The sequence below is a fragment of the Triticum aestivum genome, chromosome 5A (genome assembly GCF_018294505.1).
Source record: "Triticum aestivum cultivar Chinese Spring chromosome 5A, IWGSC CS RefSeq v2.1, whole genome shotgun sequence".
In the NCBI taxonomy this organism is placed as follows: domain Eukaryota; kingdom Viridiplantae; phylum Streptophyta; class Magnoliopsida; order Poales; family Poaceae; genus Triticum; species Triticum aestivum.
The window spans coordinates 475,732,436-475,804,524 of NC_057806.1; the positions used below are offsets into that span (position 1 = coordinate 475,732,436).

The window sequence follows — 72,089 nt, forward strand, 5'->3', positions numbered from 1 at the left end:
TGGTACACCCAAAGCACTCCTACGGTATCAGGGAGTTGCACAATCTCATGGTCTAAGGAAATGATACTTGACATTAGAAAAGCTTTAGCATACGAACTACACGATCTTTGTGCTAGGCTTAGGATTGGGTCTTGTCCATCACATCATTCTCCTAATGATGTGATCCCGTTATCAACGACATCTAATGTCCATGGTCACGAAACCGTAACCATCTATTGATCAACGAGCTAGTCAACTAGAGGCTTACTAGGGACATGGTGTTGTCCGTGTATCCACACATGTATCTGAGTTTCCTATCAATACAATTATAGCATGGATAATAAACGATTATCATGAACAAGGAAATATAATAATAATCAATTTATTATTGCCTCTAGGGCATATTTCCAACAAAAGTTGCGTATTTACAATAGCTTTCCACCGGTATATCAGTTGCTCAATTCCGGTTAGTGTTCCGGTGAGTGAATGGAGAGCTATGGGCAAAAAAATTATGTGAAAAATAGAGTGAAGTTCAGGTACACACGTCGAGAAGTTCAGGTTCTTCACACGGTGCATTTTTTAAGAATCTGTTTCGCGATAAAGGCAGAACGAATGATTTTGCCATTTTCAAAATTACTTGAAAACGGCTAGGAATCAGAGAATACCATCAACATGAAAAAGTTTCGCATTTTCCGTAGCTTTTCAACGGTATATTATTTGCCCCATTCTGATAAAGTTTGTAAAAATTACGGCGCAAATACGTTTTTAACCATTTTCAAAATTGACATAAAACTGTAAGGAATTGGGAGAAATAATATATACCAAAAAGTTTCGCATTTCCTCAAGCTTTCCAACGCCATATCATTTGCTGCATTCGGACGTACGGTTCAAAAATTAGCTCAAAAATACAAACTCGGTGCAACTTGGACCATTTTCTAAATTAATTTTAAACCGTTCAAAATTAGAAAAAACTTTCAACATGAAAAAGTAGTGCATTTTAATAAGCTTTCCAACGCCATATTATTTATCTCATTTGGATTTGCCGTTTAGAAATGTCATCGAAAATACGAACTCGGTTGTTCGGTTTGCAAAATTTTATGATTTTCCAAATTACTCTTTAACCATAAGGAATTTGAGAAAACTTTCATCATGTGGAAAGAGCAGATTTGCAGCAGCTTTCCAACGCCATATTATTTGCCTCATTCCGATAAACGGTTTAGAAATGCGATCAAAAATACGATTCATGTTTTTTTGTAACGAAAAAACGGTTTGCAAAACTGCTCTTAAACCGCTTACATTTTGCCAAAAATTCAACTTGGGTCATGATACTGGTGTCCATAGCTTTCCAACGATATATCACAAGCCCCATTTGGGCAATATTGGCAGAAGTTCAACCTAGCACTAGGAAAAGTTCAGGTCAAACAACTCAGGCAGTAAAATGCAAAAAACACAATTTAATCACAACTCGAGAGCAAAATCCGCCAACGAGCGAGATTCCTATTTAAAACGGGTATTTAGTTGCTAAAAGACGTTTCTAGATTACACTAACATCATATAGAACACGACTAACCAGAATAATTCGCGGGGGAAATCACGGTTGCGAAGATAGCCCGAAGGTCGGGTTCGTACAAAGGGAAGTTCGGACGCGTTACTCAGGCAGTTCAGGTTGTGATCAGAATAGTTTGTGTGTGTGTGTGTGAGAGAGAGAGAGAGAGGAGGGGGCGCCTAGCACACACCAGGCAATTGTTTAGCCGTGTGCGGTGCCCCCCTCCACCGTTTACATACCCGGTCATATTTTCGTAGTGCTTAGGCGAAGTCCTGCGAGGATCACTTCACCATCATCATCACCACGCCGTCGTGCTGACGGAACTCATCTACTACCTCGACGTCTTGCTGGATCAAGATGGCGAGGGACGTCATCGAGTTGAACGTGCGCAGAACGCGGAGGTGTCGTGCGTTTGGTACTTGATCGGTTGAAACGTGAAGAAGTTCGACTACATCAACCGCATTGAGAAACGCTTCCACTTACGGTCTATGAGGGTACGTAGACACACTCTCGTCCTCATTGCTATGCATTTCCATGGATAGATCATTGTGTGTGCGTAGAATTTTTTCTGTTTTCCATGCAACAATTCCCAACACTATATGTGTAATAGGTAGAGAGGAGCCATCACCGACGTTAATGCGAGTGGAAATATTGATCAGGTGGAAAGTATGAAGGTTATCGGGATGAGAGGGCCATGTGAGCAGTAGCACCAGTAACCATATACCAATCACTGCCATCGGTATAGTTGCTCGATGATGGAACCGAAGCAAAAGCCGCAAAGATGGCCGTTCCCACGGTGCCGGAGGCAGCGAAGGCACCATGTTGGTGGTGTAGTAGGCACCGGCTGGCTGCGTCGGGGAGATGGCAGCATGAATAGGCACCCTGCGGCTGCGGGCCGACAAAGTAAAGTATGGTGCGACGCTGGTGGAGGACCGAGGAGACCGGGAACGGGTGCACGCGAGATGGCGCGGCGGCGACGCGAGGAGAATAGGGTGTGGCGGCGGCAAGAACCTGATGCGGCTGCGCCAGGGCGGAAGGTAAAGCTAGGATCGAAACCTATCTGATACCATGTAGTTTGACAATGCAACACACGATGTTGATCAGGTGCATAACGCACGTGTGTATTTACAAAGAGTAGCCCATGGCCTTAACTATACAAGGAAACAGGAGGCAGGACCGCTAGAAAAAGATCCTGGCCATATACATGAGATTGGCCGGAAACTACGCTCGTACGTGAGAGAAAAAACACCACATCACTAACCCAATGACCCATCACGAGACATGACGACATCAACAAACTCCTTGAAATCCTCCACGCTGCCATGAGAGAAACAACATGTAAAGATGTGTTGCACAAAAAACACAATCGTGTCAGTATTTCATAAGTGTACTACAGGTGCATGCAATTTGAACCACAGAAATATCTACCTAGTTATGTGTATCTCCGAACGCCTTTGATGGTATTGCTTAGTGATGCCCAATAAATATCATATTATATCAAAAAATGGTAAAGTGCATTTTAGTACAACGTCCTTGTTTTACTATGGAGGTGACACCAATTTCCATGAACCAGTGTCGGCCAAGTTGATGGACTTGGTAGTGGAGCATAGTTCGTGTCCCATGATATTAGGAGCGTTGTATAAAGATCCTCCATCTCTGGCTAATATAATAAAGAAAAGTGTGGAGTTTGTGTCACATACAGCCGGGGCTCTGAGTCGGACTCTTAGTACTTTGGTGACGGGCGCTAGTGGGTTGAGCAAAAAATAAGAGAAAATATTTGCTCGGTTGTTAGGAAAACATAGCACATGACCAAAAATGAAGACTTGTATTTTATGATTTAATCATATATTTTTTGGGGTGTTACAGTTAATATTTTGCTCTTGAGTTAAACAATTCCAACACGTCGAATATTAGTATCACAATATCGCACGTGCCTGGCATGTGCACGCAACACAACGCCTAGAAATTCAGCTACAAAAAAGCGGTTAAACAAATTTAGAAACAAAGAAAAAGTCATCAGTTCAGTAATTGAATAAGCCTCGGACCATGTAGAAAAACTATGATATTTTTTAGACATAATTACCAATGGTCCTCAATTAAACCACCAAAGAAAACAATTGTACGCTTAGTAAAGATGAACATTCATATTTTAGTAATCATGACTAACCTATGAGGTGCATATGTTATAGGTGGGTGGGATGATGATCGCACGGCAGAAGATGGAATCAAATGGTCAAAAATTTCAACTGTCTTAAGTGTCATACAAAATTAGTTCAGTTTTTATGAAAAACACTCTAATTAATTAGTCCGAGAGATTAAATGCTTTAGTTTTTAACAATTGGGGATAAATGACCATTTGTAAACATTTGATATAGTTGAAATTGTGAGCACACGAAAGGACGGAAAATATTAATTTTTTCAAGAAATCTACACTTCAATCTTTTTACCATTTGGCATAAAGCCAAAGGCGACTGCAAGATTTGTTCCTTTAAAAACTTTACTTGTGTGACACCGTGTGTGGGCTTCTTATTGATCTTCTAATCAGCTTTGCATCTGCTCGAGAGATCCAGCGCTTGGTATGACGTTGTTTAATTGGCAAGTGCTCCAACACATGCATCCCACTTTCCTTCTTTATGTTTCCTTCTACTTCCTTTCTCTCTCCTCCTATTTTTTTCCCTCTTTCCTCTTTATTATTTCCTTCTTTCTTCTTCCTCTGTCATTTATTCTTTCCTTCTATCAATTTCCTACGCATGCATCCCCCTTTCCGTATTTATTTCTCCTTTTTATTTTCTTTCTCTTTCCTTCTATTTTCTTGCTCTTTTCTTTATTCTTTCCTCCAATTTCCTTCTGTATTTTCCTGTCACACCTGAAATCCTTAATTACTTCTTCATTCTTTCTCTTTCCTTCCTTATTACGGTACATCTATTTCCTTATTAATTCCCGAGACGCCTTCTTAATGGCTAGAAAAATCCAGGGCGTATATAAATTAGAAAGATTGGATTTAAGCGAGCAATGTGAGACTATTTAATAGGCTTATCAACGTATAATATCGCACAGCTTAAGCTATATGAGTCGGTCTTGACAATTGACGTTGTACATGAGGTTGAGAGTTCGAGGCGCACAGCAGGCACTAATTTTTTTTCACTGGGCCGCCTTGCTGGGCCCGAACAATTTGGCCTATCCCAATAGAAGCACCTGTGCGTGGAAAATCATAAACAAAAAATTAGTACCACCTTGAATAATAAAAAATCTCCAAAAATAAATAATAATATGGGTGAACGGATGAAAAAAGTTGGCGAAACGCACCTTGCTTTATTTTATATTATATATATATAGGTGCCCAGGCACCTTGATTGTTTTGGAAACCGTGGTATATTTAATTTGTTTCCTAACTATTCTTCATGCAAGACTTTCCATGCTTATATTTTATTTTTGTTTTTTAAATATTAGACATGCAAGACTTGCCGTATAATAAATTGTATTAATGTTGATTTGTTTTGAACTATTGCGGGTGTCTAATACGTGTATTTTTGTTTCCTAATATGGGTATCTAATACCTACCACCGAAATTATATATATATATATATATATATATATATATATATACGCAGATACCTATATATATTTAATAATTTATTTTTGGAACTATTACATTTTGTTCGTATGTATGTTTCTAATATATATTCAATATATCATATGACTAATGTATGATACCCACGCTATAATATACCCTACGGCGATAAGAGTGAAACATACCTCCTATTTATTTACCCAATTTATCGTATACCCTAATGTCCAAATTGTACATATATACCTATTAGGTATATATTGGATATACCTATGGTATCTTATACCAAATGGATGTTCGTATGTCTATTTCTAATGAATTAATTTCCAAGGTATATATGGCATTTAAAAAAATTAAGACCGGGTCATACCCATGGTCTCATATACCTAATATATTGTATACCTATTGTAAAAAAAAACATTTCCATGGATGAGTACAACGTACCTTTTACTAATATATATATGAAAAATGTCTTCATACGCATTAATTTCTTATTTGTGTCTCTCCTATTTCTATTAATAGCCGTTAAATATGGAATGTTGCCATGCGTGGAATTCTCTTTCCTATTTGCTACTACTACATAATTATAGCCTTGCATGCTACTAATGGTTCATATTTATGATAGTTATTCTGCCATAATTATTTCCAAATCAGTCAATTGTAATGTAATACATAAACACGCATCTAAATGCAATCGAGCGGTCGAAAGGCTAGGAGCCCGGCCACCTAGGTGTCCCAAACTGCCTGATTGAGGAATAGTTATTTCATATAGGGTCAATTGTAATATAATACATGAACACGCATCTAAATGCAATCGAGCGGTCGAAAGGCTAGGAGCCCGGGCACCTAGGTGTCCCCAACTGCCTGATTGAGGAATAGTTATTTCATATAGGGTCAATTGTAATGTAATACATGAACACGCATCTAAACGTAATTAATTTCATATAGGGTCGCGCTATTCGTCACCCTGGTTGAGGAATAGTTATTCTTCAACCCCCCCCCCCTCTATTTTACCATCAATGCACCGTAATTTTACGTTCCGTAAGTTTTGTCTTATTTCCGACGTAAAAAGAGATCGTAAGAAAATATATAATCGCCGTAAAAAATATTTTATGTTATATAAATTATAAACATAAAAACGTAGTCTAAAATACACATAAACTACAAATTTTCTTGTCTTATAACCTATATTTTTATTTTTTATGTCAAATTTTACGTAGTGAATCAATAGGAATATAACTATTTGAATTCTAAACGTAATTTAATTATGAAATGATCGTAAGATTACCTCGGGTGAAGAAATACTTATTCTGCACCCTGGATGATGAATAGTAACAATATATATATATAGTGTTATTATTCATCATCCAGGGTGTAGAATACATTATTCTTCACCCGAGGTAATCTTACGATCGCTTCCTAAATAAATTATGTTTAGAATATAAATGATTACATGCATATTGATTCAATATGAAAAATTTGATATGAAAAAAACAAAATATAGGTCATAAGACTAGAAAAATCACATTTTATATATGTTTTACACTAAGTTTTTACATTCGTAATTTTACGTAACATAAAATATTTTTTACGATGAGTATATATTTTCTTACGTTCTCTTTTTATGTATGAAATAAGACTAAATTTACGAAACGTAAAAGTATGATGCATTAATGTCAAAATAGAGGGGGTGAAGAATAACTATTCCTCACCCAGATGACGAATAACACGACTCTATATATACCCCCTTGAGGTGAATACAATTGTTTTGCACCAAATATTCTGTCCAGATTGGCTACGGTGAGAATTTTTTTTTTAGATTATTTTGAAAAATGGAAGTGAGACTTTTTCTTTTTAAGAAAAGTTTTTCTAGATCTTTTTAGATGGATGTGATGTCCACAAGATGCAAGAAAGTTTATTATTTTATTTTGAGATGAAGGTGAGGAGTTTTCTTTTCTTTTTTTCTTGAAGATGGAGAAACGCGCGCATACTAGTCCTATGAATTCAGAGAGGACGTGCCCTCACTCAGAATAGTCTCTAGGTCCGCCGATGCTGTCAGCATGTCTCACTCAGGCTACCTCAGCCAGAGATGTCGCTTTAAACTCTTCATGTGTTATCTTTTATATACTCCTCAAGTCGGGTGTTCTAGATTGAATTTATTTATGAAAATAAAGTCTCGGTCAACACTCACTTCTAGAATGATTCCTCTGGATGTCCCACAAGGGTAACAATGCCAAAAGAAACCGCATCTTCCACGCAAGGTGGTAAGACTCGATGGTGACATGACCTTTGAACAAGTTTCAATCGACGCTAACTAACTCCTCAATTCGTCTGCAGAAATTTCTCATCGTTTGGAAACTACCGGTACTCATCCATTTAACTGTAGCCCCAGAGTAAGACCATGGTCGGCTAGGAGCTCAGGAGGTAGCATACGTCCACACCCCTACCCGTTCACCGGCAATGACGAAGCTGAGGTATTCTCGGTTTCTTCTTTCCGGCTATATTTTCCTCATCCTTTCAGTGATCTGGGCGCTGGCCACGGCCGACGTACCGGCAGGCCAGCGTCCCGGTTGCCCGGTGACGTGCGGCGACGTCGACATCCCGTTCCCGTACGGCGTCGGCAAAGAATGCGTGTTGCACGACAGCTTTAACCTCAATTGCGCGACCGTGGAAGGCGTCGAGATGCCTCTTGCGGGGACAAAGCTTGCCCATTGTTTGAAAAAAATTAATACTTTTTGGCACAATTCCGTAAATGCGTGGTTCCTGCAAACCTTGCCTGAAGTGTTGATATTTTTTGCAATTCACTCCATGTCAAAGCTTGCCCACCGCGTGCTGCATGGCCTCAAAACGAGACAAGACTGTGCAATTCCCGTTCGAGGTCAGCTGCAATGGCATACAATTCACGGTGAGACATCGAGGGCGGACCAGCCCGCATCCACACATCAAACCAAAAGCGAATGAATTTGGTTTTGAACCTCAAACTTTTCCCCCAAGGCAAACGCTTACTTGACCACTTGGATCCCGTTCCAAAATGCAGAGCCGCGCACGTTGGATTTGTTAGGAAATATGCAACTTGTATTCCCATGAGGCCATAGGCCGATATATATACATGTACAGGTGTGGAACATATGCAGGAAACCCCTTATACAACGGGATAAATACAAAGGGGTACATGACTTATATTATAACTCTAACACCCCCCTCAAACTCATGGTGGATGAACAACACTGAGTTTGGAGAGATAAAAGCCATGTTGTGCTCTAGTCTGAGCCTTCGTCAGGAAATCCGCCAACTGTAACTCGGAAGGCACATACTGAAGAGCAATAACCTGATCCTGCACACCAGCGCGCACATAGAAAGCATCAACACCAATATGCTTGGTGAGCTCATGCTTCACAGGATCGCGTGCAATGCTGATAGCACCTGTACTGTCAGATAAGAGCAGAGTCGGTGTAGTGACAGAAACACCAAAATCCTGAAGTAACCACCGTAACCAAGTCACCTCTGCCGTCAAAAGAGCCATTGCTCGCAACTCAGCCTCGGCACTCGAACGGGAAACTGCAAGCTGTTTCTTCGTCTTCCAGGCAATGAGAGAACCACCAAGAAAAACACAGTAAGCAGAAAGTGAATGGCGATCTGAAGGATCACTAGCCCACGTAGCATCCGAATAGGCCTGAAGCTGTAAAGAACTGGAGCGAGGAAAGAATAGACGGTGAGAGATCGTGCCTCGAAGATATCGAAGAACACGAAGGAGATGACTATAGTGAACCGAGGTGGGAGCAGAGACAAACTGACTCAGAATATGAACCGGATAAGAGATGTCCGGACGAGTGACAGCTAGATAGACAAGACTGCCAACAAGATGACGATAACGCGTCGGGTCAGGGAGAGGATCACCATCAGTAGCACGGAGGTGAACATTGAGCTCCATAGGAGTCTCAACAACGCGCTCGTCAGTAAGAGCAGCACGAGCAAGAAGATCCTGGATATACTTTTCCTGGGATATAAAAAAGCCATCAGAGGTAGAAGACACTTCAATCCCAAGAAAGTAGCGAAGAGGTCCAAGATCAGACATAAGAAACTGCTCACTAAGATGGGCCTTTACAAAGGCAATATACTCGGGGTCATCCCCCGTGATGATCATGTCATCAACATAAAGAAGAAGAAGATTCCGACCACGAGGAGAAAGGTGAATAAACAATGCTGGATCATGAGCACTTGCTAAAAAACCAGCAGCAGTGATCACAGAGGCAAAGCGCTCAAACCAGGCGCGGGGGGCTTGCTTAAGGCCATAGAGAGAGCGACGAAGACGACATACCATGCCATCAGGAACAGAATACCCAGGTGGTGGCTGCATGTACACCTCCTCACGCAGCTCACCATTAAGAAAGGCATTCTTAACATCAAGCTGAGATATAGACCAGTGGCGTGCAGAGGCAACGGCAAGAAGTGTACGAACAGTGGTCATATGGGCCACAGGAGCAAAAGTCTCATCATAATCACGACCATGCTCCTGCTGAAAACCACGAGCCACAAGACGAGCTTTGTGACGCTCAAGAGAACCATCGGAGCGAGTCTTAACCTTGTAGACCCACTTACAAGTGATCGGACGGACTCCGGGAGGAAGAGAAACAAGATCCCAGGTACCAGTGCGTTCAAGAGCAGCAATCTCCTCTGCCATCGCAAACTGCCATTCAGGATGAACAGCAGCCTGACGGTAAGAAGTCGGCTCAAGAACAGCAGCACCAGCGGTGGGAAATCCAAAGCGATCAACAGGCGGACGAGGACGAGAACGCAAGCCATAAGTAGGCTGAGAGGAAGATGACGACTCATCCACAGAGGCATCGACTGGTCGTGGACGACGAGTGTAATGCTGAGGAAAAGATGGAATAATAGAATGAGGAATCGTCAAGGTAGAATCGGGGGGTGGCGACGAAGAAGTCACCGGAGATGAAGGTGTAAAATCCGGTGACAGGCTGGGAGAGGAGACCAGGGAGGAAGTCACCGGAGATGAAGGTGGAGAACCCGGTGACATGATAGGCGAGGAGACCGGGGAGGATGGTGGCTGCAAATCAACTAGAGGTGGAGAAGGAGAGGAAGTGGAACGGAGAGGTACAGTCTCGACGGGGGTGATAGGTGAGTCAGGAAAAGTGAGGAAAGAGATATCCTGCACTGAAAAAGTCGAGGAAGATGGGCGTGGGTAGAAGGGACGAGACTCATCAAAAGTCACGTCTCGAGAGATACGCATCCGACGACCAATAGGATCCCAACAACGATAGCCCTTATGCTCATCACTGTAGCCTAAGAAGACACACTCAACAGACTGAGCGGTCAGTTTGGTGCGTTCGCGAGGGGCAAGAAGAACATAGCAAACACAACCAAACGAGCGAAGCATCGAATAATCGGGAGAACGATCAAAAAGTCGCTCGAAAGGAACACCACCCTGTAGAGCAGCGGAAGGTTGTATATTGATAAGATAGGTGGATGTGGAGACGGCCTCAGCCCAAAAATGAGGCGGGAGAGAGGCAGCAATCATCAATGCACGAGCAGTCTCAAGAAGATGTCGATGCTTTCGCTCAGCCACACCATTCTGAGCATGAGCACCAAGACAAGAGAATTGAGAGAGAGTCCCGTGCTCAGCAAGAACACCACGCAACATCTTAGAGATATACTCGCCAGCAGAGTCGGCACGAAAAACACGAATGGGTGAAGAGAACTGAGTATGAACCATGGCAGCAAAACGCTTATAAATAGACAACACCTCAGAACGAGAAGTCATGAAATAAAGCCATGTGTAACGAGAGAAATCATCTATGAAAATAATATAGTATTTATGACCACCTTTCGAAGCAAAAGGGGCCGGACCCCATACATCAGAATGGACTAAATCGAAAGGGCGCTTGGACACTGACTCACTATGTGAATATGGTAACTGAATCTGCTTGCCAAGACGACAACCCTGACACTCTAAAGAGACATCTCCTGAGATAGACCCCAGAAGACCTCGACGAACTAAAGAAGACAACCGAGAACCACACCGATGACCAAGTCAATGATGCCACTGCTGGAAGGAACCAGTAACGAAGGCGACAGAAGCGGAAGAACTGGCGATGGTGGTGACAGCGGAAGGAACATGAAGCCACTCCAACTCCCAAAGACCCTGAGAATCACGGCGGCGAGGGCCAGCCCCAACCAGAGTGTGCGTGCGACGGTCCTGGACAGAACAAGAGTCAACGTCAAGGATGACGCGACAACCAGAATCCGTAAGTTGACCAGCAGAAAACAGATTCATGGTAAGTCGAGGAACATGAGCAACATCAGGAACAGAATAAGAAGGAGTGGTAAGATTGTTGGAAATATGCCCTAGAGGCAATAATAAAAGTATTATTATATTTCATTGTTCATGATAATTGTCTTGTATTCATGCTATAACTGTATTATCCGGAAATCGTAATACACGTGTGAATACTTAGACCACACTATGTCCCTGGTGAGCCTCTAGTTGACCAGCTCGTTGTGATCAACAGATAGTCATGGTTTCCTGACTATGGACATTGGATGTCGTTGATAACGGGATCACATCATTAGGAGAATGATGTGATGGACAAGACCCAATCCTAAGCATAGCATAAAAGATCGTGTAGTTCGTTTTGCTAGAGCTTTGCAAGTGTCAAGTATCTCTTCCTTCGACCATGAGATCGTGTAACTCCCGGATACCGTAAGAATGCCTTGGGTGTACCAAACGTCACAACGTAACTGGGTGACTATAAAGGTACATTACAGGTATCTCCGAAAGTAGCTGTTGGGTTGACACGGATCGAGACTGGGATTTGTCACTCCGTATGACGGAGAGGTATCTCTGGGCCCACTCGGTAATGCATCATCATAATGAGCTCAATGTGACCAAGGTGTTGGACACGGGATCATGCATTACGGCACGAGTAAAGTGACTTGCCGGTAACGAGACTGAACAAGGTATTGGGATACCGAAGATCGAGTCTCGGGCAAGTAACGTACCGATTGACAAAGGGAATTGTATACAGGGTTTGATCGAATCCTCGACATAGTGGTTCATCCGATGACAACATCGAGGAGCATGTGGGAGCCATCATGGGTATCCAGATCCCGCTGATGGTTATTGACTAAGAGAGTCTCGGTCATGTCTACATGTCTCCCGAACCCGTAGGGTCTACACACTTAAGGTTCAGTCACGCTAGGGTTGTAGGGATATGTATATGCAGTAACCCGAATGTTGTTCGGAGTCCCGGATGAGATCCCGGACGTCACGAGGAGTTCCGGAATGGTCCGGAGGTAAATATTTATATATGGGAAGTCCTGTTTCGGGCATCGGGACAAGTTTCGGGGTTATCGGTATTGTACCGGGACCACCGGAGGGGTCCCGGGGGCCCACCGGGTGGGGCCACCCATCCCCGGGGGCCACATGGGCTGTAGGGGGTGCGCCTTGGCCTACATGGGCCAAGGGCACCAGCCCCACAAGGCCCATGCGCCTAGGGTTTCCAAGGGGGAGGAGTCCTACTAGTGGAAGGCACCTCCTAGGTGCCTTGGGGGGGAGGGAAACCTCCCTAGGCCGCCGCACCCCCTAGGAGATTGGATCTCCTAGGGCCGGCCACCCCCCCTTGGCATCCCTATATATAGTGGGGGGAGAGGAGGGACTTCATACCTTGTGCCCTGGCCTTTGGTTGCCTCCTTCTCCCTCCCCAACACCTCCTCCAACTCCATAGCGCTTAGCGAAGCTCTGCCGGAGTACTGCAGCTCCACCAACACCACGCCGTCGTGCTGCTGCTGGTGCCATCTCCCTCAACCTCTCCTCCCTTCCTTGCTGGATCAAGAAGGAGGAGACGTGGCTGTTCCGTACGTGTGTTGAACGCGGAGGTGCCGTCCGTTCAGCGCAGGTCATCGGTGATTTGGATCACGTCGAGTACGACTACATCATCACCTTGCAAGCTTCCGCACGCGATCTACAAGTGGTATGTAGATGCAAACTCTCTCCCTAGACTCGTTGCTTAGATGAACTCATAGATGGATCTTGGTGAAACCGTAGGAAAAATTTTAATTTTCTGCAACGTTCCCCAACAGTGGCATCATGAGCTAGGTCTATGCGTAGTTCTCTTTGCACGAGTAGAACACAATTTTGTTGTGGGCGTGGATTTTGTCATCTTACTTGCCTCTACTAGTCTTTTCTTGCTTCGACGGTATTGTGGGATGAAGCGGCCCGGACCAACCTTACACGTACGCTTACGTGAGACCGGTTCCACCGACTGACATGCACTAGTTGCATAAGGTGGCTGGCGGGTGTCTGTCTCTCCCACTTTAGTTGGAGCGGAATCGATGAACAGGGCCCTTATGAAGGGTAAATAGAAGTTGACAAAATCACGTTGTGGTGATTCGTAGGTAAGAAAACGTTCTTGCTAGAACCCAATTGCAGCCACGTAAAAGATGCAACAACAATTAGAAGACGTCTAACTTGTTTTTGCAGCGATTGATCATGTGATGTGATATGGCCAGAAGTTGTGATGAATGATGAATTGTGATGTATGAGATCATGTTCTTTGTAATAGGATTCACGACTTGCATGTCGATGAGTATGACAACCGGCAGGAGCCATAGGAGTTGTCATTATTTTTTGTATGACCTGCGTGTCATTGAATTACGTCATGTAAACTACTTTACTTTATTGCTAAACGTTAGTCATAGAAGTAGAAGTAGTCGTTGGCGTGACAACTTCATGAAGACACAATGATGGAGATCATGATCATGGAGATCATGGTGCCAAGCCGGTGACGAGATGATCATGGAGCCCCGAAGATGAAGATCAATGGAGCTATATGATATTGGCCATATCATGTCACAACTATATAATTGCATGTGATGTTTATTATGTATTATGCATCTTGTTTACTTAGAACGACGGTAGTAAATAAGATGATCCCTTATAAAATTTCAAGAAGTGTTCTCCCCTAACTGTGCACCGTTGCTACAGTTCGTCGTTTCTAAGCACCACGTGATGATCGGGTGTGATGGATTCTTACGTTCACATACAACGGGTGTAAGACAGTTTTACACAGCGAAAACACTTAGGGTTAACTTGACGAGCCTAGCATGTACAGACATGGCCTCGGAACACGGAGACCGAAAGGTCGAACACGAGTCGTATGGAAGATACGATCAACATGAAAATGTTCACCGACGATGACTAGTCCGTCTCACGTGATGATCGGACACGGGCTGGTCGACTCGGATCGTGTAACACTTAGATGACTAAAGGGATGTCTAATCTAAGTGGGAGTTCATAATTTGATTAGAACTTTATTATCATGAACATAGTCTAAAACCTTTGCAAATATGTCTTGTAGATCAATGGCCAACGCTAATGTCAACAACGCGTTCCTAGAGAAAACCAAGCTGAAAGATGATGGCAGCAACTATACGGACTGGGTCCGGAACCTGAGGATCATCCTCATAGCTGCCAGGAAACAATATGTCCTAGAAGGACCGCTAGGTGACGCTCCCGTCCCAGAGAACCAAGACATTATGAATGCTTGGCAAACTCGCGCTGATGATTACTCCCTCGTTCAGTGCGGCATGCTTTACAGCTTAGAACCGGGGCTCCAAAAGCGTTTTGAGCATCACGGAGCATATGAGATGTTCGAAGAGCTGAAACTAGTTTTTCAAGCTCATGCCCGGGTAGAGAGATATGATGTCTCCGACAAGTTCTACAGTTGTAAGATGGAGGAGAATAGTTCTGTCAGTGAGCACATCCTGAAGATGTCTGGGTTGCACAACCGTATGACCCAGCTAAACATTAACCTCCCAGATGAGGCGGTCATTGACAGAATCCTCCAGTCGCTCCCACCAAGCTACAAGAGCTTTGTGATGAACTACAACATGCAAGGAATGGAAAAGACCATTCCTGAATTGTTCTCGATGCTGAAGTCAGCAGAGGCTGAAATCAAGAAAGAACATCAAGTGTTGATGGTCAATAAGACCACTAAGTTCAAGAAGGGCAAGGGTAAGAAGAACTTCAAGAAGGACGGCAAAGATGTTGTCGCGCCTGGTAAGCCAGTTGCCGGGAAGAAGTCAAAGAATGGACCCAAGCCTGAGACTGAGTGCTTTTATTGCAAAGGGAAGGGTCACTGGAAGCGGAACTGCCCCAAATACTTAGCAGATAAGAAGGCCGGCAACACCAAAGGTATATTTGATATACATGTGATTGATGTGTACCTTACCAGTAATCGTAGTAACTCTTGGGTATTTGATACCGGTGCCGTTGCTCATATTTCTAACTCACAGCAGGAGCTGCGGAATAAACGGAGACTGGCAAAGGACGAGGTGACGATGCGCGTCGGGAATGGTTCCAAAGTCGATGTGATCGCCGTCGGCACGCTGCCTCTACATTTACCTACGGGATTAGTTTTGAACCTTAATAATTGTTATTTAGTGCCAAGTTTGAGCATGAACATTGTATCTGGATCTCGTTTAATACGAGATGGCTACTCATTTAAGTCTGAGAATAATGGTTGTTCGATTTATATGAGAGATATGTTTTATGGTCATGCTCCGATGGTCAATGGTTTATTCTTAATGAATCTCGAGCGTAATATTACACATGTTCATAGTGTAGATGCCAAAAGATTTAAAGTTGATAACGATAGTCCCACATACTTGTGGCACTGCCGCCTTGGTCACATTGGTGTCAAGCGCATGAAGAAGCTCCATGCTGATGGACTTTTAGAGTCTCTTGATTATGAATCATTTGACACGTGCGAACCATGCCTCTTAGGTAAAATGACCAAGACTCCGTTCTCCGGAACAATGGAGCGAGCAACCAACTTGTTGGAAATCATACATACCGATGTGTGCGGTCCAATGAGCATTGAGGCTCGCGGAGGATATCGTTATGTTCTCACTCTCACAGATGACTTGAGTAGATATGGGTATGTCTACTTAATGAAACACAAGTCTGAGACCTTTGAAAAGTTCAAGGAATTTCAGAATGAGGTGGAGAATCAACGTGACCGAAAGATAAAATTCTTACGATCAGATCGTGGAGGAGAATACTTAAGTCACGAATTTGGTACACACTTAAAGAAATGTGGAATCGTTTCACAGCTCACGCCGCCTGGAACACCTCAGCGAAACGGTGTGTCCGAACGTCGTAATCGCACTCTATTGGATATGGTGCGGTCTATGATGTCTCTTACCGATTTGCCGCTATCATTTTGGGGATACGCTCTAGAGACAGCTACATTCACTTTAAATAGGGCACCGTCTAAATCCGTTGAGACGACACCGTATGAATTATGGTTTGGAAAGAAACCTAAGCTGTCGTTTCTAAAAGTTTGGGGATGCGAAGCTTATGTCAAGAAACTTCAACCTGAAAAGCTCGAACCCAAGTCGGAAAAATGCGTATTCATAGGATACCCTAAGGAAACTATAGGGTATACCTTCTACTTAAGATCCGAAGGCAAGATCTTTGTTGCCAAGAACGGATGCTTTCTGGAAAAAGAGTTTCTCTCGAAAGAAGTAAGTGGGAGGAAAGTAGAACTCGATGAAGTACTACCTCTTGAGCGGGATAGTGACGCAGCACAGGAAACCATTCCTGTGATGCCCACACCAACTGAAGAGGAAAACCATGATAATGATCAAGGTACTTCGGATCAAGTTACTACTGAACTTCGTAGGTCCACAAGGACACGTTCCGCACCAGAGTGGTACGGCAACCCTGTCCTGGAAATCATGTTGTTAGACAACAATGAACCTTCGAACTATGAAGAAGCAATGACGGGCCCGGATTCCAACAAATGGCTTGAAGCCATGAAATCCGAGATAGAATCCATGTATGAAAACAAAGTATGGACTTTGACAGACTTGCCCGATGATCGGCGAGCGATAGAAAACAAATGGATCTTTAAGAAGAAGACGGACGCGGATGGTAATGTTACCATCTATAAAGCTCGACTTGTCGCTAAGGGTTATCGACAGGTTCAAGGGATTGACTACGACGAGACATTCTCTCCCGTAGCGAAGCTAAAGTCCGTCCGAATCATGTTAGCAATTGCCGCATACTATGATTATGAGATATGGCAGATGGACGTCAAAACAGCATTCCTTAACGGGCATCTTAAGGAAGAACTGTATATGATGCAGCCGGAAGGTTTTGTCGATCCTCAGAACGCTAACAAAGTATGCAAGCTCCAGCGATCCATTTATGGACTGGTGCAAGCATCTCGGAGTTGGAACATTCGCTTTGATGAGATGATCAAAGCGTTTGGGTTTATGCAGACTTATGGAGAAGCCTGCGTTTACAAGAAAGTGAGTGGGAGCTCTGTAGCATTTCTCATATTATATGTAGATGACATACTCCTGATGGGAAATGATATAGAATTTCTGGACAGCATTAAGGCCTACTTGAATAAGTGTTTTTCAATGAAGGACCTTGGAGAAGCTGCTTATATATTAGGCATCAAGATCTATAGAGATAGATCGAGACGCCTCATAGGTCTTTCACAAAGTACATACCTTGAAAAGATTTTGAAGAGATTCAGAATGGATCAGTCCAAGAAGGGGTTCTTGCCTATGTTACAAGGTATGAGACTGAGCTCAGCTCAGTCACCGACCACGGCAAAAGATAAAGAAGAGATGAGTGTCATCCCCTATGCTTCAGTCATAGGATCTATTATGTATGCCATGCTGTGTACCAGACCCGATGTAAACCTTGCCGTAAGTTTGGTAGCAAGATACCAAAGTAATCCCGGCAAGGAACACTGGACAGCGGTCAAGAATATCCTGAAGTACCTGAAAAGGACAAAGGACATGTTTCTCGTTTATGGAGGAGACGAAGAGCTCGTCGTAAAGGGTTACGTCGACGCTAGCTTTGACTCAGATCCGGATGACTCTAAGTCACAAACCGGATACGTGTATATGTTGAATGGTGGAGCAGTAAGCTGGTGCAGCTGCAAGCAGAGCGTCGTGGCGGGATCTACGTGTGAAGCGGAGTACATGGCAGCCTCGGAGGCAGCACATGAAGCGATTTGGGTGAAGGAGTTCATCACCGACCTAGGAGTCATACCCAATGCGTCGGGGCCGATCAAACTCTTCTGTGACAACACTGGAGCTATTGCCCTCGCAAAGGAGCCCAGGTTTCACAAGAAGACCAGGCACATCAAGCGTCGTTTCAACTCCATCCGTGAAAATGTTCAAGATGGAGACATAGAGATTTGCAAAGTGCACACGGATCTGAATGTCGCAGATCCGCTGACTAAACCTCTCTCGCGTGCAAAACATGATCAACACCAGAACTCTATGGGTGTTCGATTCATCACAATGTAACTAGATTAGTGACTCTAGTGCAAGTGGGAGACTGTTGGAAATATGCCCTAGAGGCAATAATAAAAGTATTATTATATTTCATTGTTCATGATAATTGTCTTGTATTCATGCTATAACTGTATTATCCGGAAATCGTAATACACGTGTGAATACTTAGACCACACTATGTCCCTGGTGAGCCTCTAGTTGACCAGCTCGTTGTGATCAACAGATAGTCATGGTTTCCTGACTATGGACATTGGATGTCGTTGATAACGGGATCACATCATTAGGAGAATGATGTGATGGACAAGACCCAATCCTAAGCATAGCATAAAAGATCGTGTAGTTCGTTTTGCTAGAGCTTTGCAAGTGTCAAGTATCTCTTCCTTCGACCATGAGATCGTGTAACTCCCGGATACCGTAAGAATGCCTTGGGTGTACCAAACGTCACAACGTAACTGGGTGACTATAAAGGTACATTACAGGTATCTCCGAAAGTAGCTGTTGGGTTGACACGGATCGAGACTGGGATTTGTCACTCCGTATGACGGAGAGGTATCTCTGGGCCCACTCGGTAATGCATCATCATAATGAGCTCAATGTGACCAAGGTGTTGGACACGGTATCATGCATTACGGCACGAGTAAAGTGACTTGCCGGTAACGAGACTGAACAAGGTATTGGGATACCGAAGATCGAGTCTCGGGCAAGTAACGTACCGATTGACAAAGGGAATTGTATACAGGGTTTGATCGAATCCTCGACATAGTGGTTCATCCGATGACAACATCGAGGAGCATGTGGGAGCCATCATGGGTATCCAGATCCCGCTGATGGTTATTGACTAAGAGAGTCTCGGTCATGTCTACATGTCTCCCGAACCCGTAGGGTCTACACACTTAAGGTTCAGTCACGCTAGGGTTGTAGGGATATGTATATGCAGTAACCCGAATGTTGTTCGGAGTCCCGGATGAGATCCCGGACGTCACGAGGAGTTCCGGAATGGTCCGGAGGTAAATATTTATATATGGGAAGTCCTGTTTCGGGCATCGGGACAAGTTTCGGGGTTATCGGTATTGTACCGGGACCACCGGAGGGGTCCCGGGGGCCCGCCGGGTGGGGCCACCCATCCCCGGGGGCCACATGGGCTGTAGGGGGTGCGCCTTGGCCTACATGGGCCAAGGGCACCAGCCCCACAAGGCCCATGCGCCTAGGGTTTCCAAGGGGGAGGAGTCCTACTAGTGGAAGGCACCTCCTAGGTGCCTTGGGGGGGAGGGAAACCTCCCTAGGCCGCCGCACCCCCTAGGAGATTGGATCTCCTAGGGCCGGCCACCCCCCCTTGGCACCCCTATATATAGTGGGGGGAGAGGAGGGACTTCATACCTTGTGCCCTGGCCTTTGGTTGCCTCCTTCTCCCTCCCCAACACCTCCTCCAACTCCATAGCGCTTAGCGAAGCTCTGCCGGAGTACTGCAGCTCCACCAACACCACGCCGTCGTGCTGCTGCTGGTGCCATCTCCCTCAACCTCTCCTCCCTTCCTTGCTGGATCAAGAAGGAGGAGACGTGGCTGTTCCGTACGTGTGTTGAACGCGGAGGTGCCGTCCGTTCGGCGCAGGTCATCGGTGATTTGGATCACGTCGAGTACGACTACATCATCACCTTGCAAGCTTCCGCACGCGATCTACAAGTGGTATGTAGATGCAAACTCTCTCCCTAGACTCGTTGCTTAGATGAACTCATAGATGGATCTTGGTGAAACCGTAGGAAAAATTTTAATTTTCTGCAACGTTCCCCAACAAAGATTGCCTCTACTAGCAACAGAAAGTGGAGTACCATCAGCAGTGAAGACATGAACAGGAGAATCCAGTGATCGAAGAGAGGACAAAGTGGAAGAATGAGAAGACATATGAAAAGAAGCTCCAGAGTCCAGAACCCATGGGGATGTACCTGACTGTGTAGAGGGTGATTGCTCAGTGCGGGAAGCATCAGTCACAGAACCAGCAGTACCCGTCGAGGAAGAACTTGAAGCCGCGAGCAGACGCTTAAGTCTCAGAATATCCTGTTCAGTCAAAGCAATGGCTGAAGCTGTCGAGGTAGATGACGAAGTCCCTGAAGATGATGATCGAGCCTTGCGCAGGTGTTTCTTCTTCGTGTAGCACTGAGACCAAGATGACCATCATTGTTGCAATAGTCGCAATGTGGACGGGGGCGACCTGAGCCTCCAGAAGGAGTGGGCAAGAGCGGCGGAGCACTCGAGCGAGAAGGGGTCGGTGCAGCAGGTGGCGTAGGAGCACGAGTAGCGAGCACAGAGGGAACCTCCAGCAAACCAGCACCACGTAAGCGAGTCTCCTCAGCACGAATCTCAGAAAGCGCCTCCATGAGAGAAATACGGCCACGAGCAAACAACTGAGCACGCCGGGGCTCAAACTCCTTACGGAGCCGAGACAGGAACTCATAGACGCGATGAAACTCCAAATTGGCCTGGACAGCCTGGCAACAGGGGCAGGTACGACACCCAGCACTGCGGAGAGAATCAAGTTGGCGCCAGATAGCAGAACTCTGTGCATAGAAGTCATCAACAGTAGAGTCACCCTGCTGAAGAGCATGCTCCTGACGGACCACAGAGAGGTATAAGGCATCACCAGAGGGCTGATAGCGCTGACGAAGACGGGTCCACATCTCAAAGACAGTAGGAAGACCCAGAAATTCAGAAGCAAACTGAGGCAGAACACTAGCAGTGAGAACAGCTGCAGCACGAGCATCATCATCAAGCCACTGGGTGTAAACAGACAGAGCACCATGATACGTCTGAAGAGCCTCCTCGTAAGCCAAAACCCTCTCATCATAAGCACGATCAGCAGCCTCATCAGCAAGCTTAGCCGCATCCTTGGAGACCTGATTAGCATCCGTAGGAAGAACCGATGGAGTTGGCGGAGTAGGGGCCACCGGAGGAACTGGACGTGGCGGACAGCAGACCTCGCCAGAAAGAACACCCCAGAGACAGATGCCACGCATGTGAATGCGCATAAAGCCAGTGAACTCGGTGTAGTTAGTACCATCAAAGATCACCGGACAGCGAGGGACAGCAACATAGCCCGATGCAGCAGACATTTTTTTGTGTGTGTGTGTTAGTCAGGGGCAGACGAACGTAGCAGACCAATCAGCCGAGATCCGGCGGCGTGACGAATCAATACGCCAGCACCACGTATCAGCAGAAGCAGCAAGCAGCACCCGTAGGAAGTGGCTAGCACCACGTATCACCGGAGAGCAAAGTAGCACCACGTAACAGCAGCAGCCAGCAGCTAGTGCACCAAGCGGAGATGTAGCACGGATCGATGAGATCTTCAACTGAGGACAAATGGGTGATTGATCTGGAGGCCCGGTCCTGCCGTGGGCAGATCTGCAGGCAAGCAAACTCCTCCAAGATCGGCAGCTGGCAGCAGATCAGATCCAGAGGAAAACCGGCTTGCTCGTGTTCGATCCAGGGAGACGGGACTGGGGAAGGAGGCGGCCTGAGTTGACCTGCAAGGGAGAGTAGCGGGCGTGGAGAGCCGCCGGCTACGATAGACAAAGAAAAGGAGCAGCGGCCACAGAGGACGGCGGCGACGCGGGTTGGATCAATAGCACGAGTTGAAGCGTGCAAAAAAAATTGACCTAGCTCTAATACCATATATACATGTACAGGTGTGGAACATATGCAGGAAACCCCTTATATAACGGGATAAATACAAAAGGGTACATGACTTATATTATAACTCTAACAGGATTCAGAAAAGGACCCGGCTGGGAAGTATTTGGCCTTCAACATGTCTGCCCATAGACCTTGCGCGTTCCAAGACAGCTTCCAAATCCATGAAATTTCTTAGTATCTACATATATATATATATAAATATATTACACTTTCCAGAAAAGTACTTGCGAATACATTATGTCCCCTAGTGCCTAAATATACGCTTCCTTCTATCAATATAGCAAATTTTTTGCTTCCACCTAACAGTCCAATTTTCAATGGGAAAATCAACATGCATGCTTCATGACATCATACAGAATGTTTCAAATCATGGAAGCATCCACATGGTTTAGTTAAACATAGCCAATGTCTAAAGTCTAAACGTAGAATTAGCCGTGGTCGATGTCACCCTCTTCCCCTTACGGATGCATTGCCCATCCGGTGAAGCAATAGCTTGAAGCGGCACCTTGGTCATGCATATGCATATGAGAGATGCGCTAGCCGACCACGCTGATCAACCTCGGTGACACATGAGATCGACCACTCAAGCCAAAACAAACAACATCGACGAGCGGCCGCATGGTTTGCGCCCACGACTAAATGCTCGACGAGCGGAGCATGTCCGTAGAGGGTGCATGTCGGGTGACACCGATAAGGAATCGCAGAGGGAGGGCTCTACGATGTATGGCAGGTCCTCAAATTTGGAAACCGTGGGTATTCATCTATCTATTATGAATCCTCCCTCTACAAGCAAGCAAAGGTGTTCCGTCAGCATATCTCACTCGAGGCTACCTCATCCAGTGATGTCGGCTATCTCTTTTATGCTCAATTAATTCGGAAGTGCTCCCAGATGGAATTTAATAGGGAGTGTCCCCGGTCCATCTTGGACACGGTCAACATTAACTCCTAGAATGATTCTTCTGGATATCCCACAAGGGTGATGGCGACATGACCTCTAAACAAGTTCCAATCGAGGCTCGGCTATAAAATCAAGGTTTGTTCCCGAACGAACTCCTCAATTCGTCTGCAGAATTTTCTCCTCGTTTGGAGACTACTGGCATTCATCCAATTAATTGTAGACCCAGAGCAATACCATGGTCAGCTAGGAGCCTACGTCCACACCTACCCGTTCACCGGCGGCGGCAATGATGAAGCTGGGCTATCCTCGGTTTCTTCTCTCTGGCTATATTTTCCTCAGCCTTTTAGGGATTTGGGTGGTGGCCACGGCCGTTGTACCGGCAGGCCATCGTCCCGGCTGCCCGGCGAAGTGCGGCGACGTCGACATCCCGTTCCCGTTCGGCATCGGTGATCAGTGCGCGTTCCACCCCGGCTTTGGGCTCGACTGCACGGCCGTGGATGGCGTGAAGAAGCCTTTTGCGGGGACCGTCGAGGTGACTAAGATCTCCTTGACTAACGGCACGGCCACGATGAACACGGCCATCTCTTGGCAGTGCTATGTCCCGGCCACTGGCACTACGAACTATTCAAATGGATGGTTGAACCTCACCAACACACCTTTCTGGATATCGGAGGTTGATAATACAGTTATCGTCATCGGGTGCAATACTCTTGCTTATATGATAAGCTCTTCTGTAAGTACTTCGCTTTCTTATACTGAATTGATCCGGGTGAAAATGTCTGGAAAGCCGAATTTTTCTTTAATCAATTTAGAGGGTGTAAAACCTGCCCCAAACAACTGTTTTTAGTTCATTATTACATATCCATTATCAGATAACAAGCAAATGACATGCTATGAGTATTTTTCTTTTTGTGGATCATGCTATAAGTTAACTTAACAAAACACTAAAACTCTTATGTTGATGTTATTAGATACTCCATCCGTAAAGAAATATCAGAGTGTTTACATCACTAATTTACTAAAATAAATGCTTTAGTATTTATTTACAGAGGGAGTATTGTAGTTTATTATCCTAACCCTGCACTGAATCCACCCGATGGACGGCCGCTGGTCTTATGTCCACGATGTGTACTAGACGTACCGGTAACTTCTAGGCCTTTAGTTTTTCTTTCTTTTTTTGCGGGAATTCTAGCCCTTTAGTTTCTGTAAGCCCCGTGTTTTGTGTAGAGCTTGAAGCTCTCTCACCATTCGTGAGCAACAAAGCCCCTAATTTTTACATTGATTAACTTTCATATTTGTCTTTTTGCAAGAGACCTTTTAGTTCATACTCTCTCTTTTTCGGTTTAGGCTGATCATAGTGAGGAGTAACATGTATGTGGTATCATGCAAGCCATTATTTATTAAGATGTAGACTCATTTTACCTTGGGATATGTTCTAAGTCAAACTTCTTTGAGTTTGACCATGTATATAGAATCACGTATTAACATCTACAACATCAAATATTTATATATATGTTTTTGGATAAAAGGTGGTTTGAATTGATTTAAAATATAGCATCAAGAAAACACAAACATAATGAGCACACACCTGGCCTCTGCATAGTTAGAATGCATACAACCAACATCAACACGTACACACAACAAATAAACCCGCCGACGAATAGCAAAGTCATACAAGACCAAATCTATGCCTTAGTGGAAAAAAACACTCAAAGTGATCAACATCGATCACCAAATTACATCAATGACCATATCCACATCAAGCATCTTTTAACACAACAAGGACAACAATATTCTTCAATAACAACGCCTTCAGAAAGGGAACGGCGCTCAAGAGCCGTTGTCACCGGATCCAACCACCAAAGACCAGATTCTACTATATGATGAAATATTTATATAGTATGAAAAAAATATTATGATGAATCTAATGAAGCTAATTTGGTGTTGTAATATTTGTATATTTTTTAGTAAATTTTGTCAAATGTAAAGATGTTTGGCTTAAAAGAAACCTAGAACTTAAAAGTATTTTGAAATAGAGGACTAGTGTAAGTTAGGTCCAGGACATCACATCATATTATATTTTCCACACGTGCAGTATGTAATAGGTTGCTCGTCCACGTGCGAGAGCGGCGACCCCCTGAAGAATGACACATGTTCTGGTGCTGGCTGCTGCCAAGCCAATGTCCCAAAAGACATACAGTATTATAATGGCTATTTCAACGAAAAGTACAACACCACAAAAATATGGCGAGACAGCCGCTGCAGCTACATAACAGTGATGGAAAAGGCAGCTTTCAACTTCAAAACTAGCTATGTCAAATCCACAGTGTTTTATGATACATACAAGGGCTACGTTCCTATTGTCCTGAACTGGAAAATAGCACTACAGACTTGCAAGGAAGTTAGGAACGAGAGTTCCTACGCATGTGTCAGCAGCCACAGTGTGTGTGTTGATTCCACCACCCACAACCCAGGCTATCGCTGCAACTGCTCTGATGGATACCAAGGCAATCCTTACATCGCGAATGGATGCCGGGGTATTGCTTCCTTGTGCATTGACATAAGACCTCACGTAAGAATCAAATTGTATACAGTGTTTAGCAATTCTAACTACAAACAATTGTTTGGTTCCAGATATCGATGAGTGCCGGCGCCTTGTCAATCCTTGCGGCGACGGTATATGCGAGAACACGCCAGGAAACTACAGCTGCTCATGCTACCCAGGGAATTATATGACGAATGGCGTTTGTGTGCCAATTCAAAAAAAGCCTTCCCGTTTTCAGGCAATGCCAGTTGTAGGTAAGTTCGTGTGTACGGCGAGCACCAAAATAACATCGCTTGTGGGCAATTAATTGGACACCTACGAAGTACAGTAATACGGAAGTTTGTACTAAGATGATAGCCTAATTTGTTTTCTTTAGACGCAAGTCATGTTTGGCCAAATTTCTAATATCTCCCGTCACAAGTATGATCAGTTTCTTTTTATCAATCAAACATTTTAGAAGTGTGACCATCACTGTTGAAGATTTTACTACAAAATTGACAACATAAAATTGAAAGTACTAGATTCGTTATGGAATATGCTGTTATAATGCATGATTGTTTCTTAATTGAAAACAACGCATATTCATAGAAAATGATGGTCACTTTTCCTTCAACATAATACTTTTAGTATAACTGGCCACTACACATGGAAACTAATTCATTTCGAACAAATACCTCATGCAGGTGCAAGTGTAGGACTTGTCGTCCTTGTGATTGTTGTAGCTTGTGCATGCTTGATCCAAGAGAGAAGAAAGCTACGAAATATGAAACTGGCCTACTTTCGGCAACACGGTGGTACGATATTATTTGAAGAAATGAAGTCACGGCAAGGCGCCGATGCATTCAAAATCTTCTCAGAAGAAGAATTGCAGCAAGCCACGAACAGGTTTAGTGAAAAACAAGTCATTGGTCGGGGAGGCCATGGAACTGTCTACAAGGGACTTCTCAAGAGTAATGTTGAAGTAGCAGTCAAGAGATGCATGACAATTGACGAGCAACACAAGAAAGAATTCGGCAAAGAAATGCTGATACTAGCCCAGATTAACCACAGAAATGTCGTGAAGCTCCTCGGGTGTTGCCTGGAGGTGGAAGTCCCCATGCTGGTGTACGAGTATGTCCCAAATGGCACGCTCTTTGATCTCATCCATGGCAACCATGGCTGGCGCATCTCCTTGGCCACTCGCTTGGGGATCGCCCATGACTCTGCCGAGGCACTCTCCTACCTTCATTCGGGGGCTTCAACTCCGATCCTCCATGGTGATGTTAAATCTTCCAACATCCTTCTCGACGATAACCACAAAGCTAAAGTCTCCGACTTTGGCGCCTCCATCCTTGCACCAACCGACGAGTCCCAGTTTGTCACACTTGTGCAAGGAACTTGTGGGTACCTCGACCCCGAATACATGCAAACATGTCAGTTGACAGACAAGAGTGACGTGTACAGCTTCGGTGTTGTTCTTCTGGAGCTGCTCACATGCAAGAAGCCATTTAATCTCGATGCCCTTGGGCAGGAGAAGAGCCTATCAATGATGTTTATGTCTGCGATGAAGGAGAATAGGCTTGAGGTTATGTTGGATGATGGGATCAAGGACGAGGACAATATGGAGATTCTTGAAGAGATCGCGGAGCTGGCAAAGCATTGTTTGGAGATGTCTGGTGAGAACAGGCCATCAATGAAGGAAGTTGCAGAGAAGCTCGATAGGCTGAGGAAGGTGATGCACCATCCATGGGTGCAACAGAATCCTGAAGAAATGGAAAGCTTACTTGAGGAACCCTCGGCAATGGTCCACTCGACGATTGTCAGTGATCAATATTTCAGCATTGAGAAGAAAGCTGTGACAAATCTGCAATCAGGGCGTTGAGTAATCGCATCTAATTATTTTGTATCAAAACAATCCATCAATTTGTATATGTACGTTATCTATTTCTCATTATCTTTGTCAATTGTACTGGGAATTCCCATCGTATTATAGTTGACCGAACGACATTACGATTACAAACGGCCACGTATTATAATTGTCATATGGAAGAACCGCGGATACATCACAATGTTGAAACCATCAACTAATTCTCCAGTATAAAACATAGTGTTACAGCGGGTCCAGACTAGTTGTCAGTTCTCACATACCAGATTCACGGAAATATTTACATTTACAAAGTTACAGCTGTGGTTATTTACAGATTTTCATCGAGGGGTGATTACTTACAGACTACAATCGATGCCGGACCTTAGTTTATACTAGTTGTTTACACAACCGATGCCAGACTACAACAGATACAATCAATGAAATAGCTTCACAACGTACATTAGTTTATACTAATTGTTTCATGGTGACTACCGGATCTTTGCTGACTGGTCCAACAACTGCTATTCCAGATCTATTCATTGGTTCGATGAAGGAAACATCAGAGCTAACAATTATGCTTGAGTATGAAGTGAGGATATAAGCATCTCTTATGACGAAGCCCTTGATGATGGGCAACGGGAAACCTTGTCCAAGATACGAGTTCACGTAGGGCACGAACAAATTTTTCAGGATGATACGCATCAGACTCTGACAATTTAACAGGATTAGCATCGGTTCAGAGTATCAGAACTCCAGAAGGAAAAAATGATGTTCAAGTAAGTAAAGTAAAATTAGGTATAATGAAACATGAGTGCAGCTCCATTAGTAACCATTGGTTTTTCTTTTAGCGTCAGGTTTAAGGACATCTCTGAAGGCATTTTCTGTTATAAAATGGTGCCCCTTCAAGTACTTAGCATAACATAATCTTTCATAATTCCTAGACATGAGGTAGCAATTTCCAAGCTCATCTCAGTGCTAGCATTTAGATTAGGAATCTCCCCTGCTACATCTTACTAAAGTGTGCATTTGGGTGCAATTAAAGGCCCCTACCACTGGGAGACAAAAAAACTGAAAATGCCGAGGCAAAAATTACCTGCACTATACCAGTATGAAGTTTGCCAATGTCGCTCCACTTCAAGTCGAACGAGAAATAATTTAACTCAACCTTTCCAACGAGATTATTTCCAGAAACACTTGCATGTCCAGAAACAGCAACTGACTGCAAAAGCAATATGTATTACAATAAGAATAACATTAAGAGATTGAGAAAGATGCATATGTTTTCATGGAGATACAAACTTCCAATTATCCAATACAGCAAAGTATAGTTTAGTTTAGTTTAGTTTGATTGTGTGAAAAGTTGAAATATTGAGAGCCTGAAGCAACATAAGAAGATATACTTTAATACCACCCAGATGGTGCATATGCATTGTTATTTCACTCCAATAGATTACCTCTCATAAACTGAACAACTAGGATAGGAACACACAAAATCAGTGAAGAAAAACTCACCAGTGATATGCATGCAACTGGAACTTTATCATCAGAACCCAATACGATTACTGTGACATCTAAGTCCACTGTGGTGTCAATTCTACCCACATTAATCCTCACAGAGGGAGGTGATATAGCAGAAATGTTCAGCAGCATATCCTTGTTTGGATATTTACGGTACAACCTTGGAATCAAAAACCTCCAGCTAGCAGTGTTCAAAAGAAACTGATCGGGAACCTTGTCCACCATATGTTGTAGTAAACCAGCCTGAATGACGAAAGTAATCACATCAATCAGAATAGGCTCACTGGTATGTAGTAGTATAGTTGAAGCATGGAAAACGTCTAGGTTCAAGTTAGCAACTCTGCACTCACATAGTCAATAAGAATACTATTCTTTTGAAATAGGAAGAGAAAAGGAACAAGTTTACAATGATAAATGATCATAGTATACCTTGAAGTAGAGAGCTGAAACAGGGTTGAAAACATCTTCGTCCAATGAAATCCACAGCATGTTTGAAGAGCTGCCAAGAGGTGGTGCAAGTTTGGTATCACCAAAATGCATGTCACTCTGAGGAGCAGTTTTATCAGATGGAATAAATAGTCCATCTATATCAAACTCAACAGAGGAACTACTGAAGCGTGGATCATTAATAAATGTCACATTCATAGCAGCGACTCTATCAACATAAATTTCCTTTGGAAGACCTCCTAGGAAAAGGTCGAGCTTCGATGCACCCTCCACTATTTTGTTCGCAATCGCATTTTCCACAGATGATCTGATATGATTGCTAAAAGCATCTATGAATCTACAAAAAGCAAGAGGATATATCAACTGATGTGGGTTAAATAACATCTCACTAAAATTCGTTCAAAAAGAAAAACCCTAGTTCACTTCAGATACATATCATGCCAAGAGTTTTATATAGAAAAACCCTATTCAAAGGAGTTGACAAAGTACTCACAAATATGAAATTGTGAACCACGTACCCTTGATAAAACCAAGAGGATCCTCCATTGAGTGTTATGTCCAAGTCTTTCATATAACAGCCACATTCCATGACAAATAGTTTGAGCGATCCATTTTTATTCTTCAGCCCCATGGAAACCCCAACATCCATTCCTTCAACCTTAGTGAAAAGGATTCATGAATACACCTTGTACCTTCTTCCATATGCATGTCAAGGGTGTCTACTACTAAAAAGTTAAAAAGGTAAAGGATGTGTAACTATCACATACTATGTCGCACCACAATGAACAAAACAAAGGTGCAAGGTTTGACATGCTAAGAACACTTCCAAGTAAATGTAAAAATTACATACAAAAGGCTGCAATTGTTTGCAAAGGAAGGCATGTAATTTGAATCCAGGTACTTAGTTTCTTGTGCAAGCTTTTCAACTTAAATAATTTTAAAAATAAAAGTAACTCACTTTTTGCCTTGTCCAAATGAACAACAAGCTTATTATCAGACCAAAATGATTTATGACGCATACGGCATTTCTAAGTTACCTTGCCGAAATACTGTTTAGTTGCTTGCTTCTGTCTAGGTGTATAGTTAGATTCTACTGCCTCCGTTGCCAAATATAAGATGTTTTGGATATTTCAATATGGACTACATACGGATTGAAATGAGTGAACAAACACACTAAAACGTGTCTATATACATTCGATTCAGGAAAAAGTTAAAACAACTTATATTTGTGAACGGAGGGAGTAGATCGTAAGTTCAAAACCCCATTGTGCTAAAATGTCATATGCTGGTCAAAGCAATCCTGCAGGCTGACCAAATTGAATCCTAAGTAAAAAAGTCATGCTGGTACCAATATGTAGCCAAGATATGAGTATTGTTTCAATTGAAGCTTATGTAAAACAATCATGCTGCACTAATAGGTAGGAAAAATATCATTATCCCATAAAATAGTTTGTACTACTGAATAATACACATAGACACCCATGTACTTACTGAAGAGATGAAAATTTCTTTACAGCCGATGTATATATGAATTAGTTCTCCGAAAACTAGGTTTACGTCTATTCTTGAGGATGCAATTACCTCTACTTATGAGCATTATTAACATTCATGAACCAATTAGTACCTGAAGCCCGTCAGTCGTATTACCTGAACGGAAGCATTCCCGCTGTCAGAGATCTCAACGAGCCAGGAGCTGTACGAGTAGCTCCACTCCATGGTGAGGTTGACGCTGGACAGGGACGCGGCCACCACGACCCCCGTGTCCCCGGCGGCGACGGTGGAGTCGGCGACTGCCACGCCGCCGAGCACGATGCGGGAGGCGACCGTGCGGACGGCGCCGATGATGGGGATGCTGACGGACCGCTCGATGTCGGGGACGCTCGGCTGCGCGAGGGTCTCGGCGGCTCGGGGCACGAGCAGGTCCTTGGCGAAGTCGAGGCCGGACTGAGAGATGACGGCGGAGATGTGCGGCGAGCCGGCGGCGGGGGAGGAGGTGGAGAATAGGAGGGTGAGGAGGAGGACGAGGAGGAGACGGGTGACCATGGCGGCGAGGGGGATAGCGTTCGCCGGCGGCGGCGGAAGTGGGTTGCGTCAGGGAGAAGAACACACGCGCGGCGGGGGGGAGCTTGCGAGCTCGCGACGGCTTTGACCGGCCGCGGCTTCAGTGAGGAGCGATTGGGGTTTGCCAGGGTTGACGTGGCGCAAACGTGGCTCGGTTGGCCACCCGTCAGCCGGCGGCGTGTAGCATCGCCCGTCCACATGTGTTCTTCTTCTTTTGCTTAAGAAATGTTAGCCATGTGAAAGAGCGAAAAGCCGTCAATGCAATAGAAACAACACGACAGTTCTCATCAATATGTGTGTGCGGTAAGGTAGTCGTGCACGATTGTGGCGTGGCTTGTTGGGTCCGTCCCACCTGGTGACGGTTCGCGTATCGCTCCGTCGATTGCGGAGGCGATTAGGGTTTCGGACGTACTTCCTCACCCATAGCTCTCGTCTGTGATCGATCGCCATCTCTCTGACCTTGATCGATTTCGTTCGTCTCTCGCATCTAAGCGAGCCTCGTCGTAACCCCTCCACCAAAACCTTCTGTGTGCTCCCTAGGGCGCATGGTCATAAGACACCAAAACCCTAGGAGGTGCCCGGCGGCGGCCATTGGCCGACAGGAGGTAGATGGAGGGAGTAGCAGGGATGTTGAGGAGTCTCAAGTTGTCGGAGGAAGAGAGGAAAGGGGTCAAGATCCGGCTGGGGGGGAAGGAGAAAGGGAAAGGATCGAAGTTTCAGGCGGTGGGGAGAGTGGTGTCCGAGAAGCCGGCTCATCCAGATGCGATTTGCCTCTCCTTGGGCCGGATCTGGTGCCCGATAAAAGGAATTGACTGCAAGGAGGCGGGGGATAACAGGTTTGTGTTCACACTCAAACAGGAGTCTGGTAAGCGGAAGGCACTTGAGGACGGGCCGTGGATGTTTGATAAGGATCTTGTTGTGGTGGAGGACTATGATCCAAGCAAGAGAATAGAGGACTATGACTTCAATGACATCCCTATATGGGTGAGAATCTTCAGTCTCCCTCTCGGTATGATGAATGAAGCCACAGCGGAGGAAATAGGCAACATCATTGGGCGATTTGTTGAAGTGGATGTTGGTGCGGATGGAAGAGCAATTGGCAAATTCTTACGGGTGAAAATCAGGATGAACATAGAGAAGCCAATCATGAGAGGGTTTACCCTAGATGATGAGGATGAGAAGGAACCACAGAAGAGAAAGAAGGATATGAGTATTGATGGGAAGGAGGGAGAGGAGGAAGAAGGTCTCTGGTGCCGCTTCGAATATGAGTTCTTGCCTGACTTTTGTTACACATGCGGCTTCATCGGACATGTGGCCAAGGAGTGCTCTATCAAGATGAAGAAAGGTGAGGACCCTCAATTTGGCCCTTGGCTTAGAGCAGATATGGGGAAGAGGAGGTTTGCACATGAGGAAGACCGCAGTTGGAAGGGAAGGGGAGGTAGTGCAGGAGGTTTTTGGCAGTATGGGTATAGCCGTGCGGGAGGAAGATCGGGGAGTGGGAGTGGCAGCGACAGCGACAGCTTATCTTGGAGGAAGGAGGGAGCTCGGGAGGGAGATGGGAAAGGAGGCAAAGCTGAGGGGGAAGAGGAAGTCACGAGTCCTGCAAAGGTGTTAACCAACAACCCTGCACATGGTGGAAAACCGAGGAGGTTGAATATGAATGAGGCTGCTGCACAGGTTCCGGTCACATGTGATAACACGCCCCAGGGGAAAGAGGTGGCCTTGCTTGAGCAGCATGCCAATCTGAGGGAGAAATCACAGGTGTCGCTCCCTAAGGAGAAAGTGGAGGCAAAGGAGAAGGGTCCAGTAACACAGCCACGGGCGGCCACTAAGGGCAGGATGGAGGCGGGCGGAAAACAAAACCATAAAAAGGGGGGACGTTCCACCGGCTTCCCAGGAAGAATGAAAGTAACAGGGGCGAAGGGCATAGCAGCGAGCTTGTACTGGGACAGAAAAGATGTCATGAGAAGGACGAGGTAGGGGTGGAGGAGGAAGCGAAGAGAGGGAAGCTGATCGAAGGGGGAGTGGTTGTGAGCGAATGCAAGGAGGGAACAACAAACAACAATATTAATGTTGACAAGATATCGGCCGGGCTGTCCGAGCAGCCCCGCCGGGCACAATGAAAATCATCAGTTGGAACTGTCGGGGGCTCGGGAACGGCCCGGCAGTTCGATCTCTCCTCGAGTTGGGGAGGGCGGAGGATCCCGATGTGCTATTTTTGGCGGAAACGAGGCTCACAGAGAAGGAGTTGGATCGATTCCGGTGGAAGTTAGGGCTCGCTAACTTATCCGCCTGGAACCCGGTGGGTCGTAGCCGGGGAGTTGCAATGTTCTTGCGGCGGGGACTCGATATTTCACTTCGTTCGTATGGGAGGAGACATGTTGACGTAGACGTGAAGGAAGAGGATGGCTCAATATGGCGGTTGACAGGTGTTTATGGGGAGTCGGCTACAGAAAGGAAAAAAGAAACATGGAGAACCCTACGACTTCTCAAGCAGCAACATCAGCAGGATCGACCATGGCTATGCCTTGGAGATTTTAACGAAATCCTGTCTGGAGCTATCATGTTCTCCCCCAACATAGTCTGCTATCATGTTCTCCCCCAACATAGTCTGCTATCGTGTTCCCTCCTGAGCTCCTTGATCTTATATTCTGGAGCTATCATGTTCTCCCCCAACATAGTCTGCTATCATGTTCTCCCCCAACACGGATGAGCACACTAAACAACGGGTGAAGGCGGAAGTGCAAATCATGAGTGAGGATTGGAATGATCGCTACTTGGGACTGCCTGTACATGTTGGTCGATCCCGGCGTCGCACGTTTGCATATATCAAAAGGTGCTTGTGTGGGCGAGTCCATGGCTGGCAGGAAAGACTCTTGGCAAAGAGTGGGAAAGAAACTCTGGTTAAGGCCGTGGGGCAGGCCATCCCGACCTTTGCCATGTCTTGCTTCGATCTCACGAAAACCTTCTGCCAGGAGCTGAACTCTTTATTAGGGAAGTTTTGGTGGAACCACCAGGACAAGGAGAATACAATGCACTGGTTAAGCTGGGAGACTCTGACGAAGCCAAAAGCAATGGGAGGATTGGGATTTCGGGACATGCACAATTTTAACATCGCCATGTTGTCCAAACAAGGGTGGCGCCTGCTTCAAAACCCCGACAGCCTCTGTTGCAGAATTTTGAAAGCTCGCTACTTCCCACACTGCAGTATCCTGGAGGCGGTGCCGAGAGACGGGATATCTTACACCTAGAGAAGCATATTGAAGGGCCTCGATCTAGTTAAACAGGGTTACATCTGGAGGATCGAGGATGGCTCAACGGTGAAGATATGGACTGATCCATGGATTCCTAGAGCTTGGTCGAGGCAAGTCATCACCCCACGTGGACAGAGCCTGCTCACACAGGTCAGCGAGCTCATCAACCCGGTCACAGGTACCTGGGATGAAGAACTTGTCAATGCATCGTTCTGGCCGGACGACGCTCGCCATATCCTACAGATCCCGCTTCGAGAAGGTGTTGACGATTTCATGGCGTGACAGCAAGGGCCAACATTCAGTCCGGAATGCCTACAAGCTGCAGGTCCAACTGGAGAAACAAGATCGCGGCGATGGCGCAGGCAACAGCGCCACGGCGGCTGGCAACCTGGACCGATGTGATGATATGTCCTGGAAGAGGATTTGGAAACTTCCAACTCGCGCAAAATTCAAATGTTCACATGGAGGATCAAACATGAGTCTCTTGCGTTGCGGACAAATCTTGCCCGAAGGGGAGTTAAACTTGAATCCACGAAGTGCCTCTTGTGTGGCCTTGCAGATGAGGATGGCGCACATCTCTTCGTCAAATGCAAAGAGGTTAAGATAGCCTGTTGAGCCATGAGCTTGGAAGCGACCAGAATGGAGTTTGAACAATTCACATTAGTGCATGCAATGCAGGACTTCCTGTGAACGTTAGATGAAAAGAAAAGAGTACAGATTCTCACATTCTGGTGGCATTGGTGGAACCACAGGAACAAGGTTAGAGAGGGCGAGCTACCAGTCCCTGTGTCTGAGGTGGTTCGGCGTGTGTTTAGTAACACACAGGAGTATATGCAGCTTTTTGGTGCAAAGGCCAAACACAAACCGGACTGCAGATGGCAACCCCTGGAGAAGGACAGGGTCAAAATCAATTTGGATGGAGCTTTCACCCCGGGCGAGTCCTTTGTAACATGGGGCGTAGTGATACGGGATGATGCTGGGGAGGTCATGTTGGCCCGTGCGGGACGGAAGGAACACGTTGCCAACCCTTTTGCTGCGGAAGCTACTGCCATGTCTGAGGCCGTCTCAATGGCGACCGAGGTTGGTGCACTCCGGGTGATCTTCAAAACAGACTCAAAGCTCCTGTCCGAAGCTCTTGACTTCACCAAGGTGGATTCATCTCCTTATGTGGCCATCATTGAGGACACTAAATTCCAGCTCAAGATGTGGTTTCCTCAACACTCCATCAATGTTTGTCGGCGTACTGCGAACTCTGTAGCACACGAATTAGCTAAAGTTGGTCGTAGTTGTTTGCCAAATGACAGCGCTAGCTGGGACTCTATTGTACCGCCCTTAGTGGTTGTTTGTGTTTCGGGCGACTTGCCCGTACACCGTTAAGTTATAAAGCTTTGCTTTACCCTCAAAAAAATATGTGTGTGCGGTGGATTTGTCTTTGGTGGATCTGCTCTGATCTAATCGTTGTTTGCCTATGTTTGTGTGTGTTCATGTTGGATCCTTTCGATCTACGCTACTCTTCATCGGCGTCGGTTGTTGTCCTGTTGCGATGGTCCTACGGAGTCTTAGCACGACGACTTTCCGAGTAACAAGGTTTTCCCGGCTCCAGCAAGAGAGGTGCGATGACAGCGGCGTGTCTTCGGCTCGCTTCAGTGCTTGTAGTTGTGGTTAGATGTGTTGGAAATATGCCCTAGAGGCAATAATAAATTGATTATTATTATATTTCCTTGTTCATGATAATCGTTTATTATCCATGCTATAATTGTATTGATAGGAAACTCAGATACATGTGTGGATACATAGACAACACCATGTCCCTAGTGAGCCTCTAGTTGACTAGCTCGTTGATCAATAGATGGTTATGGTTTCCTAACCATGGACATTGGATGTCGTTGATAACGGGATCACATCGTTAGGAGAATGATGTGATGGACAAGACCCAATCCTAAGCCTAGCACAAGATCATGTAGTTCGTATGCTAAAGCTTTTCTAATGTCAAGTATCATTTCCTTAGACCATGAGATTGTGCAACTCCCGGATACCGTAGGAGTGCTTTGGGTGTGCCAAACGTCACAACGTAACTGGGTGGCTATAAAGGTACACTACGGGTATCTCCGAAAGTGTCTGTTGGGTTGGCACGAATCGAGACTGGGATTTGTCACTCCGTGTAAACGGAGAGGTATCTCTGGGCCCACTCGGTAGGACATCATCATAATGTGCACAATGTGATCAAGGAGTTGATCACGGGATGATGTGTTACGGAACGAGTAAAGAGACTTACCGGTAACGAGATTGAACAAGGTATCGGGATACCGACGATCGAATCTCGGGCAAGTATCGTACCGATAGACAAAGGGAATTGTATACGGGATTGATTAAGTCCTTGACATCGTGGTTCATCCGATGAGATCATCGTGGAACATGTGGGAGCCAACATGGGTATCCAGATCCCGCTGTTGGTTATTGACCGGAGAACATCTCGGTCATGTCTGCATGTCTCCCGAACCCGTAGGGTCTACACACTTAAGGTTCGATGACGCTAGGGTTGTAAAGGAAGCTTGTATGTGGTTACCGAATGTTGTTCGGAGTCCCGGATGAGATCCCGGACGTCACGAGGAGTTCCGGAATGGTCCAGAGGTAAAGATTTATATATAGGAAGTCCTGTTTCGGCCATCGGGACAAGTTTCGGGGTCATCGGTATTGTACCGGGACCACCGGAAGGGTCCCGGGGGTCCACCGGGTGGGGCCACCTATCCCGGAGGGTCCCATGGGCTGAAGTAAGAAGGGATCCAGCCCAAAGTGGGCTGGGGCGCCACTTCCCCTAGGGCCCATGCGCCTAGGGTGAAGGGGAAACCCTAAAGGAAGAGTCCCATCAGGGGAAGGCACCTCCTAGGTGCCTTGGGGGGGGGAGGACTCCTCCCCTGGCCGCCGCCCCCTTGGATATTGGATCTCCTAGGGGCTGGCGCACCCCCCCTTGGGATCCCTATATATAGTGGGGTAGGAGGTGTTGGAGAACGTTGCAGAAAACAAAAAATTTCCTACTCGTTTCACCAAGATCATCTAGGAGTTCATCTAGCAACGAGCTATCGGATGCATCTACATACCTTTGTAGATCGCGCACAGAAGCGTTCAAAAGAACGGTGATGATGTAGTCGTACTCGACGTGATCCAAATCACCGATGACCAAGCGCCGAACGGACGGCACCTCCGCGTTCAACACACGTACGGGACGGGAGACGTCTCCTCCTTCTTGATCCAGCAAGGGGGGAGGAGAGGTTGATGAAGATCCAGCAGCACGACGGCGTGGTGGTGGATGCAGGGCGTCACAGTAGCAGGGCTTCGCCAAGACTACGAGGGAGAGACGTAACGGGGAGAGAGGGAGGCGCCAGGGGCTGGGGTATGAAGTCCCTCCTCTCCCCCACTATATATAGGGGTGCCAAGGGGGGGCGCCGGCCCTAGTAGATGGCATCTACTAGGGGGGGCAGTGGCCAAGGGGAGGTTTCCCTCCCCCCAAGGCACCTAGGGGTGCCTTCCACCACTTGGACTCTTCCTTGGTGGAAACCCTAGGCGCATGGGCCTAGTGGGGCTGGTGCCCTTGGCCCATGTAGGCCAAGGCGCACCCCCTACAGCCCATGTGGCCCCCCGGGACAGGTGGCCCCACCCGGTGGGCCCACGGGACCCCTCCGGTGGTCCTAGTACAATACCGATAACCCCGAAACTTGTCCCGATGCCCGAAACTGCACTTCCTATATATAATTCTTTACCTCCGGACCATTCCGGAACTCCTCGTGACGTCCGGGATCTCATCTGGAACTCCGAACAACATTCGGGTTACTGCATATACATATCTTCACAACCCTAGCGTCACCGAACCTTAAGTGTGTAGACCCTACGGGTTCGGGAGACAAGCAGACATGACCGAGACGACTCTCAGGTCAATAACCAACAGCGGGATCTGGATACCCATGTTGGTTCCCACATGCTCCACGATGATCTCATCGGATGAACCACGATGTCGAGGATTCAATCAACCCCGTACGCAATTCCCTTTGTCAATCGATATGTTACTTGCCCGAGATTCGATCGCCGGTATCCCAATACCTCGTTCAATCTCGTTACCGGCAAGTCACTTTACTCGTACCGTAATGCATGATCCCGTGACCAGACACTTGGTCACTTTGAGCTCATTATGATGATGCATTACCGAGTGGGCCCAGTGATACCTCTCTGTCATACGGAGTGACAAATCCCAGTCTTGATCCATGTCAACCCAACAGACACTTTCGGAGATACCCGTAGTCTACCTTTATAGTCACCCAGTTACGTTGTGACGTTTGGTATACCCAAAGCACTCCTACGGTATCCGGGAGTTACATGATCTCATGGTCTAAGGAAAAGATACTTGACATTGGAAAACTCTAGCAAACGAACTATACGATCTTGTGCTATGTTTAGGATTGGGTCTTGTCCATCACATCATTCTCCTAATGATGTGATCTCGTTATCAATGACATCCAATGTCCATAGTCAGGAAACCATGACTATCTGTTGATCAACGAGCTAGTCAACTAGAGGCTTACTAGGGACATGTTGGTGTCTATTATTCACACATGTATTACGGTTTCCGGATAATACAATTATAGCATGAATAAAGACAATTATCATGAACAAGGAAATATAATAATAATGCTTTTATTATTGCCTCTAGGGCATATTTCCAACAGGAGGGCCTCTCAAACATACATTTTGCCTTTGGTGCAGCCCCTCCCTCTCTCCCAAGTTCTTCTCCTCTTCTGCGGTGCTTGGCGAAGCCCTGCAGGATTGCCACGCTCCTCCATCACCACCACGCCGTTGTGCTGCTGCTGGATGGAGTCTTCCTCAACCTCTCCCTCTCTCCTTGCTGGATCAAGGCATGGGAGACGTCACCGGGTTGTACGTGTGTTGAACGCGGAGGTGCCGTGCGTTCGGCACTTGGTCATCGGTGATTTGAATCACGACGAGTACGACTCCATCAACCCCGTTCACTTGAACGCTTCCGCTTAGCGATCTACAAGGGTATGTAGATGCACTCTCCTTCCCCTCGTTGCTGGTCTCTCCATAGATAGATCTTGGTGACACGTAGGAAAATTTTGAATTTCTGCTACGTTCCCCAACAGTGGCATCATGAGCTAGGTCTATGCGTAGATTCTATGCACGAGTAGAACACAAAGTAGTTGTGGGCGTTGATTTTGTTCAATATGCTTGCCGTTACTAGTCTTATCTTGATTCGGCGGCATCGTGGGATGAAGCGGCCCGGACCGACCTTACACGTACTCTTACGTGAGACAGGTTCCACCGACTGACATGCACTAGTTGCATAAGGTGGCTAGCGGGTGTCTGTCTCTCCCTCTTTAGTCGGATTGGATTCGATGAAAAGGGTCCTTATGAAGGGTAAATAGCAATTGGCATATCACGTTGTGGTCTTTGCGTAGGTAAGAAACGTTCTTGCTAGAAACCCATAGCAGCCACGTAAAACATGCAAACAACAATTAGAGGACGTCTAACTTGTTTTTGCAGGGTATGCTATGTGATGTGATATGGCCAAAAGGATGTGATGGATGATATATGTGATGTATGAGATTGATCATGTTCTTGTAATAGGAATCACGACTTGCATGTCGATGAGTATGACAACCGGCAGGAGCCATAGGAGTTGTCTTTATTTATTTATGACCTGCGTGTCAACTTAAACGTCATGTAATTACTTTACTTTATTGCTAACCGTTAGCCATAGTAGTAGAAGTAATAGTTGGTGAGGCAACTTCATGAAGACACGATGATGGAGATCATGATGATGGAGATCATGGTGTCATGCCGGTGACGATGATGATCATGGAGCCCCGAAGATGGAGATCAAAAGGAGCAAAGTGATGATGGCCATATCATGTCACTATTTGATTGCATGTGATGTTTATCATGTTTGTACATCTTATTTGCTTAGAACGAAGGTAGTAAATAAGATGATCCCTCATTAAAATTTCAAGAAGTGTTCTCCCCTAACTATGCACCGTTGCTACAGTTCGTCGTTTCTAAGCACGCCGTGATGATCGGGTGTGATGGATCCTTACGTTCACATACAACGGGTGTTGACGAGCCTAGCATGTACAGACATGGCCTCGGAACACATGCAAAACACTTAGGGTTAACTTGACGAGCCTAGCATGTACAGATATGGCCTCGGAACACAGAAGACCGAAAGGTCGAGCATGAGTCGTATAGAAGATACGATCAACATGAAGATGTTCACCGACGTTGACTAGTTCGTCTCACGTGATGATCGGACACGGCCTAGTTGACTCGGATCATGTAATCGCTTAGATGACTAGAGGGATGTCTATCTGAGTGGGAGTTCATAAGATGAACTTAATTATCCTGAACATAGTCAAAAGATTTTGCAAATTATGTCGTAGCTCGCGCTCTAGTTCTACTGTTTAGGTATGTTCCTAGAGAAAAATTAGTTGAAAGTTGATAGTAGCAATTATGCGGACTAGGTCCGTAAACTGAGGATTGTCCTCATTGCTTCTTAGAAGGCTTACGTCCTTAATGCACCGCTCAGTGTGCTGAACCTCGAACGTTGTCTGTGGATGTTGTGAACATCTGACATACACATTTTGATAACTGCGTGATAGTTCAGTTAAACAGTTTAGAATTAAGGCACCGAAGACGTTTTGAAATGTCGCGAAACATATGAGATGTTTTGAGGGCTGAAATTTGGATTTCAGGCTCATGCCCACGTCAAGAGGTATAAGACCTCCGACGATTTTCTTAGCCTGCAAACTAAGGGAGAAAAGCTCAATTGTTGAGCTTGTGCTTAGATTGTCTGAGTACAACAATCATTTGAATCGAGTGGGAGTTGATCTTCCAGATGATATAGTGATGTTTCTCCGAAGTCATTACCACCAAGCTGCTAGAGCTTCGTGATGAACTATAATATATCAGGGACATATATGATGATCCTTGAGATATTCGCGATGTTTCACACCGCGAAAGTAGAAATCAAGAAGGAGCATCAATTGTTGATGGTTGGTGAAACCACTAGTTTCAAGAAGGGTAAGGGCAAGAAGGGATACTTCATGAAACGGCAATTCAGCTGCCGCTCTAGTGAAGAAACCCAAGGTTGAACCCAAACCCGAGACTAAGTGCTTCTGTAATAAGGGGAACAACCACTGGAGCAGAATTACCCTAGATACTTGGTAGATGAGAAGGCTGGCAAGGTCGATAGAAGTATATTGGATATACATTGTGTTGATGTGTACTTTACTAGTACTCCTAGTAGCACCAGGGTATTAGATACCGGTTCGGTTGCTAAGTGTTAGTAACTCGAAATAAAAGCTACGGAATAAACGGAGACTAGCTAAAGGTGAGCTGATGGTATGTGTTGGAAGTGTTTCCAATGTTGATATAATCAAATATCGTACGCTCCCTCTACCATCGAGATTGGTGTTTGCGTTGAGCATAGACATGATTGGATTATGTCTATCGCAATACGGTTATTCATTTAAGGAGAATAATGGTTACTCTGTTTATTTGAATAATACCTTCAATGGTCTTGCACCTAAAATGAATGGTTTATTGAATCTCGATCGTAGTGATACACATGTTCATGCCAAAAGATAGTAATGATAGTACCAACTACTTGTGGCACTGCCACTTAAGTCATATCGGTATAAAACGCATGAAGAAGCTCCATGTTGATGGATCTTTGGGCTCACTTGTTTTGAAAGGTTTGAGACATGCGAACCATGTCTATTGGTGTATATGCATGAAAAAACTCCATGCAAATGGACCGTTTGGACTCACCTGATTTTTGAATCACTTGAGACATGCAAATCATACCACATGGGCAAGATGACTGAAAGCCTCGTTTTCAGTAAAATGGAACTAGAAAGCAACTTGTTGGAAGTAATACATTTTGATGTGTGCAGTCCAATGAGTGCTGAGGCATGTAGTGGATATCGTTATGTTCTTACTTCACAGATGATTTGAGTAGATGTTGAGTATATTTACTTGATGAATCACGAGTCTGAATTATTGAAAGGTTCAAGTAATTTCAGGGTGAAGTTGAAAGATCGTCGTGACAAGAGGATAAAATATCTATGATATGATCATAGAGATGAATATCTGAATTATGAGTTTGGCACAGAATTAAGACATTGTGGAAATTGTTTCACAACTGATACAGCCTGGAACACCATAGTGTGATGGTGTGTCCGAACATCATAACTGCACCCTATTGGATATGATGCATACCATGATGTCTCTTATCGAATTACCATGATAGTTTATGGGTTAGGCATTAGAGACAACCACATTCACTTTAAATAGGGCACCACGTAATTCCGATGATATGACACCGTATGAACTATGGTTTAGAGAAACCTAAGCTGTCATTTCTTAAAAGTTTGGGGCTGCGACGCTTATGTGAAGAAGTTTCAGGCCGATAAGCTCGAACCCAAAGCGGATAAATGCATCTTCATAGGACAACCCAAAAACAGTTGGGTATACCTCCTGTCTCAGATCCGAAAGCAATAAGGGATTGTTTCTAGAATCGGGTCCTTTCTCGAGGAAAAGTTTCTCTCGAAAGAATTGAGTGGGAGGATGGTGGAGACTTGATGAGGTTATTGAACCGTCTCTTCAACTAGTGTGTGACAGGGCACAGGGAGTTGTTCCTGTGGCACCTACACCAATTGAAGTGGAAGCTTATGATAGTGATCATGAAACTTCAGATCAAGTTACTACCAAACCTCGTGGGAGGACAAGGATGCATACTACTTCAAAGTGGTACGTAACCCTGTCTTGGAAGTCATGTTGCTAGACAACAATGAACCTACGAGCTATGGAGAAGCGATGGTGGGCCCGGATTCTGATAAATGGCTCGAGGCCATAAAATCCGAGAGAGGATCCATGTATGAAAACAAAGTATAGACTTTGACAGAACGGCTCGATGGTCGTAAGGCTATTGAGTACAGATGGATTTTAAAAGGAAGACGGACAATGATGGTAAATGTCACCATTAAGAAAGCTCGACTTGTCGTTAAGATGTTTTTCCGACAAGTTCAAGGAGTTGACTATGGTGAGACTTTCTCACTCGTAGCGATGCTAAGAGTCTGTTGGAATTATATTAGCGATTACTGCATTATTTATGAAATCTTGCAGATAGGATGTCAAAACATTGTTTCCTCAATGTTTTTTTTGAGGAAAGGTTGTATGTGATACAACCGGAAGGTTTTGTCAATCCTGAAAGATGCTAATAAGTATGCAAAGCTCCAGCTATCCTTCTAAGGACTGGAGTAAGCATCTCGGAGTTGGAATGTATGCTTTGATGAGATGATCAAAGTTTTTGGTGTATACAAAGTTTATGAGAAACTTGTATTTCCAAAAGAAGTGAGTGGGAGCACTATAGAATTTCTGATAAATATATGTTGACATATTGTTGATCGGAAATGACGTAGAATTTCTGGAAAGCATATAGAGTTATTTGGAAAGTGTTTTCAATGGAAAACCTGGATTAAGCTACTTGAGCATTGAGCATCAAGATCTATAAGGATAGATCAAAACGCCTAATGGTACTTTCAAATGAGCACATACCTTGACATGATCTTGAAGTTGTTCAAGATGGATCAGTCAAAGAATGAGTTCTTGCCTGAGTTGTAAGGTATGAAGTTAAGACTTAAAGCTCGACCATGGCAGAATAGAGAGAAAGGACGAAGGTCGTCCCCTATGCTCAAGACATAGGCTCTACAGTATGCTATGCTGTGTACCGCACCTGAAATGTGCCTTGCCATGAGTCAGTCAAGGCGTACAAGAGTGATCTAAGAATGGATCACAGGACAGCGGTCAAAGTTATCCTTAGTAAATAGTGGACTAAGGAATTTTTCTCGATTATGGAGGTGGTAAAAGAGTTCGTCGTAAAGGGTTACGACGATGCAAACTTTGACACTAATCCAGATTATTTTGAGTAGTAAACTGGATTCGTATAGTAGAACAGTTATTTGGAATAGCTCTAAATAGAACGTGGTAGCTGCATCTAGGAGATGACATAGAGATTTGTAAAGCACACACGGATCTGAAAGGTTCAGACCCGTTGACTAAAACCTCTCTCACAAGCAACATGATCAAACCCAGAACTCTTTGGATGTTAGTCAAATGGTGATGTGACCTGTGAGTGTTAATCACATAGCGATGTGAACTAGATTATTGACTCTAGTGCAAGTGGGAGACTGTTGGAAATATGCCCTAGAGGCAATAATAAATTGATTATTATTATATTTCCTTGTTCATGATAATCGTTTATTATAAATGCTATAATTGTATTGATAGGAAACTCAGATACATGTGTGGATACATAGACAACACCATGTCCCTAGTGAGCCTCTAGTTGACTAGCTCGTTGATCAATAGATGGTTATGGTTTCCTAACCATGGACATTGGATGTCGTTGATAACGGGATCACATCATTAGGAGAATGATGTGATGGACAAGACCCAATCCTAAGCCTAGCACAAGATCATGTAGTTCGTATGCTAAAGCTTTTCTAATGTCAAGTATCATTTCCTTAGACCATGAGATTGTGCAACCCCCGGATACCATAGAAGTGCTTTGGGTGTGTCAAACGTCACAACGTAACTGGGTGGCTATAAAGGTACACTACGGGTATCTCCGAAAGTGTCTGTTGGGTTGGCACGAATCGAGACTGAGATTTGTCACTCCGTGTAAACGGAGAGGTATCTCTGGGCCCACTCGGTAGGACATCATCATAATGTGCACAATGTGATCAAGGAGTTGATCACGGGATGATGTGTTACAGAACGAGTAAAGAGACTTACCGATAACGAGATTGAACAAGGTATCGGGATACCGACGATCGAATCTCGGGCAAGTATCGTACCGATAGACAAAGGGAATTGTATACGGGATTGATTAAGTCCTTGACATCGTGGTTCATCCGATGAGATCATCGTGGAACATGTGGGAGCCAACATGGGTATCCAGATCCAGCTGTTGGTTATTGACCGGAGAACGTCTCGGTCATGTCTGCATGTCTCCCGAACCCGTAGGGTCTACACACTTAAGGTTCGATGACGCTAGGGTTGTAAAGGAAGCTTGTATGTGGTTATCGAATGTTGTTCGGAGTCCCGGATGAGATCCCGGACGTCACGAGGAGTTTCGGAATGGTCCGGAGGTAAAGATTTATATATAGGAAGTCCTGTTTCGGCCATCGGGACAAGTTTCGGGGTCATCGGTATTGTACCGGGACCACCGGAAGGGTCCCGGGGGTCCACCGGGTGGGGCCACCTATCCCGGAGGGTCCCATGGGCTGAAGTAAGAAGGGATCCAGCCCAAAGTGGGCTGGGGCGCCACTTCCCCTAGGGCCCATGCGCCTAGGGTGAAGGGGAAACCCTAAAGGAAGAGTCCCATCAGGGGAAGGCACCTCCTAGGTGCCTTGGGGGGGGGGAGGACTCCTCCCCTGGCCGCCGCCCCCTTGGAGATTGGATCTCCTAGGGGCTGGCGCACCCCCCCCCCTTGGGATCCCTATATATAGTGGGGTAGGAGGGCCTCTCAAACATACCTTTTGCCTTTGGTGCAGCCCCTCCCTCTCTCCCAAGTTCTTCTCCTCTTCTGCGGTGCTTGGCGAAGCCCTGCAGGATTGCCACGCTCCTCCATCACCATCACGCCGTTGTGCTGCTGCTGGATGGAGTCTTCCTCAACCTCTCCCTCTCTCCTTGCTGGATCAAGGCATGGGAGACGTCACCGGGCTGTACGTGTGTTGAACGCGGAGGTGCCGTGTGTTCGGCACTTGGTCGTCGGTGATTTGAATCACGACGAGTACGACTCCATCAACCCCGTTCACTTGAACGCTTCCGCTTAGCGATCTACAAGGGTATGTAGATGCACTCTCCTTCCCCTCGTTGCTGGTCTCTCCATAGATAGATCTTGGTGACACGTAGGAAAATTTTGAATTTCTGCTACGTTCCCCAACAAGATGGTCTACGGATCTGGGTGTAATTTTTTTTTATTTCTGGTGTTTGTTGTACTACCATGATTGAAGATGAATAGATCAAAAGTTTTCTCGCAAAAAAAACAACAACACTACCTCCTTCCACACACGTGCCACTCACAAACGTAACTCGTCACACACCAAACAACGCACATCGTACCAATGTCAACACCGAGACACAAAAGAGCCATATGCACATCACACATACGCGCAAGTTGAACATCGACACTGGGACGAAGGGGGTATTTATATCCTCCATGCAAATATGCCCATTGCACATGTATTTAGGGTGTACATGATTTTGAGGTTGTAGATGAATATTAGTTGCGTAATAAAAAGATGTTTTTAATATGTGCATACAACACTGTTGTGGGGATTGTGTAAATTAAGAAATAACTTCCGTTAGAATCGGAGTTGTAGAAGTATGTTGCAACTATGGTAGTAGGCAATTCACCATATGCTTAAGAATGTCTATTTTCCCTGCCCCGCCAAATGTCTAGACAAACTCAAGTTGTGGGTGTACCGATTGAAGGCGATAAGCCCAGAACTAGAGAGGATGGAGAGGAGAAGCTCGAGGCATGACTGAAGGACAACAATATATGCCCCAGGTTGAACATATAAAACACTGCACCTATGTTTGTTCGTGGACTAACATTTATTCACATTTGAAATTTTTATGTGACCTGAAGTAGATTTTGAGTCAATGTGTTTTGTGAGTATATTGGTGTGGCAAAAGCAAATATTCAACTCAAATTTATTATGCACTGTTTTTACTTCATCTGGTCACAAATCTAGGTACTTCTAAGTTCGTTCAAATATTTTTTTTCTCACAACACAAGATTGGCATTACTAGTTTCTTTTTGAAAATTACTTTCATAATTAGTGGCGAGCCACTAAGTGAACGAGGCCCAGCGCAAACCATGTACAAGTGAACGATTGGTTCGTCTTCGGCGAATACTATTTACCACTTATTGCAACCATTTGTCTTTTTTAGGCAATCTCGCAAAGCTTTTATTAAAATCTCACAGTGTTTACATGAACGAAAGGAAGATTATCAGGCTGGTCTAACCAAACATGACGGCCAGCTCCTAAAGATAAATAATGGTTTGCTAGATTGAGAGTTTTAATATTTGAGCTCCTAAATTCATGAACTGTATTACAAATTATGAAAACTGACGAATGATCAATGGTCTCATAGATGATTGCTCCGTAGCTCACAGAACTTCCTTGCTCTACAACATCAACCACTACCTTGCACTCCAAGGCAACATGAATCCACCGAATATAGAGATCATCATAAAGGTCCATGACTTCTTTGACAGCAAGTGCTTTGAGTGTAGTTGGGTCAGAAATACTCTTGAAAACAACTACTGGCGCTCCCAGAAAGGTTCTGTTGTGATCTCTGCCACTTGTTGAAGCCATTTGTCAGACAATCACACATAGTGACACCAGCGTGGGCTGGCCTAACTGACCCAAGCAGTAGCGGTTTTCATTTTTCATCCATGTGTGTTTTTCTTAGTTTTTGTTTTTTTAGTTTTCCTTCTGTATTTTTTAATTTATTTGTTTTTTCCTGGTTTGTTTCTAGTTTTTCTTCTTTTTTGTTATATATTTTTCCTTTCCTTTTCTTTTTAAAATTTGAGACATTTTTAAAATTAGAGAACATTGTTTAGAATACATGAATTGTTTTAATTTGAGATTTTCTAAAATCTGAGAACAATTTTTAAGTTTCTGTGGTCATTTTTTTTAAAAGAAAGACATTAGTACGTCTTTAAATTTTATTTTCTAACCTTTCCACTGTAGCTTTTTTTTCTGAGAGAAAACTGGAATAACCAAAAGAAAATCGCTCCCATGTCTTAATCACAAAAATGGGCCAGCCAACTCAAAGGCTTATGTGTGATTGGCCGACAAATTGCCCCAATGAGCGGCAAATAGTGAACTAGCGCAGCAATGGCTTATGTTTTTTTTAACCTTTCCGTGATCATTTTTTTAAGAAACATCAGCTCCCTTTGTTTCCTCTCATTGTCTTCTTCTATGGGTACACCATCTTTGATCGTTTGAGGATGTTCATGATTCGCTATCATTCTCTTCTCATCAATCTCAAACCCGAGTGAACTAGCGCAACAGTGAGTGACAACGCCTAGTGGTGAGCCGGTGACCTGTGCTACCGACAGGGCACTCGTTGGCGGCAGTAGACTCACGAATGGCAAAGCGTGCATGGGCACACACCCTGAGGCAGGACGCATGAGCACCCCAGTTTTCAATCTCCGATGGTTTAAAGTACGGCTTCATTTCTTTTAATTTAAAATATGATGATTGTTGATACTCCCTCCTTCCATCTATATAGGGCCTAATGCGTTTTTCGAAGCTAACTTTAACCAAATGTTAGAGCAATAATATATAGCATGCAACTTACACAAAGCATATCATCAAATTCATATGTGAAAGGAGCTTTCAATGATATAATTTTCACATTATGCATGTCATGTAGTATTAATTTTATCAATAGTCAAAGGCGGTCTTAAAAAACGCATTAGGCCCTATATAGATGGAAGGAAGGAGTAGTCTTTTGGATGATTGCTGAGTCATATGACAGCGAGTTGCTTTTCTCCAAAGTGAATGAAGATGATATAATCGAGGCTTTCATGGCCCTCGCAAAGAAGGTGTGTTATTTCTTTTCATGCAAACTTGACATTTAAGCGTGGATTTTAATATGCTTTGAAAGACCTTATCCATTCGTGCATTTGATTAAATTTATACCGGTGCGTTGGTATGTTGAATTTATGGTGTATTTTTATGTTAGTTGAAGCACCCTGAATCAAAATCCTGGCTACAGCATTGTTCAAAACGTTTAGTTATTTTAATTTAAGATATTTTTTAGAAATGGCGGGTCAAAGTTTTGTATTAATTGGAACGGTTGTCAATGTCTGAATGGACTTGTATTTTCTGAAAGTAAATAAGTAGGCCTCCTTTGGTTCATGGGATAAAATGTCGTGCATCTCAAATCATATGAATGTGAAAAGGAAAAAAATGTCCTTTGGTTCACATGATAGGATTTTTTTCATTAAGTCGAGGCTAATGTTTATTATTCTTTAAAATGTGAAGGATAGGACAATTTTTGTATAGGAGTAAAATTATATTATTCCTACAAACCAGAGGGCTCTAGAGACTTTTTTGATAGGAACCCTACCCTACAAAATTCGTATAAAATTTCTCAAACCAAAGGAGGCCGTACATATGGAGTCGTTGCCTTGGAACGGTAAAAACGTTGAAGCTCATAGGGAGATAGAAATGGCTAAATAGGAAGGAGTTTTCAACTGAATAACATTAGAACTATGCGCTTTTCTATCAATTGCCCAACAGTAATTTGTTTACCCACCATATGCTATTATTACGAGAGAGACGCCTCTAGTCAAAACTATGGCCTCTGGGTCTATTTTAATCATATTACAAAAAAAATGCCTTGCTGCAATTTTCTTTCTTTTATTTTACTTTGCAATTTACCTATCTACATATACCAGATTTAATCTTTGCAATTAACGAGTATAAGGGGATTGACGACTCTTTTGCCCGTGTTGAGTGCAAGTATTTGCTCTTATGTGTGCATGTACTATTTGACGGGTGTTTGCGTTGTTCTTCTATTGGTTCGATAAACTTGGTTCTCTACTGAGGGAAATACTATCCGCTACTATATTGCTTCTCCCTTCATCTTCAGAGAAAATCCCAACGCAACTCACAAGTAGCATACGTCCGGATTGCCCTGCGGATCGAAACAGGCCCACGTTGGATGACACAACATGTCCGAACAGTGCGGTTCAGACGTGTGCGGGCGTTCTGAGGGTCGACGTTGGAGATGACCTTACCACTTGTTGCGGCCATTTGTACGACAACCACACATAGTGACACGAAGGTGGATTAGCCTAACTGACCCAAGCAATAGCAGTTTCCATTTTTTGTCCTGTGGGTATTTCTTAGTTTTTATTTTCTTGTTTTCGTTCTATCTTTTTTTAATAGAATATTTGCGGTTTTCTTCTAGTTTTTAATTTTTTCCTTTTCTACTATTTATTTTTATTTTAAAAATCCAGAACATTTTTCATATTTATAGAATATATATTTAGAATAAATGATAAGTTTTAAGTTGGAGTTTATTTTCCGAAATTTGAGAACATTTTAAAATTCATGAACAATATTTTAAAATATTGATTTTTTTTGTTTTATGTGATATTTTTTTAATAAAGACATTAGTATATCTTTCAATTTTATGATTTTTTCCAACCTTTCTACTGCAGCCTATTTTTTCTGAGAGAAAAATCGAAAAACCGGAAGAAAATCGCTCCATGTCCTGATCACAAGAGTGGGCCAGCCCATTCAATGGCTGATGTGCGACTGGCCAACAAATTGCTCTAACGAGCACAAATAGGAGCACCCTTGGTTTCCTCCCCTACTCTTTTTGTCTCCTCCTATGGGTACATCCTTGTTAATCGTTCTATTTCCTGAAGACGTTCATGATTCGCTGTCGTTCTCTTCTCTTCATCGATCTTGAACCCTAGTGAACTAGTGAAGCGGTGAGTGCTACCGCCTAGTTGTGAGCCAGTGACGTGTGCGCCCGACATGGCACTTGCTGGCGGCAGTGGATCAACGTATGGCAAATCACACATGGGCACACATGTTGAGGTATGCATGAGTACCACAAGTTTCAATCTCCTTTGGTTTAAAGTATGATTTCATTCCCTTTAGTTTGAAGTATAATGATGGTTGATAGTCCTTTGGATGATTGCTGAGTCACATACGATAGCGAGTTGCTATTCTCCAAAGTGAATGAAGATGATATAATCGAGACTTTCATGGCCGGGAGAAGGCGTTATCCTCACAAATAACGTGTGTTATCTTCTTTTATGCAAATTTGACATTTAAACATGAATTTCCGTATGCTTTGAAAGACCTTATCTATCTGTGCCTTTGATTAAAACTTATACTAGTAATATAATTCTATTCCTACAAATCAGAGGGTTGTAAATACTTTTTTCCTATCAAATTCTATCCTACAAAATTCCTACAAAGTTTCTTCAAACCAAAGGAGAAGGAGGCCATAAATGTGGACTATAGTCGTTCCCTTGGAACGGTAAAAACGTTGAAGCTGAGAGGGAAAACGGCTAAACAGGGAGGAGTTTTCAACTGAAAAAAACCCAGTCATGAGAAGAAGAAGAGGCATGTCAGCGACAGTACAGCTTGTCAACATCTGACAATCGCTTTGGATAGCGATGCTGGTATAATATATACACCGTCCAATATATTTGACTGACCCATGCGATCCTGTGTACGTAACAGCTCGATCGTCGTAACCGGCCATGCATTTTGTTGTTGATGGTATACCAACGCTATGGATATGTCACTGCAAACACAATCTCCTTTTTTTTTTGCGCATATGCAAACACAATCTCCTTGTTCTTTCTTTTGCGGGGAAATGCAATCTCCTTTAGCTCTGACTTTTGGATGATGATTATTCGTTATTCCATCCTGACTGATTACTAGTAGTTAGAATATGAATTTGTCCAAGCCCTAGCAGTTCTATGCTGACCGTCCTGCATCCCATCACATCGTTCTCACCACTATTCTCACCAGTTGTGCACGGCAGCAGCCGTGTGTCCAAAAGTCCATCCAACGCCGTCTAGACGCCCAGTAGGCCACGGCCGTGACAGTGCCATGCTTATCTACCACGCAAGGATGACCTGCCATGTAGGTTGAGAACTTTCTTGCTTTTACATCTGTTCTTCGTTTTACAACGAAAAACGAAAGCCGCGTCCGGTCTTCAGATAGAGATGCTGGACGATGCGATGTGATGTGACTAATGTAGAAGCGTTCGCCCGATTGACAGTCGCCGTCCCGGCCTATGGATAGCGATCCAGAGAGCTGACCATGACTTTTCAATGCCCCCAGCTGGAGTAGCGTGGTAGACCAGAGCAGCTGCCACGGCCGCTTTCAGGCGAACTCGTTCTGCACGTGTGCTCCCGTAGCCTATAAATGCATGCAGACGCGGCTCCGAACCATGCAACACGGCGGCGTACAACAAGCTAGCTAGCAAAGATGGCCATGGCCAGGAGCTCCAGCCTAGTGCTCGTCGCCTTCGCCTTGCTCTGCTGCTACGCCTCCACCGTCTCCTCCCAGGGTAATTCGTCTGATGGTTTCCTCTCGTGTCTGACGGCGAGCATCCCCCGCCAGCTCGTGTTCACGCCGAGCTCGCCCTCGTTCACGCCGCTGCTCAAGTCCTCCATCCGGAACCCCAAGTTCTTCACGCCCAGCACCGTGAGGCCGCTGTATATTATCACGCCGACGAACGCGTCGCACGTGCAGGCTGCCGTGCTGTGCGGCCGTCGGAGCGGGCTGCGCATCCGCGTGCGCAGCGGCGGGCACGACTACGAGGGCCTGTCGTACCGGTCCGTGCGCGCCGAGTCGTTCGCCGTGCTTGACCTGTCGAGCCTCCGTGCCGTGCGGGTCGACGCGCAGGCGGCGACCGCGTGGGTGGACTCCGGCGCCCAGCTCGGCGAGCTCTATTATGCGATCGGGAAGGCGAGCGGCGTGCTCGGCTTCCCCGGCGGCCTGTGCCCCACCGTCGGCGTCGGAGGCCATTTCAGCGGCGGCGGCTTCGGCATGCTGCTGCGCAAGTACGGCATGGCCATCGACAACGTCATCGACGCCGTGCTGGTGGACGCCAAGGGGAGGCTCCTGAACAAGAACACCATGGGGAGCGACGTCTTCTGGGCCCTCCGAGGCGGCGGCGGCGAGAGCTTCGGCGTCGTGGTGTCGTGGCAGGTGAAGCTCCTGCCCGTCCCGCCCAAGGTCACGGTGTTCAACGTCCCTGTGACCGCCAGCCAGGGCGCCGCGGACCTCGTCACCAGGTGGCAGCAGGTCGCGCCGGCCCTGCCGGAGGACCTGATCATCAGGGTGGTCGTCCAGCAGAAGACGGCCAACTTCCAGTCCCTGTTCCTCGGCACCTGCGACGCGCTGCTGCCGGTGATGAGCAGCCGCTTCCCGGAGCTGCGGTTCAACCGCTCCGACTGCAGGGAGATGACCTGGATCCAGTCGGTGCCCTACATCTACCTCGGCAGCGCCTCGACCGTGGAGGACCTCCTGAACCGGACCACCGCCGAGTCCGTCTTCAGCAGCGGCTACAAGGCGACGTCCGACTACGTCCGGCAGGCCATCCCGCGGGACGCGTGGGCCAGCATCTTCGCCAAGCTGGCGCAGCCCAACGCGGGGCTCATGATCCTGGACCCATACGGCGGGCAGATCGCGGCCGTGCCGGAGTCGGCGACGCCGTACCCGCACCGCGCCGGCGTGCTCTACAACATCCAGTACATGAACTTCTGGTCGATGGCGTCGGGGGACGGGGCCGTGCAGACCAGGTGGATCAGGGAGTTCTACGCGTTCATGGCACCGTTCGTGAGCTCCAACCCGAGGGAGGCCTACTTCAACTACAGGGACCTGGACCTCGGCGAGAACGTCGTCGTCGGCAACGTCAGCAGCTACCAGGCCGGGATGGTCTGGGGCCAGAAGTACTTCAAGGGCAACTACCAGAGGCTCGCGATGGCCAAGGGCCAGATCGACCCCGACGACTACTTCAGGAACGAGCAGAGCATCCCGCCATTTGCCAACAGCAGGTGATAGCTCAGCAAAATGGGCCGCTAGCTCTTTCTTTTGTGTACATGGTAGCTAACTAGCTAAGTAGCTAGCTACACATTTATCTTTATTTGTACATGTATTTGTTGATATTGGTTTGAGATTGCTTACCACAATTACTGATTGTGTGGTATATATGTACATGTATTTGTATCTTGAACAAATTTTATAATAAAATTGCACACTGTGTGAAAGCTCAGCACAAAACTATGCTTCTTCAGACTCTTATGCTTTACCTAACTTGGCAGAAAACTACACATTTTGGCCTAAAAAAGGAGAGAGTGATGATTTGCGGACAGATAGAATTAGTCAAAGGAATAACTTGTTTTTTGAACGCAGGGTGGCTTGCGCAAATGTGTGGGCGATGTAATAATGTGTGTTACTTTTGGAGTGAAAAAACTTGAAAGGAGAATTAGCTGATCTGTTGTGAAATGTATAGTTTCAGCATTTGGGAATAATTTTATTGACTTCATACGGCTTGTTAAAAAAATCACATTGACTTGCTTATCCAATAATTAGCACATCTATTCACTTAAAAAAATGTAGTGAGCAACATGTGGATTATCGTTTCGGGAAGCAACAATTCCTTCTATAGCAAAGGAGCTGGTGATCTTGAAGCTTGGCAACTCCAGATGTCAGTTAGCGCTACGCGAGTGTCTGCGTGTGGTGATGGTGTTTGTGTGTGCGCGTGCGTGTGTTTATGTTTCAAAAAGTGTAAGTGCGCGATAGCTGTTCGTTTTCGCTCTGTTTGACGTGTAGTAATGACTAAATTATTGTAGCATTACAACTAACATGCAACTTCTCTTAAAAGATACACCCTCCGTCCGAAAAAGCTCCCTCAAATGGATGTATTTAGCATCAAATTAGTGCTAGACACATCCATTTGAAGGACAAACATGGGACACGCTTTTCCGAATGGAGGAAGTAATTGACTGGCATGCCGTGGTATACTTTAACAGATGGATTAGGAATTGTTGAATAAATAAGATATTCTTAATTGTTGAATAAATAACTTTTCTGAAAATCTATGTTTTGATTTTATCTCAAATTTATTTACCCTTGATTTATGAAAATGATCTAGAGAATGAAAATGATGAGATTTTGTTTAGACTCAATTGACTAGCGATAGACATAGCCTTGAAATATCAAGACACTGTCTTCTTATTCTTCCTAATGCATATGTTCCTCTTCCAATCCACCCATCACTCAGATTTGCATCTTTCCCACAAATAATTTATTATATTTCATCCATTTGTTAAAGAAGAATTAACTCATTTTTCTATCCACAATTGTTGTATCCCTGTTTTCACCAAAATAAATTAAGTGTAACATATAAGATGATAGGTACATTTTTGTATCTACTCCAGTTCGTGGTAGTGGCTAACAATTGTGATACTATGGACTAAGATGTGAATTTTTTTCCTCGATTTTTGTTGATGGCCAACCCTGCTATACCTAAAAAACATAGATTTATGATTGCTCAACAAATGATTTTATTTTAAGTGCCGGTGGACCTAGCTTACACTATTTCATTGAATTTGTGTTTTTATTTTATCTTATTTTTAAATTATTTTGTTTTATCTCTCATTTATTATTGTGCCATTGAGATTCAAGAGGCTAAGAATTTGTTAATCCATTAAATGGGCAATAGATGTACCCTTGAAAGGATTTGTTTTATCTTTCAAGAATCATGCTTTTGTTTTATCTTACATGTGCATTGATTTATTGGTTAATCATTTGTGTACGATTGTGCATTAGATATATAAAATACTGAGATTTTATTTAATCTGAGACAAATGGGTTAAAGATAGACTATGAAAGGAAATCGATAAATCACATCTCGCTTTCCCCGTGGAGTATAAATTTCTCCACAAATCCACCACATTGCACATGTACACCTATCCCAATGGATTTTGCCTTTGTGTCTACTCCAAGAATCCTTTTTTGTAGAACATGAACATCTTATTTGGTAACACGTTATCACTGTATTGAATTATTTAGAGTTCTCTCTCTCTCTCCCTCTCTCTCTCTCTCTCTCACACACACACACTCCAATTTGTATGGTTCATTGGAGGTCCTGTGGCAATTTTGGCGGTATAGGGAGGTGACGGTTGGGGAATGAAGTTTCCTACACCAAAAAATCTGGATTGGGAACAGGCTGAGAGGGAGCATCCCATCCCTGCTTATTTGGGAAGAATCGGTTGGAGTTTGGAGATCCCTTGTTTTTGCTGAGCTAAACAATTGTTGGGAATGGGCTAGAGTGGTCTAACTCTAATACAACTAGTGAGTGTGTACTTGCAATGCAGGTTATATTAGAAAATATATTAATTGCATTTCACGTTAGTATTAGAAAATATATTGATTACATGTTGATATTAGGTAGGATATAATTAACACGTTATGTTAGAAAAGATATTAATTGCATTGCATGTTAATATTAGGAAAGATATTGATTGCACGCAGATATTAGGTAGGATACAATTATGTGGTTAGCACCGAAGTTGATATTAAGTATTATAAATGTATGCTACACATTGGAGCAACATAGACCATTGGATAAGTGTGTTCGAACATGTGAGATGTGTTGGATCTCCGCAACTCACTCTTTTTATATTGGTATTGATATAGATAACAATTTGTGGGGAGTTAAGACTTTTAAAAATGTGATAAACATGCCCTTACTTGCATTCCAAATGGTCCCTCCCAAGATATAATTATGTCTCTCTCTACTATGCCAACAACCATTTGGAAGCCCCCCCCCCACCCACCCACACATGTGCAACTTCTTCGCTTGGTTGGTCCTACAAAATAGGATTTGGACAATCGATACACTACATCAGCGGGGATGGTCAAACTCTCGTCTATGCCCCCTTTGCAACAAAGCTCTTGAGTCCGCCTTTATAACGCCCTCGATGCGGCTATATCTCCCACGTGTCAAAGCACGACTTAGAGGCATAACCGCATTGAAAGCAATGTCGCAAGTGAGGTAATCTTCACACAAACCATGTAATACATAAGGGAAAAGGGATACATAGTTGACTTACAATCGCCACTTCACACAATTACATAAATAAAGCATTACATTATCCAAATACAATCAAGGTCCGACTACGGAACCAAAATAAAAGAGGAACCCCAAATGCGACATGGTCCCCAATCAACCCCAACTGGGCTCCACTACTGATCAACTAGAACAAAACAACACAAAGGACAAGATCTTCATCGAGCTCCTCCTGAGCTTGGTTGCGTCATCTGCATGGACTCATCGGCACCTGCAAGCTGGTTTTGGAAGTATCTGTGAGTCACGGGTACTCAGCAATCTCACACCCTCGCGATCAAGACTATTTAAGCTTATGGGTAAGGTAAAATATGATGTGGAGCTGCAGCAAGCGACTAGCATATATGGTGGCTAACATACGCAAATGAGAGCGAGAAGAGAAGGCAAAGCACGGTCGATAAAAGTATGATCAAGAGGTGATTCTAAAGCAACCTACGTCAAGCATAACTCCAACACCGTGTTCACTTCCCGGACTCCGTCGGAAAGAGACCATCACGGTTACACACGCGGTTGATGCATTTTAATTAAGGTCAACTTCAGGTTTTCTACAACCGGACATTAACAAATTCCCATCTGCCCATAACCGCGGGGACGGCTTTTGAAAGTTCAAATCCCTGCAGGGGTGTCCTAACTTAGCCCATCACAAGCTCTCACGGTCAATGAAGGAATAGACCTTCTAGCGGGAAGACCCGATCAGACTCGGAATCCCGGTTACAAGACATTTCGACAAGGTAAAACTAAACCAGCAACACCGCCCGAATGTGTCGACAAATCCCGATAGGAGCTGCACATATCTCTTTCTCAGGGCACACCGGATTGTATAAACTTCCGGTAGGCCAGCCCATAGTTGCCCTTGGTGGCCACCAGCGGCTGACAAGTTGGACCAACACTCAGAGGAGCACTGGCCCGGGGGTTTAAAATAATGATGACCCTTGGGCGCGCGATCCCCAAGGGAAAAGAAAAGGCTGGATGGCGAATGGTAAAACCAATGTTGGGCATTGCTGGAATAATTTTACTCAAGGCGAACTGTCAAGGGGTTCCCATTATTACCCAACCACGTAAGGAACGCAAAATCCGGGAACATAACACCGATATGACGGAAACTAGGGCGGCAAGAGTGGAACAAAACACCAGGCATAAGGCCGAGCCTTCCACCCTTTACCAAGTATATAGATGCATTAATTAAATAAGATATATAGTGATATCCGAACAAGTAAACATGTTCCAACAAGGAACAACAACTCCATGTTCCAACAAGGAACATATTTCAATCTTCACCTGCAACTAACAATGCTATAAGAGGGGCTGAGCAAAGCGGTAACATAGCCAATCAACGGTTTGCTAGGACAAGGTGGGTTAGGGGCTTGGTTCAACAATATGGGAGGCATGATAAGCAAGTGGTAGGTATCGCAGTATAGGCATAGCAAAAGAGCGAGCAACTAGCAAGCAAAGATAAAAGTGATTTCGAGGGTATGGTCATCTTGCCTGAAATCCCGCAAGGAAGAAGAACGAGTCCATGAAGAAGACAAACGGAACGTAGACGAACGGGTCCTCACAACGCGACGTTATCGGAACCAACCCGAAGAAGCAAACACCGGAAAAAGAAGCACACAACATAGTAAACAACCAACACATGAACATGGTATGATATGCGGTATGCGGTATGCGATGCATATGCATGATTTGCAAAGGAATGAATGAACCTGGCCTCAACTTGGAAATCCAAGTGTGCCACTGGAAAGATGAGATGAAATCACTTGAAAACGATATAAAGATCACCGGAATCGGAGTTACGGTTTGAAAATGGCAAGCAATTCAAATATGGCACCGGTCTGCGATTTACAGCAAGTGGCCATCTAAATGCAACAAGAAAAACATGCTACAACACTCAAACATGGCAACAAAATACATGGCAGGGATCCACTCATGATGCTTAACAAAAGACTAGCACTGAGCTACGGCCAATTCATCCATTAACAGGTTCAAACAAGCATGGCAAAAATGCATTTGACAAACAGATCTCAGACTTGGTGAAATTAACACTTGTCTGGAATTTCAGATCAGATAGCACACTTTGGAGCAACAAAACTACATGCTACAGGACCTGAACATGGCAAAGTAAAGCATGGCACGGAGCTACTCAAAAAACTTAACAAAAGTCTCTTAGTGACCTTGAGCAAAAAGGGATCAGAAAATACAATTGCAAGCATGTGAACATTGCAAAAACATAATCAGTTCTCAGATTTAGTGAAACTGGAGCATGCTGAAACAGATATCAAGTAGGCATGTTTACGAGCTCGATGCACTCACTACAGAGCAAGGCATGACAATCTAAGCATACACCCATCAAGAATACACATTATACAAGTTAGACTTGGCAAGAACAATAACATAGCATGCACGGATCAACTACAACATCCCCGACAAAATCGCTAACAAGTAGACAATCTGCCTAGATTCACAAAATGGCAAAAGTAGAGCTCGATTGACTCAAGCTAGGGTGTTCCATAATTGCAAACAAAGAAATGTATGGATAGAGCACTACAAGATTAACAAAACATCCTTACTGGTCATCCTCAAAAGAGGCACGGATCACTAGGAAACAACATGAACATATGGCAATATGAGATAAACAGGTCAATGACTTAGTGGAAATGCTAAGTCCCTGAAATCAGCATTACCAAGTGCCTCACTTTGCAAGCTTGTGCTAGTCACCACACACATCCTAAAAATACATGGGTTGCACCTCTAGAAAGATGGCAAAACCCTTAACAAAACATATGTAGAGCTCATGGGCATAACATGCACACAATAATCATGGCAAAAATGACAAATATCCAATTGGAGCAGCAGATCTGACAATTAACTCAAATAGTACTCTTCTAACAGCATTTCGGGCATCAAGGTGAACTCAAATGAAAATGACGCAATGGAATGAAATGATGTACTCTCTGAGACGAACATTTTGATATGCTATATGCCCAAAACGGAGCTGCGGATGAGGAGTTACGATGCGATGAACATGAGCATATGAATCTGGGAATTTCGGGGACTTAGTAGAAATTTTAACCTCGCAAAAGTCAACCCGGGATGAGGAGAAGCGGGACGAGGTGGATCCGGTTTGGGATGGTCGTTTGGTTCATCTCCCGGTGGATCTCATCCACCGGGCAGATCTGGCCGGGATGAGCTCCGGCGAACCTCCGGCGAGGCGTAGAAGCCGAGGCGAGGCACGAACGGCGAGGCGAGGCGGTGCGGTGAGGCAGCGCTCTTCGCGGGCGGCGGCGCACGGGGAAACGGGGCGGCGGCGGCCGAACGGCGCGGTGGCGCGAGGGAACGGGCCCCACGGGCCAGGCGCGGGCCTCGCGAGCCGGTGGGAGGCGAGGGTGGCGGGGCGCCAAGTGGCATGGCGCAATTGGGCGTGGGAGCGGCGGCGCTGAGGTGGCGCTCCCTCATTGGACGGGGTGAGGTGGCCGGCTGGGTGGACGCGTCCGGCAGCCGGGCGGACATGTCCGGCGGCGCGAAGAGAGGTAAGATCTAGGGTTCATCCGCGAATTTCGGGAGGGGAGCACCTATTTATAGGTAGAGGGAGCTAGGAGAGTCCAAAAGAGGTGCGTTTTTCGGCCACGCGATCGTGATCGAACGACCGAGAGGATGGAAGGGGTTTAGGTGGGTTTTGGGCCACTTTGGAAGGGTGTTGGGCTGCAACACACACGAGGCCTTTTCGGTCCCTCGGTTAACCGTTGGAGCATCAAACGAAGTCCAAATGGTACGAAACTTGACAGGCGGTCTACCGGTAGTAAACTAAGGCCGCTTGGCAAGTCTCGGTCCAATCCGGAAATGTTTAATCCCCACATATGAAAAGAAGGTAGAAATGATCACCGAAGGAGAACGGAACGCCGGAATACAAAACGGACAACGGGGAAAATGCTCGGATGCATGAGACGAGCATGTATGCAAATGAAATGCACATGATGACATGATATGCAATGCATGACACGCAAGCAATGACAAGGCAACAACAGCGAATAACTGGAGGACACCTGACACATCGGTCTCGGGGCATTACAGCCTTGCACCTCCTCGCCCAATGCCAATACACGACTCGTGTTTGGACCATGCTCGCACTTGGCTTGGTCTCCATGATTTCAGTCTGTTTGTCTTGGGCAAACGCCACTTTGGTGAGAGCTTGGTGGGCCGATTTGGTGAGGAAGTCAAGACTGAATAGTAGGGCCCTCTCCCTTGGGAGATTTGGAAGGAACACAATGTCAGAGTCTTCCGCAACACCGCTGGCCCCACGATGGTGGTTATAACGAGGATCAAGGAGGAAGTCATCTTTGGGTGTTAGCAAGTGCGAAACTCTCGAGTAGTATAGTGTCGCGGGTGTTTAGGCCCTATTATTTTATTAAAGTACTTCATCGTATATCTGCAATTCTGACTGCATTTAAATCCTTTTTTGGTTGCATATAGGGATTGATCTTAGTGATTTGGTTGGCTGTGTTTCAAACACCGTCAACACCTATACCGGAGTTGGTGAAGCGATTGGTAAGGTGCATCGTCAAGTGTTTGGTGTAGTCGAGTCGTCAAAGTCTCCTCTAACAAAATTGATACTATCTCATCGAAAGATCAGGCCAGCTTGTACATATCAGTAGAAGACATGAATTTTGAACTGTCCAAGCATCTCTTTCTTCTAAAGTTGTACGGGGCGGGAGTAAATAGCATAAAACTACTAGTTTACAGGTTAGGGTTCCAAAAAACTATCAGATTTTAATTTTTCTCAAAAAACTACTAAACGCGTGGTCGGCTGTTTCAAAAAACCCAAATCACCGAGTGTTTAAATTGTAAACCGTTTTTTGACAGTTGCGGCCCACCCGTCAGGTCCATGTGGCATAAAAATTAACACCGTTAGGTTGACCGTTAGATTGACCATTCACAGGTTATGACCGGTGGGGCCCAAGTATTTATAAAAAGCAATTGAGTCCCTGTAATTTTCAAAAGAAAAGCGATGGGGTCCTTGTACTTTTTCTGAAAAAAGCGATCGGGTCCTTGTGAAGAAAAGAAAAAAGCAATCAGATCCTAGGCCAATCCCGCACGGCTTCTCTCCGGCAACCGGCCGCCGTCCACTCCCCTCCATCCCCTTCCCTGCCGGTCAATTTGAAAGCATTCGGTGATTTGGGTTTTCTTTTGAAACAGCCGACCACACGTTTGCTAGTTTTTTGAGAAAAAAATAAAATCTAGTAGTTTTTTGAAACTCTAACCTATAAACTAGTAGTTTTATGCTATTTACTCACGGGGCGGAGAACCAAATGGTATTTGCCAGCAAATTAATCTTGGAGGAGGTATGCTAGTTAAACCGGTCATCCTGTGTAAATGTGGCATATATCTCTATGAATATTTTGCTGAATATTAGAACACTAGATTTTTCAGCACCTCCTACCCATACTCATTTTCTTAACAAGGTAAAAGGTAGCAAACAATTGATTAAATAAAGTAAAATGGAAGAGTTTTCCTTAAATGGAGTGAAATTTGCCAAAAATGTGAAACATAGTGGTAAATAATATAACGGAAAATATTGGAAATATGCCCTAGAGGCAATAATAAATTAGTTATTATTATATATTTCATTGTTCATGATAATCGTTTATTATCCATGCTAGAATTGTATTGATAGGAAACTCAGATACATGTGTGGATACATAGACAACACCATGTCCCTAGTAAGCCTCTAGTTGACTAGCTCGTTGATCAATAGATGGTTACGGTTTCCTGACCATGGACATTGGATGTCGTTGATAAGGGGATCACATCATTAGGAGAATGATGTGATGGACAAGACCCAATCCTAAGCCTAGCACAAAGATCGTGTAGTTCGTATGCTAAAGCTTTTCTAATGTCAAGTATAATTTCCTTAGACCATGAGATTGTGCAACTCCCGGATACCGTAGGAGTGCTTTGGGTGTGCCAAACGTCACAACGTAACTGGGTGGCTATAAAGGTACACTACAGGTATCTCCGAAAGTGTCTGTTGGGTTGGCACGAATCGAGACTGGGATTTGTCACTCTGTGTAAACAGAGAGGTATCTCTGGGCCCACTCGGTAGGACATCATCATAATGTGCACAATGTGATCAAGGAGTTGATCATGGGATGATGTGTTACGGAACGAGTAAAGAGACTTGCCGGCAACGAGATTGAACAAGGTATCGGAATACCGACGGTCGAATCTCGGGCAAGTATCATACCGATGGACAAAAGGAATTGTATACGGGATTGATTAAGTCCTTGACATCGTGGTTCATCCGATGAGATCATCGTGGAGCATGTGGGAGCCAACATGGGTATCCAGATCCCGCTGTTGGTTATTGACCAGAGAGTTGTCTCGGCCATGTCTGCATGACTCACGAACCCGTAGGGTCTACACACTTAAGGTTCGATGATGCTAGGGTTATAGGGAAAGTATGTACGCGGTTACCGAATGTTGTTTGGAGTCCCGGATGAGATCCCGGACATCATGAGGAGTTCCGGAATGGTCTGGAGGTAAAGATTGATATATAAGAAGTATGGTTTTGGCCACAGAAATTATTCCGGACATCACCGGTAGTGTACCGGGACCACCGAAGGGGTCCGGAGGTCCACCAGGTGGGGCCACCAGCCCCGGAGGCCTACATGGGCCAATAGTGGAAAGGGACCAGCCCCTAGGTGGGCTGGGGCGCCTCCCACCAAGGCCCAAGGCGCCTCCAAGAGGGGAAGGGGGCAAACCCTAGGGCAGATGGGCCCTAAGGCCCACCCTAGGTGCGCCTCCCCCTCTCCCCCTTGTGGCCGCCACCCTAGATGGGATCTAGGGCTGTTGCACCCCTTGGGGTGGGAACCCTAGGTGGGGGTGCAGCCCTCCCTCTCCCCCTATATATAGTGGAGGCAAAGGGGTGGCCCAACACGCGATTGAATCTTCCTGTTGGCGCAGCCCTACCCCTCTTCCTCCTCGTCTCTCGTAGTGCTTGGCGAAGCCCTGCTGGAGCCCCGCGCTCCTCCACCACCACCACGCCGTCGTGCTGCTGCTGGATGGAGTCTTCCCCAACCTCTCCTTCTCCCCTTGCTGGATCAAGGCGTAGGAGACGTCACCGGGCTGTACGTGTGTTGAACGCGGAGGTGCCGTCCGTTCGACACTAGGATCATCGGTGATTTGGATCACGACGAGTACGACCCCATCAACCCCGTTCACTTGAACGCTTCCGCTTAGCGATCTACAAGGGTATGTAGATGCACTCTCCTTCCCCTCGTTGCTAGATTACTCCATAGATTGATCTTGGTGATGCGTAGAAAATTTTAAATTTCTGCTACGTTCCCCAACAGAAAATGTATTTGGCAACTGTGTGATAGATTGCAAGACTGCCACGTGATCCCATCAATGTCCGCGGACACGATCCCGCTGCCCGATCGACCCGCACCGTTTCGCTTCTCCCGCGCACGATCTTCTCACGATCCCGCCTATCAGTTCCGCTTCTCCCGCGCACGTGATCTTTTTTTCCTTTATGCACAAAAAAATTAGCGCTAAGTGCGGTTCGATCCCTCGACCAACAGGTTCACATGTAGGCTGGGTACCACTGGGATAATTTCATTGGCATGTGCACAAGCGGATTAGCTAAGTATTCAGACTGTCAGAGTTCAAATGGATCCAAACCAAAATTTGATCCATCTCGTGCTCGCGTAAATAGAAAAGCTTGGGCACTCTCTAACAACTGACTAATGTTCAAAATTTGCTGCTACTATATATATCCGCATCTCAATTTCCGTACATCTCAACTTCCGTAATTCTATATTTGTTTTAATTGACGATGGTAACTTTCGCCCGAATGAAAAAATTGTTGAAACATTTCCCTGATAATCTCTGTGTAAATAACATGTTAATTTATGCACCGCAAACCTGATAACATATGAACACACACACACGATGGTAACTTTGACTGGGGAAAAGGTTGTTGAATTTTACCACGGTAACTTCTATGTCCATAACATGGAAACTTAAGATCTGCAGATCTGATAACTCACATACAAACATAGTGGTAACTTTTTGACCTAAGGAAAAGAGTTGGTGAAACATACTCTTGTAATTTTTGTGTAAAAAGTGTGGTAATATACACACCACAGTGTTGGAAACTTACGTACAAACACCATGGTAAACTTTAATCGGAGAAAAAAAACGTTAAAAACATATCCCAGTAATTTCTACGTAAATAACATGATAATATATGCGTTGCAAACCTAATAACTTAGATATAAACACCACAATATCTTTTACCTAGGAAAGCCAACTTACAAGCATGCCTTCACCTCCACGCCCCTCGTGACCACCTAGCTGGCATCACCACCGTCGGCGTGTGACAACAACCTTGGCAGGAGCAGGAAGAGACTTCACTGCAAGGTTACATTGCCTAGTAGGCTTCCGAAATGTTCGATGAAGTGCATGTCTGGTTCTTCATGGTGTGGATAGTAGTTGTGGTCGAAAATGACATGTAACTTTTGATCAAATAAGATTTTTAAAGCAGTGTAGGCTTGATAATTTGCATATAAACATCATGATACCTTTTGACTTAGGGTAAACAAATATTGGAAAATATACCTACGATAATTTTTGTGTAATAGCATGGTAATATACGCATTGCAGACTTGATAACTTACGTCCAAAACATCACGATAATTTTTGACCTGGGAAAAAATACCGCTGAAACAATACTCCGGTAATTTTGATGTAAAAAAACATGGTTTTTAAGCAACCCAGACCTGATAACTTACAAACAAAATCATGTTGATTTTTTGACCTGAAACTTTTTTGTTCGAAACATGCCCGGTAATTTCTATGTAAATAACATGGTGATATAAACTCCAATAACCGATAACTTAGATACAAACATGTAACTTTTTGACCCAGAAAACTTTTTGTCAAAAAACACATCGTCGCTAGCTTATGTGTAAATAGTATGCTAATATACCTCCCACGTACTCGATAATTTACGAACAAAACACCGCGGTAACATTAACCAAGGATGAAAAAGCTGTTCGGCGAGAACTTTTGTGAAGATAGCATGCTAATATACGAACCGTTCACCTGATAACTTGCTTATAAACAACAGGTAAATTTGACGAAGGGGGGAACAGTTGTTGAAAAATATACCATGGTAATTTTTATGTAAATAGCATGGTCATATAAGAATTCAATACTGATAACTTAAGTACAAACACCGCCGTGACATATTTGACCATGGAGGAAAAAGTTGCTGAAAAATATAGCACGGTAAGTTCTATGTAAATAGCATGGTAATATAAGAATTCCATACCTGATAACTTAAGTACAAACACCGCGGTAACATTTTTTGACTAACGAGGAAAAAGTTGCTGAAAAGTATAGCACGGTAATTTTTATGTAAATTGCATGGTAATATAAGAATTTCATACCTGATAACTTAAGTACAAACACCGCGGTAACATTATTGACCAAGGAGGAAAAAGTTACTAAAAATATAGCACGTTAGCTTAAGTAGAAACAGCACGGTAACATTTTTGAACAAGGAGAAAAAAGTTCCGGAAAAATATAGCACGGTAATCTCTATGTAAATAGCATGGTAATATACGAACCTCATACCTGATAAATTTAGTCCAAACACTGCGGTAACATTTGACCAAGACGGAAAAAATTGTTGAAATACTGTGGTGATTTGCATCTGAAAAAGGAGGGAAGGGGACGCCTGAGTTTGTGAACCATCTAAACCGGTGCAAAACGTCCATAAAAAAGTTCCAAATCCCAGATAAGTGAGTCTGTCTGTTTGAATTTTCAGTTTCATTCAATCTCATTTCAAGAAGGTACAAGTAGCGTGTAAGTTGAAAGAAACCAATAAAATGGTGTAGTCCAGTTGGTTGTTGTTGCTAAATTAGTTGTGGTAGGTTGTGGGTTTGATCCCCCCTCCTAGCGCATTTTTTCGCTTTTTTCAAGCTGCAAATGTGCGTGCGCAGAATCGGGACAGGCCCGCCCCCAGCGGGGGGATTCAGGTGGCCCAGAAAATCGGGCGAAGGGAGAGGTTCATGCGGGGGGAACGGGATGGCCCAGAAAATCGGGAGAAGAAGGGATGGGTTTCGTGCGACACAAGGGGGTGTGGTGATTTTCGCAATCTGACACACGGTTGCCAGTTATCACAATCCATAATATAATTAACTCTTAAAGTTGACATGGACGACTGTACATGCTGCTAGCATAGGAGTCTTCTAGTTGTACTCTTGCACACCATGAAGCTACGCGGGCACCTTTTTGTGTGATGTTGACTTTTTTGGAATGTATATTTGTATAAGGATGTGTTGGATACATTGCTTTTATTGAATTTCTTGACAGAAAAGACTGCAAAACGTTTACAGGTACGTGCTCTGTCGGACCGGGGAAGACTTTCGAAACCTGTCATGACTAAACCTTGGTGGTCATATTGGCGCGCGCTGATCTTCTTGAACGAGGGCCGGGACATGAGGTCCTCCCACCAGGCCTTCACGCGAGGGTACGAGTCGAGAAGCGACCCATACGGCGTCGCGTCGACGATGTAGAAAGTGCTCGCGAAATGGTTGAGATCCGCGAATTAGCTGAAGAAGTCTCCGGCGAGGTACCTGTGCTCGGACAGGCGCGCCTCGTAGATTTCAAGAACCTTCTTCGTCTTCTCCACGGCCTCGTCGACAACCGCCTGGTTCGTGGGGAGGCCGCGCAGAGTGGGGTTGAGGAAGCACTCCAGCATGATGAGCCTCAGGGCCTGGCGGTACTGGTGCGCCTCCACCTCCGTCCACACGTCCACCATGGCGGCCTCCTCCGGGTCGCCCTCCCTCAGCAGGTCCGCCTGCTCCGTCTTGTACTTGCGGAGCACGTACTTCGCGATCGCACGGGCCTCTGCAAGCCATGCATGAGGACATTAGAGTGCAAGTTTGAGACCTGGAGCGAGAGTGAGCCATGGAAGTTTGATGCTCACCGAAGAGGACCAGATCCCCGTCTTGTAAGGCCGGGACGAGCCCAAACGGCTGCAGCAATTAAGAAGAGTCAGCACTCATCACCGGATGGACAGGTCTGGCTATGGCATGGAGGAACGGTGGAAGCAGGCATGCATTGAGTTGGACACACGTACGTTTCTGGCGAGGTGCTCCGGGCTCTTCTGCTCCTTGGCCTGGAAGAGATCCATGTGGACGAGCTCGTACTCGGCGCCGACCTCCTCCAGGCAGAGCAGCACCCGCGCCACACCTTCACCGACTTGGCCGGCCCAAACACCTTCACCGGCGCCATTGCTGGTTATGCTGTTCATGTGTCGCAGCAGATCGTAGAATATATATAGATAGATGGAAATGGAGATGTAGTGGAGTATATGCCGTGCGCGAAGGAGATGGAAATGATGGCTGAATAATGCGCAACCACCGCCCACGCAGGACGACATGGACGCATGCATGGTGGTGTGTGCATTTCGATCAATCCCTGGTGGTGCCTAGCTGTGACAGGGTCGGTTTCTTTTTCCTTGTGGTAATGGTGAGGTGATGGGGTCGTCTTGGTAGGCGGTACACTACTCACCGGTGAGCAGTGTTGATGGGGGTGGCTGGTACGTCTTGCTAGCACGAGTGGTCGCTAGTCAGCACACTCCTGTTGGGACACTTGCAGGACCGCGAGGGCCACGATGGCTTGTCCTGAACCTTTTACATACCTACAAAAGGAAATGTTATCGGTAACAAAATGATGCATACATGGTTCATCAATCTCTCCTCTCTTAAAGACACCCCCTCAAAGAGTATGATACTCCCTCTGTTCCATAAGGACAATCCTACATCTACGAAGAGCCTACGAAGGCTAACATAATTTTCCTAACTACTTCCTCTGTTCCTAAATATTTGTCTTTTTAGAGATTATAAATGAATTACCACATACGGATGTATATAGTCATATTTTAGAGTGTAGATTCATTCATTTTGCTTCGTATGTAGTCATTTGTTGAAAATTTTAGAAAGACAAATATTTAGGAACGAAGATAAAAATTACTTGCCTCCCTCTGATTTTCAGGAGGGTGGGCCACTTCATCCTCCTATCTCTAATTCTATTTGTCCACGTTGCATATTACGTAAAACACGTAAGTAGTATTACATAGGTGTAGTATTATCCGTTTCATAATGTAGTGCATATAGATTTTTTAAAAAGTCAAACCTCACGAACTTTGACCAAATTTGTAGAGAAAAGCATTCACATCTAGAATGTCAAACATATATCATTAGATTCTCATAAGATGTAGTTCCACATTTTATATATTTGGTTGTAGATATAAATAGTTTTCTCTATAAACTCGGTCAAAGTTACTTTTTTAAAAATACATACGCATTACATTATGAAATGGAGGGGGTATGATATAAAAGTAAAACGTTAGTCAAAGAACAGATGTCTCTAGTCATGATCACAAAAGGAACATACTTTTACTACTCTACTCCATTTTAGTCAAGTCATCCTTGGTTAGGATCACCCTCGGCATAAGAACCAAACAAAAAACTTTAGTCTTGATGGCACTTCTGATTTTCAAAGCCATTTTTTTTACAAGTGGAGTGATCTTATTCATCATCTCATCATGCATAGACTTGACAAAGACCAGACATTCTGATGCAAGTGCCATATGGACATATTCCTCTAGTGAGGTTTCAATATGTAACAAGCTAGATTCAATTGGTGAATAACCAAGATTTATTTCTTCCGCATGATGTGATCTTAAGAAGGCTTAGTAATCCACTTGGACAACATGGTGGTTGTCGGGGGAGACTTGTAAGAGATCTCACAGTTAGGTGAAATCGAGAGATCAGCCCCAAAAATCCATATTTACACATTAAAAAAACTGAAATTATTCGACAACATCCATATGAGGTATGTCTACAACTCAAAAAAAAAACTAGCTCAAAACTTGATGTACATTTAGAGATTCAAAAAAGGTAAATTTGAATGTGATTAGTAGGGGCTTTGGGTGAATAGTACCTTTACACTATTCACATCCAATTTTGTGTTTTTTTATTTCTAATTAATGTAAGTCGAATAAGGAGCTGAAATTTTTTGAGGTTGTACCTCAAACATTGATGTATGTCTATAAGAAATCTGAGAATGTTTGAACATGTTTTTTTTTCATTTGCAACGCACCGGGTATATTTGACAGTGATACTCTCATGACTCGTCGTGAAGATTAGAAGTAGCGTGTGGTAACCTTCTTGCTGACTAGACCCAAGAGCGTCTGTGGTCGCCAAACCGACACGAGCCGAGCGGCCGAGCCCGGTCCAAGCGTTCAACCCCGACTGTCCAGCCCGCTCGTCCCGCACGCTTTCCCCTCCTCCAAGCTTTCCCCCACCGGCCTCCCCCGTCTCCTGCCCCCACCCATTCGCCGCTGACCCCCCTTCCAGAACCTTCCAGAAGCGAACGAGAGAGCCCGCAGGGGCGGCGCAGGGGCATGGCGATGGCGACGCACACGGGGGTCGCCGCCTCCAAGGTCCTCATCCTCGTCGGCGCAGGTCGCGATCAATCCCCTCCCCTCCCCCCCGCCCGCCCCAAATCTGTCGATTCTCGATGTCGAAATCCGAACTGGCTGCCTCTTTTGACCCTGAAATGGTGATTTTGGGCCGCCGCAGGCCTGACGGGATCGATCGTGCTCCGGAATGGCCGCTTGTCGGATGTATTGGCGGAGCTCCAGGTCGGTGGATTTCCAGCTCATACCTTGTTAATTTTCTCGCTTTTATTGATCATCAGAGGTGGGGGAAAATCTCTGCATGTTTTTTTATGATGAGAAGACAATAGGATAATACGAGCGTTACCGCTGACCCGTCTGTTAAATCTGCATACATGCTCCTAAGAGCAGCACAGATTGTCACCCAATCTTACAATTAAATCCGCTTTGCCACACTCATGTATGTATGGAAAGTATAGGACATCGCTTTTGATGATCTCATTTTCATTTTCTGCGTAACAAGTGAAGGCACCAACGGGCACCCCAAATCATCCATAGTGTACCCCGCGGAAAAAATAATCATCCATAGTGTTTGCCAAGCATGTGTCAGTGGTTTAGATTGTATGTTCTTCATCTTGTAGTAAGTTATGTCGACCTTCAAATCTTTGAGGAACATGTTGTGTTTCTCTGTTTTTAGGAGCTCATGAAGGGCGTAAATCAAGGAGAAGGCTCGAGCGCCTATGACATGGCTCTTATCCAAGCTCAGGTGCGCAGTTGTTTATACTTGCATCAACAGTTGCATAGATATGAGATATTACACTAATGTCTTTCATTTGCTGTAAAATAACGTCTCTGTTGTTGTTTGTGCATTCCATGTGCTGGTGTTTGATACCAGATTCGGCATTTAGCCCAAGAAGTCAGAGATTTAACTTTGTCAAAGCCCATTACCATATTGAGTGGCAAATCGGACTCGGGAGGTATGTACCTATCTGATGCCCCCCTTGCTATGTTTCAGCTTTTCTCTCTTAGCGACCTATGCCAAAAACCTAATCCACATGCTAAATAAGCCCTCATTATGAATTTGCTTGTATTATCCAAAAATGTTCAGATAGATAGTTACTCGCTTAAGCCTGACTCTCCTACAATATCTGCAGCTGAAAGGAGGCCTATTT

General features: G+C 44.9%; 4 protein-coding genes and 1 pseudogene across 5 annotated transcripts in view; 3 read left to right on the plus strand and 2 right to left on the minus strand.

The window, feature by feature from the left end:
• The first annotated feature begins 23,188 nt into the window (after positions 1-23,188).
• On the plus strand, positions 23,189-27,496 carry LOC123104136 (putative wall-associated receptor kinase-like 16). The gene is made up of 4 exons (XM_044525889.1): positions 23,189-23,747; positions 25,110-25,551; positions 25,649-25,813; positions 26,243-27,496. The coding sequence occupies exons 1-4, from the start codon at positions 23,301-23,303 to the stop codon at positions 27,418-27,420; spliced, it is 2,232 nt and encodes a 743-aa protein (XP_044381824.1). The 5' UTR covers positions 23,189-23,300; the 3' UTR covers positions 27,421-27,496.
• On the minus strand, positions 26,828-31,548 carry LOC123104137 (putative BPI/LBP family protein At1g04970). Of its 2 annotated transcripts, none has more exons than XM_044525891.1 (6): positions 31,018-31,548; positions 29,889-30,028; positions 29,353-29,707; positions 28,918-29,166; positions 28,499-28,624; positions 26,828-26,953 (listed from the first exon to the last, which is right to left on the minus strand). In XM_044525891.1, the coding sequence occupies exons 1-6, from the start codon at positions 31,411-31,413 to the stop codon at positions 26,918-26,920; spliced, it is 1,302 nt and encodes a 433-aa protein (XP_044381826.1). In that variant the 5' UTR covers positions 31,414-31,548; the 3' UTR covers positions 26,828-26,917. The 2 variants fall into 2 exon arrangements, with proteins under 2 accessions (XP_044381826.1, XP_044381825.1); XM_044525890.1 differs by lacking the exon at positions 26,828-26,953 and adding an exon at positions 27,610-28,113 and having other exon boundaries at positions 31,018-31,545.
• Positions 31,549-52,766: 21,218 nt separating this feature from the next.
• Positions 52,767-54,598, plus strand: LOC123104138 (berberine bridge enzyme-like Cyn d 4). The gene has a single exon (XM_044525892.1). It carries the CDS (start codon positions 52,799-52,801, stop codon positions 54,374-54,376), a length of 1,578 nt encoding a protein of 525 aa, XP_044381827.1. The 5' UTR covers positions 52,767-52,798; the 3' UTR covers positions 54,377-54,598.
• Positions 54,599-67,892: 13,294 nt separating this feature from the next.
• On the minus strand, positions 67,893-68,747 carry LOC123107237 (probable glutathione S-transferase GSTF1; annotated as a pseudogene).
• Positions 68,748-70,760: 2,013 nt separating this feature from the next.
• Positions 70,761-72,089, plus strand: part of LOC123104139 (uncharacterized) — an 8,718-nt gene continuing 7,389 nt past the window's right edge. Inside the window, exons 1-4 of the mRNA XM_044525893.1 lie at positions 70,761-70,984; positions 71,102-71,163; positions 71,615-71,683; positions 71,813-71,894. Coding sequence (XP_044381828.1) covers positions 70,924-70,984; positions 71,102-71,163; positions 71,615-71,683; positions 71,813-71,894 — 274 coding nt within the window. The 5' untranslated portion in view covers positions 70,761-70,923. The remainder of the gene's footprint in view (positions 70,985-71,101; positions 71,164-71,614; positions 71,684-71,812; positions 71,895-72,089) is intronic.

What these genes read in the sequence shown, in the direction of transcription:
- LOC123104136 (XM_044525889.1), top strand. Translation starts at nt 23,301, where the DNA reads ATGATGAAGCTGGGCTATCCTCGGTTTCTTCTCTCTGGCTATATTTTC. An exon ending in CATCGCGAATGGATGCCGGG is followed by an intron (nt 25,552 to 25,648) that starts GTATTGCTTCCT and finishes GTTTGGTTCCAG; the next exon opens with ATATCGATGAGTGCCGGCGC. An exon ending in TCAGGCAATGCCAGTTGTAG is followed by an intron (nt 25,814 to 26,242) that starts GTAAGTTCGTGT and finishes TACCTCATGCAG; the next exon opens with GTGCAAGTGTAGGACTTGTC.
- LOC123104137 (XM_044525890.1), bottom strand. Translation starts at nt 31,413, where the DNA reads ATGGTCACCCGTCTCCTCCTCGTCCTCCTCCTCACCCTCCTATTCTCC. An exon ending in TCCTCTTGGTTTTATCAAGG is followed by an intron (nt 29,708 to 29,888) that starts GTACGTGGTTCA and finishes TGCTTTTTGTAG; the next exon opens with ATTCATAGATGCTTTTAGCA. An exon ending in CAGTTGCATGCATATCACTG is followed by an intron (nt 28,625 to 28,917) that starts GTGAGTTTTTCT and finishes TTGCTTTTGCAG; the next exon opens with TCAGTTGCTGTTTCTGGACA.
- LOC123104138 (XM_044525892.1), top strand. Translation starts at nt 52,799, where the DNA reads ATGGCCATGGCCAGGAGCTCCAGCCTAGTGCTCGTCGCCTTCGCCTTG.